Source organism: Poromitra crassiceps (genome assembly GCF_964638095.1).
Source record: "Poromitra crassiceps genome assembly, chromosome: 16".
Lineage (NCBI taxonomy): Eukaryota > Metazoa > Chordata > Actinopteri > Beryciformes > Melamphaidae > Poromitra > Poromitra crassiceps.
The window spans coordinates 41,280,021-41,352,109 of NC_139645.1; the positions used below are offsets into that span (position 1 = coordinate 41,280,021).

General features: G+C 46.8%; 1 protein-coding gene and 1 pseudogene across 2 annotated transcripts; one reads left to right on the forward strand and one right to left on the reverse strand.

Annotated features, from left to right (window-relative positions):
• Positions 1-10,167: 10,167 nt before the first annotated feature.
• Positions 10,168-11,580, forward strand: LOC310791646 (E3 ubiquitin-protein ligase TRIM39-like; the record flags this gene model as incomplete). Its single annotated transcript, XM_083653299.1, has 1 exon — positions 10,168-11,580. The coding sequence occupies one exon, from the start codon at positions 10,168-10,170 to the stop codon at positions 11,578-11,580; it is 1,413 nt and encodes a 470-aa protein (XP_083509425.1).
• Positions 11,581-18,320: 6,740 nt separating this feature from the next.
• On the reverse strand, positions 18,321-38,230 carry LOC310791647 (small RNA 2'-O-methyltransferase-like; annotated as a pseudogene). Its single transcript has 10 exons — positions 38,168-38,230; positions 35,405-35,517; positions 35,177-35,309; positions 34,227-34,409; positions 33,682-33,868; positions 26,529-26,647; positions 25,659-25,672; positions 24,747-24,834; positions 23,969-24,084; positions 18,321-18,427 (listed from the first exon to the last, which is right to left on the reverse strand). The product of its transcript is annotated as a small RNA 2'-O-methyltransferase-like (transcript).
• Positions 38,231-72,089: the final 33,859 nt, after the last annotated feature.

Genomic DNA, 72,089 nt, shown 5'->3' on the forward strand with positions numbered 1-72,089 from the left:
GCGTGGTTATTGCTTATCCTATGTGGGGTTAGAAATCACGCAACGAAGGGGGATCGTGTGTGTGTGTGTGTGTGTGTGTGTGTGTGTCTGTCTGTCTGTCTGTCGGTGTGTCTGTCTGTCTGTCTGTCTGTCTGTGTGTCTGTCTGTCTGCACACTCACTCACACTGCTGTATTGTTGAATGTAAAAAAAAAGCACTTCATGTGTATATATATATATATATATATATATATATTTTTTTTTTTTTTTTTTTTTTTTTCATTTGTGTCATAACGAATAGTATTTACATGTCTGATGTCAATACAGTTCAAAATAAAAGAATTGAGCGCGAGTTCTGCTTGAGAATGTGTATTTTACAGAAATTGCATTTTCTCCTGTTTGTCATCTCAGAGAGACCTTTTGGGTGAAAACAGGGTGTATATAAATGGATATAAGTAGAGTACAGAACATGCTAAAAGCTCACTTTTTTTTTCCTGGTGAACCCAGAGACGTACATCTTCATTTTGAGGTATTGCAAATCACTCTGGTGCTAATAGATAATTTACTGTGGGTCTTGAAAGATGACCAACAATTATGAAAATCTTTGGCCTGTGCTAAATATTGGCAGTCCTAAACTGGCCATGAATGAGTTAACGACCCTATGGCCAGATCAGTTGGAGCTTGAAGGAGCGCAGAACTGAAGACAGATATTCAAATATCAAACGTGTTTCGCATCCGAATCGCACGGAAACAGGGCCCTGCACTCCGTCGGGTCGCCATCAGCGCACCCCCCGAGTTTGAAGTCGATCCGACCAACGGTTCTCGAGATACGCGAAGGACAGAGAGACAGACAGACAGACGCTCCCGCAATTACAGTATAGATGTGTGCCTGTTATGTTCTTTTTTGGCTCCTTGTGCAGAGCAAATTCCCTGAGGGGCAATAAAGGTTTCATTCATTCATTCATATAATAATAATAATAATAATAATAACTAGAATGTCTACATTTCCTAACGAAAATGTAATTGTGCTTGCTGTCCTCGCCATGCACCGCCTGGCTTCCAAAGTCCCTGCCCATGGACCTAGGGGGACTAAGTAGTTATGGGGGTGCCTATGTGAGTAAAAGGACTTTGGAGTAGAAGTACTTGGTAGGTGGGGAAGTCAGACTGGTTGTAGCCTACTAGAGAGACACAAAAGGCTGGCCCAATCTCTGCAATCTAAAACTACATTACCTGCAAACTACAGCATCAATAATTACCATGTATTGTAAATGTCTCCAACTGTCTCAAGGAAAATAGGACATGATAACCTCCAGAGAAGTAGTATTCCTTGTAGTGTCATTCATGTTTATGGTTGCGACAACAACTGTTTACAAAACTAGCAGGCTTACCAGAGCTGCAAACACACAAGTGAAAAGCTATCAATGGCTGCATCTAATCAGCCAGTAACTAATGTAGGCTATCTTCCATTATGTTAGTGTAAGAAGTCAAATGTACTGATAATAGTCCCTGGTCACCAAAGTAATGTTACCCTTTTAGTTTTGTTACAGAGTTGCTGATCGGTTGTCATGTGTCCAGTCAGCCAGAGAAGCTGCTTGGGTAGCATGCTAACTAACGCCTAACGCAGTGGTTCTCAACTGGTGTAGCCTCAGGACCCACTATTTTCCTTGTCATGAAGTCGCGATCCAAATTTCAGATTGTTTTAAACCACTCAAATTTATTGCACAAAAAATAGCGCATTTATTTAATACACAATGCCTTCATGCACTGTCAAATGAACAAAAAAGTGCAACAGAAGTGCAACTAGGGCTAAAAACCAATTGAAATAAGGCAGACTTGAATTACAGGCCTATATGTTTTTAAATTTAAACAAGTCAAACTGGTCATGGTCAGAAAGTCTTCTTTGAACTGTATGAAATATGAAATAAAAGGCAGACTTTTCTTGAATCACAGGCAGGCTATATGCTTTTTAGTTAAACTGGTCATAACTTTTAATTAAACTGGGGCCATGCTAATCCAGTTTCAATCATCTGAATTGAACTAAAATTAAATATGAAATGAAAAGGCAGACTTCTCTTGAATTACAGGCAGAGCATATGCTTCAGCTTGTTAAACAAGTGAAACTGGTCAGGCTAATCCAGTTTCAATAATCTGAAAAAAAAAAAAAAAAAAAAAAAAAAAAAAAAGTACTGTACTGTAAATGTCCGCGACCCAATCAAAACGGCCCCGCGACGCTACCCACCAGTTGAGAAACGCTGGCCTAACGCTAGCATTAGCTCAATTAGCTTGTTGCAACTAGTCCCAAACATTGATGAACAGTGTGTCCTAACGCCAGGGGGACAAGGTGTTTGTTTTGGCTGGCTGAGGTTAGCCTATAAGGCACAGTTGTTGTGGCTAACAGCCTCCATTCACACTAGGCTATTCACACTAGGCTATCTCTTCCATTATGTTTTCAAACCCAGCTGGCTGTATAAAATGAACAACCACAAAGTGGTGACACTTACCCATGGGTTCAGTTCATTTTGTTCATTCATTGTTTTCTGGACATGTTACCATGCTACATTAACACAGCAGCTAACAGCACAGACAGGCCTCCCATGGTTGGCGACAAGTGTATATCATTCTCTCTACCCAAGATGCAACACTGCTCTACCCAACATGCAACGCTGCTGCTCAGAGTTGCTCTTTAGCTCTATTTATCTGGTCAAATCTCACCGGATTCCTGTTTCCAGTACACTTTTAGCATTTGGTTTTTAACAGAGAAGAGTTGGAGCTGCTGAAAACATACAGTATGCAAATGAGAGTGAGACCATGAGTGATATACCCACTGAGATACAAGCATAGGTGTGTCTGTTGTCTGTATAATAGCGTGCGTGCGACAAGTGTCAAGTGTCATACAAGAAGGAAGGCTGGCCATAATGAGAATGAATCCGCACTTCCTGCCGCCCTTCAAAATAAAACCATTTAGAAGGGACAGGCACTGAATGCTGCTATAGCGCCCCCTAAAGGCTAAATGACAAAATACTTCTCCTATAGGCTCAGAGTACATCCCTCCACACCTGTAGCAAGTTTGGTTAGCATCGGACGATCTTTGTGAAATAGGCCCCACCCACAGAAAGTTGGAAGTGGATTATATCGCAACGGTGCGTTTTTTTCAAAAACTTCCAAATCAGTGTTGTGCAGGACAGTCCCCACATGATGTGTGCGTTGGTTTGGTGAAGATTGGACACAATTTCAAGGAGAAATGGCAAAAAAACTGTTTTGGACAAAATGCAAAATGGCCGAAAATCTAGTCAGACGGAAATGGGCGTGGCCTAATTGAGTAGATGCGGGAGGACCCAAGGAATCCAGGGAAAAAAGAATTTTGATAATAAACCCTACGGTTCAAAAGTTATCGAGCAAAAGGTAAGGAGGGCTGTTATAGCGCCACCATCTGGTCAATTGGTGAAATTTTTTCGGGGATAGTAAAAGACCCCTCAGTGCACCTCCCTACCAAGTTTCGTAGCTCTAGCTGTTATGGTTTCTGAATGACAGCTAATTTACTGCAAGATTTTGCAAGATTTTTCGAAACCCCATGCAAGTCAATGGGGGAAAAAATGGCGCTTAATGGCGAATTGCGGCCAAACCGCTTTCACAAACCCTTAGCAAAGTCATAGCAACCATGTCCTCAATGAGCCGCTCATTTTGAGGTCTGGCATGTCTATGTGGCGCAAAAATTGAGGGAGTTATTACGCGGCTAACTTTTTGGCAGATATAAGAATAATAATATTAAGTATGTGGGACTTCAAGATTGTGCCTTGCTTGTCAGCAAGCACAATAATAATAATAATAATAATAATAATAGGATATAATATGAATAAGGATTTGATAAGGGAGTTCAGAAGCTGCTGAACAAAAATAAAAAACACAAAGACATTGGTTTCAGACTGTGCTTCAACTCAAGCTAGTTAACTAGCAAGCAGCAGATAAGCAAACACGACAGACACACACACACACACACACACACACACACTGTGGCTAGCAGGCCTCGCTAGCACGCTAAAGTTTTCTTTTGTTCTCAACAAGAGATGGTTGTGATGGGGGTATGCTAGCAGTAAATACAGAGGTGGGTAGTTTACCCACCGTGTTTCCCCTCATTGATTGTTACAGTTGATCTGAAAATAAGCGAGTAATCTATTGTTAGATGATGTCATACCTACATCTCCCCATGAATAATTAAGCAATATAGCATGAGAGCAAGTGTGTTGTGGCGAATATATCCCGCTGATAAGCTGCGGCCTCGTGGGATAACAGCTTATCAGCGGGATATATTCCACAACACCACGCAGCTCGAGTGCTATATTGCTTTTATAAAACGGTTTCCAAGTATAATAATATAATAATAATAATACTATAAGTCCGACTGGCATGGTATTCTGATAGAGTCAGTTGAAACACTACTGTAAGGCGGGACCTCTAGCAAGAAGATAGACATGCGGGTGATTTGATTGGATCGTTCTGGAAACTGAAGTCGACATTGGCCAATCCTGGCGCTTGCTGAGAGCTTTTTGCAAAGCCCGACACCAGAGCCGTATGCCGACACCAAGTAACGTTACGTCTTATTTAGAAATGCGGGGTTAAGAGTGAGGGCGCGCGAGAGAGGGGTTAAGACATTAGCCCGCGTCTATTCTTGTACAAAACATCATTTTCTGCGAAGTATTAGTAAAGTTATAAGCGAAGATCGATTCACAAGGATCTGAAAGCTGTCTCCGCCATTTTGTTTTTGAGGTAACCAAAGCCTTTTAGTAAGAGAGTTGCGCCATCATGCATCCATAATGACTCATCTCGTCGTAAGGGCCTTTCTCTCTGTGTGGAGTTTGCATGTTCTCCCCGTGCTCCCCCAGGGGGGTTCCTCCGTATATAACCCCCCCCACTAAAAACATGCAGAAGATCAGATCGTCATCGTCATCCGACCAGTGACGACAACATCCGAAGTCGGTCCCCGGGCGCTGTACGAGAAAGCGACCACTGCTCCTGGCCTGCCCCAGGAGGAAAGGACAAAGCCAGGATGGGTTAAATGCAGAGGACAAATTTCACCGGCCACCGTCAGCATGTGTGTGTTGTGGCCCTCCGTGCATGTATTGTAGTGTGTTGTGTGACAATAAAGACGGGCTGCCGTCTGAAAATCCTTTAAAAATCGTTTAATCATTGTACAAAGACTTGAAGGACTAGTGACCCTCCATACAGCAGATCAGGAGAAAGCTGTTTGGCTCGAGCGCAGCGCTGCCTTTTAGTAAGAGAGTTGCCATGGCAACCAATAACCCATGGCCATGGGTTATTGAACTCGGTTACTGGAATTATACAATGGCTGTGAACCAATCAGATTGCTTGATTTGAGAGAGCCGTTTTATAAGAACTGTTAGATGATGTCATGACTACATCACTATCTGACTATGTCACTGGACGCTGTTAGGATGTCATCATTGGGATGTCGACAGTGAGGAGGTCACAATCCATGATCATGTCATCACTGATGATGTCACAACGCAGTGTGATGTCATATTCGGGACTAGGGCTGCACGATATTGGAAAAAACTGACATTGCGATATTCCCCACCCCTGCGATATATATTGCGATATGAAAAAATACAGATTTTCACCAGATTACCAGAATAGCTCTATTTTAAAGAAAATAATACTTCTAGAATGATTGCGGTGATTTTGTAGAGGAGTCCATCTGATTTTGGAGGTGAAATTAGGTATTTTAATGTTTCTCAACCACTGGGCTGTGGCCCAGTAGGCCACAGTGAGTGAGTTAGTTGAGTGAGTGAGTGAGTGACTGAGTTATGACATTCTACTTTAAAATGTCACTAGCCTACACTTCACTAGTGTAATGCAGCCTTTAAAACCAGGGAAAGACAACATGTATGCTGTATCCCCATATTACCATATCCAACATCTAAGACCATATAGTCTCATATCATAATATTGATATACAATTGATATATTGCCCACCCCTAATATTGAGTGCCAGAATCTACCTCCCAATGATGCTATTTGCAGAAAAACATTAGATTTCATTGATTATAATCACTGCTTTCAACTTCTTTCGTTCTTCTAACGTTTCAATAAATCAACAATGAAACACCCCTGCCACTTTACACACTTGGTCTGACCCCCCGGAAACCCCCTCCAGAAACTACCAAGTGGTACGCTCCGCATTTGGGGAGTTCCGGTTTTTGAGCGCACGCAGGGCAGTACAGAGAGACGAGGATTCACATGCAGCCGACCGGTGACAAACAATTCATTCGTGAAAAGTAATAAATATACATTTAATTGCCCAGATATGTCTCTTGTCTTTTTATTTTCACTGACATGTTTTGTGTAAATAAGTCGCTATGTATGATTAACTCTACCGTAACGTTACTGCTATCATGTGATGCAACATCAGAGACTGAAGGGGGGAGACAGCCGCAGTGATACACGGACAACTTCAGTAATCACTTTAGCCTTCGTGTCATAAGTTGCGGTCTTGCTTTTTGGTGTTTCAAGAGTAAATATCTCCACTCCACGGACATGTTGAGTAACAGCAGCCAGCCTGCTGTATACTAGTGCGCTGCAAGCTGTGGACAAGTCCGCCTCCGCAATCACATCGGCTACTGTCAGCAACGCAACATAAGCACAAATAATTCAATTGAGCTCTGTGCATGTTTGTTGTGTTGAAGCTAAGCACTAAATGAGTGAGTACAGTAGCGGGGCGTCTCTCTCCTTTGAGAGAGCCTGCATTTCACTCAGTAGGCTACCCCTAAAGTGAGAGTTTATCAAGCAACATGACGAGTTAATTTGCTTTTGACATCGCACGTCCTGCGATGTGACTATCGCGCATGCGCACATTGCGATGACGATGTGTAAACGATATATCGTGCAGCCCTATTCGGGACCTATAAGGGTGTGCTCTGCAAGTCCTCTGTAGTTGTTCATAAGATTGATCTCACGAGAACCCTCTGCAACAGTTCCCATCTTCGAGCCTTGCAGACTCAGCTATCAAGTGCTACAGCGTTCCTAGTTATCGAGACTTCAGCTTACCAAGTGTGCCTTGGACATCATGGGCTCTATTCTCCCACAGGCCATCGGCGCTATTACGGGCCTTAACCGCAAAAAAACGTGCCTTGCGCCTGTTTCGGCAAGATAGCAATAGGCTTTAGGCTGCCAAATGCGCTTTAGGCCGAATGGGCGTGGCGCAGTCCCAAAGTGGGCGTGTCGGCGCTAAATACCAGCCTAGTGATATCTTGGGACCTGGCGTACATTTAGCGCTTTGCGCTTTTGAAAAGCAGGCCTATTCTGTGCCTTCACTGCCTCTTCTCTGTCACCCTTCTCTCTCTCTCTCTGAGTTCCCAGCATGCATTGTGTTTCTCCATTTCGCTACTAAATAGCAACCAAATGAGCCAAAATAGATATAAAAGGTAGTTCTAAATTAATGTGTAATGGTAACACAGCCTGCCATTGTCAACATTTCAATATTGGACCAAATAAAACATCGAAATGAAAACACCACCCTATGTGAAACATATATGTCCTCCTGGGGCTATATATACCCCTTGTCGAGTTAACGTGATTTAGAGAAGTAACAGCGGAACGCGCTTCTAATGGCATCTGCTATACTGTGATGTCCCTCCAATAACTTGGCCCTATTTCACATTTAGTTTTACAATAAAAACACATTTATGCAATGACTTGACATAATGTAGGCTATATTTATGTGCATCATCCTTCCTGCAGCAGGCAAGAGAAAATGATATCTTTCTGGACAAACTTTCACCAATCTAATAGGCTATATTTTTCTAGCTGATGCATAGAACATTATTTTCACTTTGATCTTGCTATAGTGTAGCGTATTTACATGCTTGCAGTATTTAAACTGCAGTTAGATTGGTTTGAGAAGCATCATAATATGGAATAATAGCCGATATATGGAGACAGACGGGATGAAGGGAGGTGGGGGGGGGGGGGATCAGAGGCTTGGGTTTCGTCTGGTTTTGCGGGACCAGTGGAATTGGAGCTAAAAAGGCAAGCGTGCCATTCGTTTATTGCACTTATCCAATGAGCATGACAGTGCATAATTTTACGCCTAAAAGGCGTGGTTGTAATGCTTTGGGCTGCATCTAGCGCCAGCACGACGATATCAAGTGCGCCTGTCCACGCCCACTGCTTTGATCTGCGCCTGCCGCTCGGCCTAGAAACTGCGCCGATGCAACGATAGGGCCCCAAGTATCCGCACGTAAATCCACCAGTCTCACAGCTCGCCTAACATCTATAGGCTATGGTTTATGTCCCGCCAAAGAACTTATTGATAAGAAGCGCTGGCGAGGGACAATCGCACACAAGAGATGCGCCATTTTGGAGACACCCATGACGATGACACCACGCAAAAGAGGCGATTTTCGGGCCAAAATGGCGGCAGCGCTGATCTAACACTCGCTTCTTTCCTTCCATATTCTTTGTTACTCTTCGACGACTGCACACGTCAAAACGTGCTAAAACATTTATATTATACAGTCTATGGCTAAAACACACATCTATCCATAACTAGATGTTCGCACAGTCCCTAAAACAGAAACAAAACGTAACTTTAGGGCTCATGATTAACTCATTGAGTGCCAGCCACTTTTGGAAAACGGATGCTCCCAGTGCCAGCCCTTTCAGAGCGTTTTCAGTGATTTCTCGAGGCCCACAGAATATTGTGTGATATTACTATGTAAACACTGAACACGCCCAAAGAACGATGAGACTATCTTGTATCATCAGCAAAAAAAAGTTTATTGATATCATTTTCCGTTCTATAGTTATGAGCAGTAGAAGATAGGTTGGTTTCAGCAAAAACAGATGTTTCAAACTAGAAGCTGAGATAATGAGCCTTTTGTGAAATGAGGCATTTCAAGCACATCACTGACTCTGAAGCTAATATTTTCTGATGTAGTGACACCTCAAAAATAATTTCCTTCAATAAAAGAGCGAAAACAAAGGAATTTTGATGGCAAAATAATATGTTTTAGCTGCAACCAGCAGCGCTGGCCCCTGCGTGCGCAGACCCTACACTTTCTTGCTGGTCTTGATTTACTGCTGGTGGGCATCAGATATTCTAGCTTGTGTTTGCCAATCTGTCTGTCCATCGAGCCTGCTGTCTGGGTCGGTGTTGTATGGTGCCCTGCGTGCCCCACCCCCCTCAACTGCACACTCCTCCTCCGTGGGAGTGTCTCTGGTGGCTCTCTGCTGCGTTTGCTCTGCACTGAAAAGTGCGCTACACCCAGTTTTTTCACAGCGTTCCGCCGTTTTTGTCGCCGGCTCCCAGCGCTTCCAGCTGAGAATAATGTAACCTTTTCTGGCAACTAATCATGTGGAGGGGCTATCGCAGCGGAGACGGAGGGGCTCAATTGTGGGAGCAGCTAATGTTATGCTTCATGCATATCGATGCATACCGATGCGGTTTCCGTTTCCCCATGACTTCTTCTCTGTTTTTTCCTCACCTTTCTCTAATCTGGAGAGCACTGTCGCCACCTAATGGGTCCGTAAAATAGCTTATATACCTTCAACATCCCCCATATTTTTACAGGAGATGCATCAGGCTTTGATCCACGTCCCACCGTCAAAAAACGCAATTGACGACTTTAGTCGTCATTGGCACTCTACGTTACTATTTGAATTGACGACGATAGTCGTCATTGGCACTCAATGAGTTAAATACAAACAAACCAAGGAGGAAAAGCCAGAAAGTGCTTCACACTGCTGCAGTCATCAGTAACTCTCATAATGTTGTCTGTGTTCTGCGTCTGGACCGCACTCGCAGATAAAGTTTAAAGAATCGTGCTTAATCCAACAAGATCATCTCACGGGAAACACTAACGTTACAGCTGGCATTCCTTGGGAATTCTGCGCGTCCTCAACGTTGTGTCAGGAATATAAACAAAAGCCGTATAGCCAATCGAAACTCGGTATGCAAATACAAGAATGGTTCTACCATTAACCTTGCTAAACAGTGTTAAAGCGAAAGTGTCCCCGAGTTATCATTACTGTGTTATAGATTTAGAAATACAAATATGTGTTTCATTTCCATGATGCTGTGTATTATATTACAAAATAAAATACGTTGCCTTTTGTTCATCATTTATTATATATGATCTCTGTTTTGTTCGTTTTCAGATTCACTCGGAGAGAAAATGTCTTGGAGACAAGAGGAGCATCTCTCCTGTACTGTCTGCTGTGACATCTTTAAAGATCCTGTCATCCTGAAATGTAGCCACAGCTTCTGTAAAGCCTGTCTGCAGAGATGGTGGACAAGGAACCAAATGCGTGAGTGTCCAGTTTGTAGGGCTGCATCTTCAAGAAAACCACCACCATGTAACTTGGTGTTGAAGAACATGTGTGAGGCCTTCTTACTGGAGAGAGATCAGAGAGCTTCAGCAGAGTCTGAGCCTCTCTGCAGTTTGCACTCTGAGAAACTCAAGCTCTTCTGTCTGGACCATCAGCAGCTTGTGTGTCATCGCTGTCTGGATTCAGACACACACAACCACCACAGAATCAGATCCATTACCATCCATGAATCTGCACGCCATCACAAGAACAAACTCCAGGAATCTCTGAAGACCTTAAATGAGAAACTGCAGCTCTTTAATAAAGTTAAAGGAAACTGTGATCAAACAGCAGCACACATTAAGGTCCAGGCCCGACACACAGAGAAGCAGATTAAGGAGGAGTTTAAGAAGCTTCAGCAGTCCCTTCAAGGGTTTCTACAAGAGGAAGAGAAGGCCAGGATCAATGCACTGAGGGAGGAAGAGGAGCAGAAGAGTCAGACGATGAAGGAGAAGATTGAGGGTCTGAACAGAGAGATAGCAGCTCTTTCTGACACAGTCAAAGCCATAGAGAAGGAGCTGAGGGCTGAAGACATCTCTGTCCTGCAGAACTACAAGGCTACAGTGGAAAGAGTCCAGCGCTCCCTGCTGGAGGATCCACAGCTGGTCTCAGGAGCTCTGATAGACGAGGCCAAACACCTGGGCAACCTGAGCTTCACAGTCTGGCACAAGATGGGGAAGATGGTCTCCTACACCCCTGTGGTTCTGGACCCAAACACCGCCCATCCAAAACTGATCGTCTCTGAAGATCTGACCAGTGTGAGCCGTGGAGAGAGACAGCAGCTTCCTGACAATCCAGAGAGGTTTGACATGTGTTGGAGTGTCCTGGGCTCTGAGGGCTTTAAGTCTGGATATCACTGCTGGGATGTTGAGGTTGGACACTGTACAGGCTGGAGACTGGGTGTGTTCGTAGAGGGTCAGAGGAAGGGATTCGCACTGTCTGCATTATGGAGAATACGTTTCTTTACTAATGGTAAATACAGTGCAGTCTCTCCATCAGGTATAGTCACTGATCTCACAGTGAAGAAGAAGCTCCAGAGGGTCAGCGTGCTTCTTGACTGGGACAGAGGAGAGCTGTCATTCTTTGATCCTGATACTACCACCCACATACACACCTTCAGACATCCCTTCACTGACAGGCTGTTTCCTTTTTTTTCCACTGTGGAAGATGGAAACACTCTGAAGGTAATACCAGTGAAGGTCTCTGTTAGACCCAGTTAGAGAGAGAGAGAGAGAGTCTGTGTGTGTGTGTGTGTGTGTGTGTGTGTGTGTGTGTGTGTGTGTGTGTGTGTGCGTATGTGTGTGTGTGTGTGTGTGTGTGTGTGTGTGTGTGCGTGTGCGTGTGCGTGTGCGTGCGTGTGTATCTCTCAGTGAGGACAAGCCATTGTCCACCATGACAGGAACCTTCTGCACAGTGAACTCACACACCTAATTTTGATTTTAAGTTGTATCAGTTTGGCTGAGAACAAAAATCCAGTTTATTCGATCTAGTTTCATTTTGAAATAGATATATTTTTGTGTGTGTGTGGGTGTGTACTTGGCCAATTCCCCCTGTTTTCCCAGTCGTTGGTCCACCCCCTCTGCCGATCTGGGGAGAGTTGCAAATGCTTCCTCTGATACATGTGCAGTTACAAGGACTTCTCACTGACACCCCAGAGTTTCACCGGCAGGACGTAGCGTGTGGGAGGATCACAGGGGACAGGCCCCCCGACCGACCAGTGCAGTGACCAGGACACATACCCTTTAGCCCGTTTCCCAGACAATTAACCAAGCCGGAGGTAACACGGGGGCTCGAACCTGCGAGCCTCTGGTAGGTAGGCAGGGAATCTATTGCTGCACGCCCCGGACTACCTGTTTATTTTATTTTGTATTATTTTTATTATATATATATTTTTTGGGTTACCTGTTTATGATAAGTAGAAACAGAGCACACTGAACTGGCATCACTCATCTCTACCGTGCCTCTGGCTTGCCCTCGAGGTCTCACCCTCTTCTCAGACACAGCTTGGTCGCCACGCGACCTCGCCCACTCTACTGGCATGCTCTTTGTGCATGCACAGTTGAGCAAGTGAACAATTCTGGGTCGTGCCAACTTTTTGCCCAATTATATTAGTAGGATGTTTTAAAAGCATCAGATTGTTTTGACCTTTTTCTTCTTTTTGTGAAGAAACGTGTTAAAGAGATGATAGTTCAGTTTGTTTGAAGTGGGGTTGTATGAGATACTTGCATACTGTCAGTGTACTACATGCAGTAGAATGCAGCTGGCGCGCTCCCAGTTTGGAGAAATGGAGACCAGCTGCGCACCTGCCGCACCTGGCTACAGTGAACATTTCAGCTAAAAACAAGAAGTAAATTACATCTTTTCAAGTCAACTTGGCATCTCAGGGCTTGTGGAGAGTTTGATTATGCCAGGTGAGCAGTATAGAAGGATTTTATGTATTTGTTTCCGGGTTTTTTTTTTTTACATTTTTGCTCATGGCCCCTTCACACTCAGCACACAGCTCTACTTGCCTGACGCAGCCGGTCTCAATTTCTCTAAACTGGGACCGCGCCGGCTGCATTCTACTGCATGTAGAACACTGACTGTATGCAAGTACCTCATAGGACTCCACTTCAAACAAACTGAACTATCCCTTTAATGGCGTTGGATGGAAATTCTTTAACTTTGGAGACAAAGTTTATTATGTTATTGTTAACAATAATAATACAGTTATAAGTATTTTGTACTAAGGCCCTGTTTACACAGCAATGCTCCCTGGATAAAACGGCAAACTTTTTTTTTGTTAGTTTGTTAGTTCCTTCCTTTTACATGGGAATGTCGTTATTGGTGCCTGAAAATGCAAAAAAGTGAAAACAGTTTCCCAGAGTGGAATTCTTGATAACGGCCTGTTGCATTTAAGGTATAATTTTATCGGCCTGTCATATTGGCAGAAATGTTTGTTTCAGCCGCTATTTTCTTTTAAAGCCAAGTTGGATCTCTGTGGTCCTGCAATTCTTCAAAGAAAAAGAAATAAAGAAATGTTGGTTCTTCAAGTTCAGCTATTTATTAACCATGCAGCACACTCAGTTACTATGGAAGCCCATAGCTGACTCTATTCAAATGATAATTTAAACTTGAAAATGGTAATGTAATTCCTCAATAACATTATCATTTTCAACACATGTGTGTGTTATTTCAGTAAAAATGAAAATGAAAATGGAATAATCCAATTTTCATTTTCATTTTCATATACTTGTAAGGGCTTTCTATGACTATATAAGAATTAAAATGACAAGCTGTTTGACATTTAATTTTCAAAGTCCATAGCCCGCTCTACAATGGACTATATTCAAATGGTAATTTAAATTTGGTAATGAAAATGCAATCCGAAAAATGCAGCCTAATTTTCCATCTCTGCAAGCATTAATTAAGTCACAATTCAAATTAAAATGCATTTTTGTAGAAAATGTCAAATGATAATTTAAATGGTATTTGACATTTCATTTTAATTTAGTCATACTGCTTTTCAATGGACTATATCAAACTTGTAATTTAAATGTGGAAATGTAAATGCAATCCAAAAAATCCAGCCTAATTTTCCATCCCTGCAAGCATTATTTAAGTCACAATTCAAATGAAAATGCATTTGTATTTGACATTACATGTTTGACATTCGACATTACATTATCAAAGACTGAACATGCTTTGCAATGTACTCTATTCAAATGAAAAACAGCAAAACAGCGCCTCCCGTGTATTGCAGGTTCACTTCGTGCGTTATCAGTGACAAAATTCAATTGGAAATGGCAAACTGTCAGGCCGCTCGTCAAGGCGGGTCTTCAATTGGGAGGATGTCACTCATTGGCTACTTTCAGGCTGCCCCAGTTGACCGCGGAAGTAAACAGACCCACTTCTGGTCTGTCGCCTTCAACCACCGCAGTCAGGCATGTAATGTGCGTTTTTGTTCATATTTAAAGAAGAAACAGCATTATTTATCGGTGCATGGTGTTCATACCGCGGAAAAGTTAAAAACAAGGTGAATTTTGCCATTAGGAAGGAAGACACGAGGCGGATTGTTTGCTATGGTTACCATGGTAACGTTACCCTGGAGTTCAGATGCACTTGGGTCAGACAACAGTACAGATCAGGCATCAAGAGCAACAAGCTGTATGGGTCACATTAAAACAACCCAAACAAACAGGAGAGCAAAAATAAACATGAGAAAACTAACCGGCCACTTAATTTATAAGAAAGGTCGAAATGTAAAGTCGTCATTAAGTCCCTTAGGTTGCATACTATTCAGTTGGTCAATCCAAAACATCTCTCTCTGTGACAACAGCTTGGGCATACACCTGTATTACTCAGTGGTGTATAAAGTACTCAGAAACCATACTTGAGTAAAAGTACAGATACTTCACCAGAAAATGACTCAGTGACCCATTAAAATATTACTTGAGTAAAAGTCTTAAAGTAGCTGATTTTTTCTGTACTTAACCCATTGATACCTGATGCAGCATTTGAGTGTGTATCCCTTTAAGACCGCGAACCGTGTTAACGCAGTTTGCGGTCTTAAAGGGATACACACACAAATGAGGGATATACACACAAATGCTGCATCAGGTATCAATGTGTTAAATATCAAGTGTTTTTTTGTTGAATGTACTTAAAAGTATTGAAAGTAAAAGTACAAGTAAACCCTGTAAATAAAAAAGCAAGCGGAACAAAAATTCAGAAATGGTCAGGTTGCCTTGGTGACTAGACTACACCACACTCTGTACCTGGTCACTGATGCCCAGCTAGGTCAAACACTTGGTTGCACGGGATGAATGAATGACAGTCTCTAGGTCATCAACAGGTCTCTGTCTCTAACCACTGCAGTGCAGAGATGTCAGGGGGTGGAGGCAGGAGCACCTTACCACATCCCTCCCAGACTGATGCAGCATTTCAAACATGGCATGACAATGGTTTGATGTTCTTTAGTGACCACTAGATGGCAGCGTTGCTTCATTTGAAATTCTCCGACAGGGCCATAATAGAGAGGTCCAGGGATGACGTATTTTTGTAGGCTGAATGCGGAAGTCCCGAACTTCCTGGTTCTTCACTGTTTCTGTCTATGGGATTTTTGAATGGGTTTTTGGCGTGATGCTTCAAATAATGTCTGTGGACAACGCAAGTTTAATCAAACGCGAACCAAGGTTCAGCGGGATAATCTTCACACATGAGGACCACTTTCATGAGTTTTGTAGCGTAAATGCGAGCCCTAGAAGTAAAAAGCTCATGCTAAGCTAATCCAGAACTACACACTGTCGCATAGGCTTCCACGTCACGTCAGCACTCAACCTGGACTGTTGTTGGATGTGTGCACTGATTACCTCGGGCTGAACGGGGCTGAACCAGGTGAGGGAAAGAGCATTTCTGTGTTCGCCCTTTGAAGTGGTGACGTTATTGACGTATATATCCACATCGACTCAAAAGTGTAGTCTCATTTAGCCGTTTGCTAGCTAGCCGCCCGTTTAACGGCATGTAAAAGCTTCAAAACTCATAAAAGTGGTCTTCATGTGTGAAGATGATGTTACTAAACACTGGTTCGCGTTTGATTAAGCCAGCGTTGTCCAGAGAGATTATTAGAAGCATCGCGCCAAAAACCCATTCAAAACTCCCATAGGCGAAAACTGTGAAGAACCAGGGCTGTTAGCATCGATGATTTCCGGACTCGTTACTGGACCTCTCTATACACCGAATACACCCTTCTTTAGACACCTCCAGGCCCACAGTTTGGCCAGAGAACATGACTCACTTCCTGTCCTGAAACGGTTTGACCAGAGAACACTGCCCACTTCCTGTCCTGCTGGAAAAGAGTGTGTTGGACATCATAATGGACTGGGACCCAGATACTAAGGGACATGTTTCTAAAATATAGATTTCCCAAGGTATCAGTTTGTCTTCTTTGGACAAAACAAAATGAGTCTGGGGAGCAAGACTTAAAACATCAAGCTCACTGAAGAGATGTGGGAAGCTTCCATCTCATTCACACCACTTCCCTCTGTCATAGGCATAGCCTTATTCTAAGTGTTACATCGTTTACATTATAGACGGTTTTAACTTGACAACAAAAACATTCTAAATTGAACCCCCGCTCACTTCCTGTTACAGTGTTTGCTATGGACATAAAAGAAAAAAAAACATTCAAGTGCAGGACTGACCATTCCGTGAAAACCGTCTATATGAGACTGTCCACATTCTATCCCAGTGTGGAACCTACTTGTATCAGGTGCCACTTGGAGCCAGCTACAGTCGGACACATGTTTTGGGAGGGCCCTTCTTTGATTACATTTTGGGGTTGTATCTTTGAGGCCTTCTCATACATTTGTCATAAAACCATTGAACCCAATCACTGCTATTTTTGGATCTCCTGGTCAGGGCGTAGAGTAGACATCACCACACGCCAAGCTAAAGCCCATCATTCACAAGTTGGAATAAATAAGTGTTCTATCCTTAATTCCATAGATAATCTTATAGCAGATGTAAGTCCCGTCAGAAATTCAAGGACACCTGACCTCTCCCCCCTTTCCAGACTTCACTCATGATACATCTTTTCAGAAATGACAGAACAGATTTCTTCCCTCTCATTCAACGATCCTTTTAGGAATGGGTGATGATGCTTCAATAACCAAGGATTATTTGGCTGGAATAAACCCACACCTGTGTCCTTGTAAATGAGCCTGTCTGTGATTAATACATTAAAGTACACAGTCATCTGTATTGAGATATTTGGGTATGTATTTTTATGTGTACGAGTATGTGTATGTACATATCTATTTGTGTATTTTGCACTAAACGTCTGACTATTGAGTGGTCCCAACTCTAACAAACAAAGCCCCATTCATTTATTCATTGTTTTTTTCTTTGTTGTTGTTACTGTTCTGTTGTTTATTTACTATTACTATTATTATTATCAGAATAATTATATAATTAAATCATTATTTCCTTCTTCTTTTCTTTTGGACATCCAGGGGGAGGGAGGGTTGTGTTACAGGTTAGGTGTACAATTTCTGAAAAACCTATAAAGCTTAAAAAAAAGGGGGGGGGGGGGGCGCCATTGCCCCCTCTGTCAACCAGAGCATCACAATGCAAAGTTACTCAGGTTATGGATTTTATTGGCTTTAATCAGTCAACATGTTCTTACATTTTAGACATTTTGTTTTCACTGTCTTATGAAGACATTTCTTACTCGTCAAAACACATTTCCTGGAATGCTGATCTAACAGAAATAAAACAAACTTAGGATGTGGGATCTTTCCAGCTGCGATCTCGGAACCTGTCGTCTATCGGTCCGATGGTGACTAGACTCTGGGGGTGACGGACAATATTTCGGGCTTTCCGGTGTAGCCAGCGGACATCCGGGCCAAAATTTCTTTCTGTGTGCCGGTCGTTGTTCCCGGTCCGATTAGCGAGTTGAGAGATGACGTCTACGACCGGACCACAATACACAGACATCAATACATCTTATAGGTGTTTTAGGTCCAGAATACATTTCTATAAATAGATATCTGCGAGATGTCGATGTCGCGTCTTAAGGCCTATTTCCACCAATTGCGTTATGGTTGCTGTTTTCGGCAGTTTCACCGGATCCGCACCGCATCTGGTGCACATTGGGTTTTATCCCCGGATGTCCGCCGGCTACACCGGGAACCCCAAAACATTGGCTGTCGCCCCCAGAATCTAATCGTCGTCAGACCAATAATATACGATGGGTTTCAAGATTGTCCCAGCTGACTCAAGTGCACTGAGATGCAATGGGACAGAAGAAGATGGAATATCCCCTTTTAGCACACAATTCCACAATGCATTCTCTTCCCAATTTGAAGGAACATGTGAGAGGGAAGAAGAGCTTGTCTGCTCGTTAGCGCCCCCTGTTACATTTGAACAAATCACCAATAAGTGTCCATGACGGCAGAGTCCTTCATCTTTGTCCCTGGGGTCAGAGTTGGGCCTCCCAGTCCTCGTGTTGCACAGCGCTGAGGGAGCACGGGGGAGCCTCTGTCCATCCAGTGTCTTCCAAGTCATCATAGTCTTCCTCCTCCTCGTCTGGAACATCAAGCAAAGAGCAGATACCATCAGATGTACTGGAGTTCATTGGAGCAGCAGGACATGACTGTTTACATGAACTACAATATTCTTATATTAACTCGATTAATACAATACTCTGAATAAGACATTGGCAGGGTTACCACTACATTACCGTAACCTGAATAAGGTCGTAGCAATAGTCGAATGAAGACGTGGAGTATTCCGATCTTAGTCGCATTATTGGGAGTGCATTGTAGACATGTAAACACCTTAATGGCACTAGTCGTGTTTCCATTAGCCTCAGAAATGCACAAAATCTAAATATCGCAATAGAAATCGGGTAATGGAAACACGTAAATTTCGAAAAACCTCCCAAATATCGCAAAAAGTTTTTGCGCTCTCATGAGGTGGTTTTTCAGACGTGTCGATATAGCAGTTTATCGCAAAAGTGTAATGGAAACACATTTTCCGCATTTGCACGTCATGTGACCCATTCTCCTTTGGAAAAGCAGCGGAACATGAGGGCAGGGCCGTAGTCAGGGTTCCGAAATAGGGGAGATCCAGCAAGGGGAGGCGGATTAAAAAAAAAATAGTTTTTTCCCCCCCCTTTTTAAGCCATATTTAGAGTAATATATCATTTTAAATCAACATTAGGATTATACTGTTGTGATGTCATTATTCAGTATATTCTCTTTCATGTCACCACCTGCTCAGCTCTCCTGTCAACATAATTGTAACTAACAAACACAAACTGTTTTAGCCAAATTCATATCAAAATGACACCTACAAACACAGGTACACAACCCAAGCCGTACACAACACACAAAGTTACTTAGACAGACTAGACACTTACTTTCTTGGTTGTTGCTAAAAAATCTGTCAGTGTGTGTCACTCACTGTCTGTCGTTCACTCGCTCACTGTCTCGCAGCTCGCTCACCTTCAATTATCTCGCCAGGCAGACAGACAGTCATCACTCACCACCATGCTGCTGCTCTCTCAGAATCAAGTTACCGCGGACGCGGCGTCAGATGACTTCCTGCCTGACCTGCCTTTCGTTTCAAAATAAAAGCGATCCCGTGTTTTTCATGCTTTTCCTGTTTTCCATGCAGATTGTTTTATTTTTTTACAATCTTCGTTCTCAGGACACTCTACAATTTTCTGTTCCCAAAGTCCGAACTGAATTGGGGAAGAAAGCTTTTAGGTTATCTGCACCCACCGCATGGAACAGTCTGCAGTCTGATCTTAAACTTAATAGCTTAGTAACCTTAAATGGTTTTAAGGCTATGGTAAAATCTCTTGAGAACAGGCTGTCTGTATGCAAATGTTTTATTTGATCATTTTAATGTTTTTCAATTGTATGTTAGGATGACGTCATCATCCCTACTTTGACGTCATCATTCCGACTATGATGTCATCGATCACTGATGATGTCATGGTTCATAAGTGTCTTTCATGCCTTTCGCTAGTGATGTCATAGCACAGGTGATGTCATGTCTCTGATGATGTCACAAACGGTATGATGTCATAGCACAGGTGGTGTCATGCTCGGATCTATAAAGGCCTGTTCCAGCAGGCTCTGGCGAGTGATTCATAATCTAAACTAGGATCATACCACCTGCAACCGTTCCCAAAACCTCGAACAGTGCAGCCCCAGCTTTCAAGCTACCAAGTTCCACAACACCCCAGCTTCTCCAGACCTACCAAGTTTCCCGTGGTCATCAACTACCCGCGATTAGATCCACACTTCTCACCCCTGATCCTGACAGTATGAATCACTCGCCAGAGCCTGCTGGAACAGGCCTTTATAGATCCGAGCATGACACCACCTGTGCTATGACATCATACCGTTTGTGACATCATCAGAGACATGTTTGGACACCCGGAGCTGCCTGTACTGTGGCCGAGCCGGGCATTACCTCTCCTCCTGCTCCCGGCGTCCAGTAAGTGGTCCCACCGCTCGCCGGCCCGTGGTTCTCTCAGTGGATCAAGACTCTACGTGTCCAGCCGAAAGATCTGTACGGTTGGGTAGCGCTCCCTGCAGGACCCAGGAGTGGCAGTGTGTCTCCAAGAGGGTTAACGAGTTGGAGAGGACTGTCGACCGTCTCATTGGGAAGCTCAATCGCTGCCTGCAGATCGGCTCCGTCCCCCCGCAGGGGGCCTCCGAGTCTGCTGGCCCTGAGGCACAACCTGAGGCACAACCTGTGGACCTGCCCCTCGCCGAGTCTGAACCTGTACCTGAGGCACGACCTGTGGACCTTCCCCTCGCCGAGTCTGAACCCGTACCCCAGCAGCAGCCAATTCCTGTCCTTGACCAACAACTCATGCTGGACCAACAACTCATGCTGGGAGGCTCCCGTAGTGTCGTCAGCCCTCGGTCAAGAGCAAGAAGAAATAAGAGGCGTTTAAAGGAGGAGACGGTGGGTGACCTCCCCAAACTACAGGTCGGGAGGGCAGGCCTCGCTGTGTCAGCTCCCCCTGCGGCTCTGCCTTCGGAGACGGCGGCATTTGACCCTTTTGATGGTCCCCAGCCTCCCATGTTTGGATCGTGCCCCGGGGGATGGCCGGTCCCAGAGGATCCACCGGACCCGGTGGAAGTTCTATCCACGTATCGGTCCATCTATGGCTTCGATATCCTGTATTAGGGAGGAGCACCTCCACTGTCCTGCACCCCCTTTGGGGTCTGACCACCTGCATCTAACCACCTGCTGAAGAGCACCTCACTCTCTTACACCCCCTTTGGGGCCTAACCACCTGCGTCTAACCACCTGCGGAAGAGCACCTCCACCAGAACCTACGGATTTTTTGTCTCCCAGATGCCATCATTGGACGCCAGGTGACGTCCGTTGAGGGGAGGGTACTGTTAGGATGACGTCATCATCCCTACTTTGACGTCATCATTCCGACTATGATGTCATCGATCACTGATGATGTCATGGTTCATAAGTGTCTTTCATGCCTTTCGCTAGTGATGTCATAGCACAGGTGATGTCATGTCTCTGATGATGTCACAAACGGTATGATGTCATAGCACAGGTGGTGTCATGCTCGGATCTATAAAGGCCTGTTCCAGCAGGCTCTGGCGAGTGATTCATAATCTAAACTAGGATCATACCACCTGCAACCGTTCCCAAAACCTTGAACAGTGCAGCCCCAGCTTTCAAGCTACCAAGTTCCACAACACCCCAGCTTCTCCAGACCTACCAAGTTTCCCGTGGTCATCAACTACCCGCGATTAGATCCACACTTCTCACCCCTGATCCTGACATTGTATGTGTTTATGTGTTTGTTTGTTGTAACTTTGTGTTGCTGCTGTTTCTTGGCCAGGTCTCTCTTGTAAAAGAGATCTTTGATCTCAATGGGACAAACCTGGTTAAATAAAGGCTAAAAAAAAAAAAAAAATCTCTGAAATATTAAAAAAATCTCTGAAATATTAGGGGAGGTCCGGACCTCCCCGTCCTCATAGCTAGCTACGGCCCTGCATGAGGGAGAAACGGTTCGATAAGCTGTGGCAAAACCTCCTAGCAAGTGGAAAACTTTGAAGCAACGCTAGCAGAAAGACGAGTGTTATGCAAAATAAATATAAAATATATAATGTTTAATGGCAGAAATCGGTCCATGGTGACAGGCTGCCTGTGAGCGCGCATTTGGCACAGCGGCGAGATGAGCTGATGAAAAGCACACACCGGTGCGATGCTTCTGACTGAAGTGAATACAGTATGGACAATACAGTATGGACAAGCTTTCAACGGAGGTGGTCGCATTTCTTCTCTCTCCAGTCCTCCCTCCCTCTCCCTCTCCCCCTCATCCCTCTGCTTCTGCTACCTGGAGCCAATCTTGCATTTGTCTCTTCGAAACTACAAATATGGATTATATGGCTGGTCTCTCAACGAATTCGACAAAACTATTGTGGGGTCCGGAGAACCCCCCCTCTGCCCAGTCGGGACCGCCGCGGGATACGGGAAGACAGCAGTCATTGACCCTAGGCTGCACGTCACGATAAACGAGATGAGCGGGGCAGTGAGTACTTGGACTATTGCGATTTCTGATCTGAATCGTAAAAATGGATTACTTCTTGGAGATATCACTGCCGCTGCGCCGAAGTGTTTTAAAACCGAGGATCAGGACTGACTCGTGTGAGGAATGTTGTTGATCCTACACCCACCGGGGAAAACCAAAACAAACGGATTTAATCTGGCCACCTGCTAAGCTGTCAAGGACACTAGCAGCTAAACTCTCCTGAAGCCCTGAGTGCAATCTGCGTCTCCAACGTCACCCCCCCGCCCCGACATCTGACGCCTGAACTCTGGTCTGAATTGACGAGGCCATCTCCGCAGCAACGCTGTGTTCAGCCGAAGAAGGCTCAGACTACACACACACACAAACACCCATGGACTCTAAGGACTCACAGGCCTACACACGGTCACGCACGCACTCCCCCAAACCCCCCCCCCCTCCCGCCCCCCTCCCCTAAACCCCACCCCCCGCCTCCAGCAACTTCCCCCCGCTTTGCAACCCCCCCCCCCCCCCCTTCCCTCCCACGATGAACCAAACCGGCGCTGTAATGGCAGCCTCCCTGGTGTCGTGGTGTGGGTTGTCTTTGCTGGTAACCCTGTACATTTACAACAAATGTATCTGTATTGTATAATATTGAAGTGTGCCTTTATTACTTTTTCTAACTAGTAATAATGTGAATTCTGAGTTATTTATATGCTTTGTCCAATCCAAATTGCTGGCGCTGTTCAATGGCGACCCGGTTTTGCTCTCCGACTCTGAGAGCGAACCAAGCAGAATTTCGCTCGTGATACTTGTACCATGAAGTGACAATAAAGTTAATCTCTCATCAGTGACTGTGAATAATACATTACACACGTTTCAGGTGCAATGTTATAATAGACATTCTGATTATTGAACCAAATCAGCCTTTTCCCCCCTCCATCTCTAAATCGGACCAGTTGTATTAGGCTACCTTTTTTCCTCTGTCTGTCGCGCTCGCATTCACCGCAGCCAGCAACATTTTGCGACTCATTTTCTTTTGAATTGATAATCAGGCTCGTTTATATGCGTTGTAACTTCATGTTGTGATTTGCATTGACCATTGGTTAGATTTGAGCATGCAGGGGATGGGATATGGGCAGATCCCTGTGCGTAATCACTGTGGCAGCTGCTGGTAATGGGGAATTGCGTTCAGGTGTGCGCGCCGTCAGACCAAACTCAACTTCAATGGAAACGCCTACAAGTCGCAATTGTACATTGTCGAAGTTGTAGAAATATCGCAATTATTTTGCGAAAAACTGTAATGGAAACACAGCTACTTATGATGTCATAATCAGTTTTCTCAGCATTTTGTGACACGTACTGCAGTCAAATTGCTTGACGACACACGCTCTTGCTTCCAGCGAGTATTGCACAACAACCTGCGAGCTAGCAACCTACATGTACACGCTCAAAATGTCAAGTTTGACATGTTTTTACATGTTTTTTTTTACTGTTTTATGTGATGTTTTTTCTTGCAGGGATTTAGACATTTGGTTCCACCAAAACAACACGAGAAACAATACCTTCTTGTTCCTGGTCATCCAACAGCACAGCGGAGCCGTCCTGGATCAGCTTAACAGAGGGCTCGTCCAGCAGGAAGCACCTGAGGCCACTGACACTCCCGCTCATGGCCTGGACCCTGGGACAGCAGGCCCACAGCTTGGCCAGGGGGTCACACACACACCTGCCAGCACACGCACACACACACACACACACACACACACACACACACACACACACACACCCGGGGGGGGGGGGGGGTCATATACTGTATATGACAATCTGAACTATCAGTTATGGTTTCATCCCACACACTAGCCTGGTAAACCATCCTGATCATGTGACCTCACATTCTGTTTCGCTCTACGTATCAGTCTGGACTTCCAGCCGCGCACATTGATTTTAGTGGGCGGGAGTCCTTGACATGATGGACAACTCCTTCAGCCAATCAGTGTCGGATCCAGCCAAATCCAAATCCAGTGGGAAGAATGGTGAAAACGTCTTTTCTGCCGAGGAACTCTGCTGGTGCATAACTCTTCTTGTTTAACTGTTGTTATTGAGTCTATTTCTACAGTAACTGCACTTACGGCTGCGTTTACTCGACTAACGTTACCGTTACTGCTCGTTGCTTCGGAGACAGCACTCTTTTTCCAGCGCTGTCCCTGATTGGCCCGGTCATGTTGTAATTTCTGGAAAACACGGGGGGGGGGGGGGGGCGGGTCAAAGCCCAGACTGATCCATGGAGCGTAACAGAACGTGAGGTCACATGATCAGGATGGTTTTCCCAGGCTAGAAACCCACCGGCCCCGTCTGTAGGAGTCCTGCTGTCCCGCGCAGTCTGTCCCAAACGCCTCGTCCTGCTCCTCGTCCTCCTCACACTCTGAAGCACCTGTTGAAGGTCAGATTCAACATTTTCACGATTCACTTTAATAACCACAGCAAGTCATTAGATTATTACAGGTGAGGAATTTGAATGACTGCAAGTATGCAGCGCAGTGGTCACATCGATACTACAAGACCAGGCCAATTTCCCCTGCTGTCCCGGTCGTAGCTCCACCCCCTCTGCTGATCTAGAGATCTGCTATCTTGTTTTATACTCGCCATGCCGCGAAGGGCACGGGGGACGAGCGAGGACGCGAGCGTCAAATGACGTCATGTGTTGGGCGCGACCCCTGTAGGCCGCCCATCGCGTACCTGAAGATTTTTCTAGCATTTTTCTAGACCTCCGCACGGCTTCTCTCCAAACATGGACGCTTGAGCCACTGAGCCCTGAGCTGTGTTTTCACCACATTTCTTGACCCATGTGATAGGCTAAACTTTGATTAGCAACTGTTCGTTTTTAGTCATTTCAACAAGTAAATGTGTTGTGTTGAGAGCATGGTTGAGAGAGATTAAAAGCAGCACAGAGTAGGCTATCAGGGCTGAGAACTGAAACGGCTATTCAGTAAAAACAAGTTTGGTGATTCATTCATGTGCTGATATACGGTCGGTTGAGAGTGAATGCGCACTCAGTACTGCACATAATAGCGTTTCATTGCGACTTTTCACGGGCTGTTCTCACTATTACCATTGTACAATGTAACATGCTGATCACTTGGCTGATCACTTCCGAGTATAAAAGCATCTGCCCCAGCGTGAGTTCCGCCTCGCGGAGCCTAGCTTGAGTATATGCTTCCTCCGATACGAGTGCAGTCACCGGCCACTTCTTTTCACCTGACAGCCGGGAGCTTCACCGGCCGGACATAGCGCATGGGGGATCACGCAATACCCCCCGGTTCCCCTCCCTCCGAACAGGCGCCCTGACAGACGAGAGGAGGCGCTAGTGCAGAGACCAGGACTCCTACCCCACTGGCTTCCCACCCACAGACACGAGCAAATGTGTCTGTAGGAACTTTTTACCAAGCCGGGCGTACCACTGCCAGGAACTGGCACGGTCTCCGGTGGTGGTAGGTGAGTGCTTTTACCTCTACACTACCCAGACACCCAGATCGTTCCCCTCCTCCCCCTCTGTGAGTGTGACAGAGTGCAGAGGTCTCCTCCCCCTCACCTCCTCTCTGGGTGTGACAGAGTGCAGAGGTCTCCTCCCCCTCACCTCCTCTCTGGGTGTGACAGAGTGCAGAGGTCTCCTCCCCCTCACCTCCTCTCTGGGTGTGACAGAGTGCAGAGGTCTCCTCCCCCTCACCTCCTCTCTGGGTGTGACAGAGTGCAGAGGTCTCCTCCCCCTAACCTCCTCTCTGGGTGTGACAGAGTGCAGAGGTCTCCCTCCCCCTCACCTCCTCTCTGGGTGTGACAGAGTGCAGAGGTCTCCTCCCCCTCACCTCCTCTCTGGGTGTGACAGAGTGCAGAGGTCTCCTCCCCCTCACCTCCTCTCTGGGTGTGACAGAGTGCAGAGGTCTCCTCCCCCTCACCTCCTCTCTGGGTGTGACAGAGTGCAGAGGTCTCCTCCCCCTCACCTCCTCTCTGGGTGTGACAGAGTGAAGAGGTCTCCTCCCCCTCACCTCCTCTCTGGGTGTGACAGAGTGCAGAGGTCTCCTCCCCCTCACCTCCTCTCTGGGTGTGACAGAGTGCAGAGGTCTCCTCCACCTCACCGCTCCTCTCCTCCAGCCCCTCTTCAGCTGCTCAGCCCAGTAGAGCACCTCGCTCACCAGCACCCTCCGAAGGATGTTGTTGTCATGCAGACTGGGGTAGGTTACACTGTACAGCTAATGTGGAAACAGATTGAAAATATATCAGAAACCTGTCACTGATATCTGAGACATATTTACTCATTAAAATTGAGAATAAGGGGGTTTGATTGGGTTGGTGAATGACTCAGTGATGACTTGGCCAGGTGCTGACAGTTTTACTTCGTTTCGAACTCAAGCTCTCACTCTAGTGCCTAGTTCGCTGCTTACGCAGCCAATGGAAGATTGTCATTTTGCTCCGCAAAATTACTTTACATTAAAACCGTCCACCCACCCGTAGGTGGCGTGGTGCCTCCCTGGGGCTGACGTGGATCCACGTGACTACGTCACGTCCCGTCATCCCAGGAAACGTCACTCTTCAAATCTTCCAGCCAGCGGGAGGTTGTGTTGTCTAAAGCTCCGGTGTTAGCTCGAAGTTAGCGCTATAAACATAGCTTAGAAAATAGGCTTGTTCCGTCTGAACTGCCCACCTTGAGGGGTTTTAGGTGGATGAGGTAAAACAGGCTTCGGGGACCCGATCCTGTTCTCTTCACCAAGCGGCGGCGGATCAAGTCATCAAAGCTAAGCGTGTCTTCTTACAGTTAACACTTGTTGTGCTACCGCCTTGTAGCTGTGTGAAACGTTCCCCGGCTGGGGCAGCGTTTATCGGCTTGAGGGCTGACTAAGGTCTGCGCTCAAAACTGTTTAAGCTTGGTACTGTATAGCACAAGAACAATAGGCTAATTAGCCCAGTTTGTTGCAGATGAGCTAGCGTGCACCCGTGCGGTTAGCGTCCGTGTGCTAGGTACTTTAAGCGCCTTACTCCGGCTGGAGTAACGTTAGATAGATAGTATAGCTATTTGCTCAGTGCAGCTAGCATCTAGCTTGTAGCACTCCAGCTATCTGGTTGCGTCCCCAGACAGGGTAACACACCCAGTATTGTGGCAGATAGCTAACGTGCACACGTACAGTTAGTGTCTGTGTTAGTGCTGCACGATTAATCGAATCGCAATCGCAATCGCGATGTCAGCACGTGCGATTACATAACCGCAAAAGTGTGCGATTATTTTTTTTTTTTCACGTCTTTTTGAGTGTGTGTGTGTGTGTGTGTGAGAGCCTCCTCTAACCTAACGTTACACGCGACGCAGCAAACACACGTTTCTCTGCCATCACACTGGGCATCAATACTAGCGGGAGACTTCTCCCATGCACTCCCGCAAATAAGTAATGTTATGTGCAGCAAGGTTACATATTATCTACCGAGAGGGCGAGAGAGAACATCCATGATCGCTAACAGCAAGCTATGCTAATAACTAGCTAGCCATTCGTTCAGAAACGCATGTAAACAGCCATGTGATCAGTGAGAACGTCAGTAAAATAAGGAGAGAGCTGCAGGTGCTTATGCAGAACTAGTGCGCGATTAAGTACACAGTGGGGATGACCCGCTGTGATGAAGAATATAACGAGATTAACAAGGTTGATAGCAAAACACTGTCGCAGCTCCCAGCACTGGCAGCATCACCTCCAGGCTAGCTAACTAGCCTGTCACATGACGCCTTCATGGTCCCTCGTTAAAAGTCTGCAGATGCACGTTCTCACCTCTCTCTCAAGAAGCGTCACGTGAGTGTGGCGTTTAAGGCCATCTGTCGCTACAAAATAAATAAACGGGGTGTATCATTCATTAGTATTGCTGGACAGACATGTAACTAACTTTGCAACTTTGCTGAGCCATCTTCTATGTACTGTAACACAGTGCAGTTTCTATTTGACTGGTGTTTCTTTTTTACATGTTTGGGACAGGCAAATGTCTCAAAATGTTTTATTTTTTTGTAAAGATAATTTAATTTCAAATTGTTTTATTTTTTTTAGTTTTAATATATTTAAAATTGTAACATATTTCATGTATTTTAGTCTGTGATATGTGAAACCGTGGTATTTTTGTCCAAGGTTATCATACTGTCAAAAACTCATGCCGGCACATCCCTAGATACCTCTTGTTTATTATATCGCAATCACAATCGCAATCGCAATATTGTCCACCCTAATCGCTAATCGCACCTTTTCCCCAAATCGTGCAGCACTAGTCTGTGTGCTAAGTACTTTAGGCGCCAGCTACCTCTGTGTAGGGCGCGCGTTAAGCGAGTAGTAGCTAGAAGCCATGCTCTTCAGTTAGCTAGATAGCTGGCTTGCTCCCGTGCAGCCAGTATCTAGCGTTGTGTAGCACTCCAGCTATCTTACCGTTGCAGGCTACTGTTAGTTAGCTTACACGGTAACCCCGTTAATTCCTGTTAGCAGAGAGAGGGGGGAACAGCTAGGTGCTGTGTTAGCTGTGAGGCTACGGCACAATGAAATGAATGTGTGCACTGCCTAAGGGCATGAGCACGCTGCACAGGCGTTGCTGGGACCTATGGCTTGTAGTGTAGCTATTACTGGCGTCGGCCCCGAAGGGGGCACTCTGAGATATTAGTTGAGGAAATACCCTAGCTAGGTGAGCTCGCTCCACATTGTGTTGGCCGCTTCTCTCAGTACTTACGCCATCTTAGCCAGCTTGCTTGTCTGCTAAGTGTTGCTTGCCTCGTGCAAATAGCATCTACTAACTAGATTGTAACTCCCTCTGAGGAGTTTCTTCTGAGATTGACTAGCTTCGCGGGCCGCTGGCTTCAGCTTGCGGTCACGCTTGCTTCCCCGTGTTACTCAGGGTAGAGACTCGCTGCACCGGCTTGTGCGCAGGCTTGTGTTAGCGCACGCTTGTCTCTCAGTGCTTACGCTAGCTTAGCTAGTGGCTTGTTCACGCCTGTTCTCTCGGGTTAACAGGTTGTGGGTATTGTTGCCTTCCTTTCGGGCTGGGCTATTGCCGCTTACGTTACCGTTGCACGCGCACGTTCGCTAGCCTCCGGGTTGCTTACTGTCTAGCCTGTGCTTCTTGCTAGTTTGTTAGCTTGCTTAAACGGTACTCCCGCTAACAGGGTGCGGCCTGCGGGAGCTTGGTATTTAGTGATTAGCTTCCTGCTTCTCTTGCTACTGAGCAGGGAAAGTCAGCGAGGGGATGGGCTGTGTGTAAAACTACATTGGCCGAGTATGAACCGGCACGATAAGTGCGTGTTCTGCCTTGGGCATGAGCACGCTGCACAGGCGCTTTGAACCCTCGGTCTTGCAGCTGCTGGGCTATCTTCACGAGCGAGCCCTCCAAGGGAGCAGTTCGTGGGGCGATGCCCAGGGCCGCAGCTAAAGCTCTTGAGAGTGTGAGAGCTAGCTTGCATACGTGCAGATAGCATTAGTACTGTTAGCACAGAACGATAGTATTGTTGCAGATAGCTGGCGTGCACCCGTGCAGTTAGTATCTGCGTGCTAAGTACATTGGGCGCGAGCTACCTCCACTACACGCATTCCCTTGTTGGGGCGTCCCCTGCAAGTGCAGGGAGCCTGACAGGGGGCACAGCGCACCTTGGTCCATGGCCACGGCCTGGCCTTGGTTGGCAGCACTCAGATCAAGTTCACCGGTTGGCTCACCAAGGCTGGGCTCAGTCCCAGCCTCCGGCTTGTAGCTTTAGGCCCACCGTCCTCGGTGCCCAAGGCCCGAGTTCGGTCGGGAGCTCCCCCAGGGTCTCATATCCGTCATCAGGGCTCGCCGTTGGTCCATGGCTACGGCCTGGCCTCGGCTAGAGGCTCCTAGGACAAGCCCACCATCAATGGCGCCGTGGGCCCATTGCTGGTCGGGAGCTCTCCTGGGGACCGCACTGCCGGACAAGTCAGCGTGCGGCCGGACTAGAAAGAGAACGTTACCTCCGCAGTCCCCCCCCCCAGCCTGCGAAAGTCACACGGCGGGGGGGGATTACGTCGATACAACGCAGTAGGCGGAGCTTGCGTAAGAAATTCTCCCCCAGCATGCACAGCTTCTACGGAACTGACCATGCGGCGGGGGGGGCGTAGCCTCTCACGTCCTGCCCCCCCATCAGGGTACCGGATCAGTCCTGGTGCCCAACAATATACTCAGGACGGGTTCCGCTCCTTGGCCACAAGAGACCATCTTTGTAAGCCAACAGGCTCGATGCCTGGGAGCATCTATGTTCCCCGTCCCCTTTAAACGGCGCACCCTCCAGAAGGGATACGCTCTACAGTTGCCAGGCCCCCACCCACGTTCGACGGGACCCCCGATACGGCCGTGGAGGGGGAGTCCATGGACATACTCCACAAGGAGGTTATTCGTTCCTCGCCAAAGCGGCGATGCGCTCGGTTCCCAAGGCAGAGGTGCGCTTGGGTTCTACCACAGGTACTTTGTCGTGCCCAAGAAGGACGGCTCCATGCGTCCAGAATTGGACCTTCGGCGTCTCAACGAGGTGCTGAGGAAGTCCCGTTCCGAATGCTCTCTTTTCCCCGCCTGTTCAACGCGTTGAGACAGGGGGATTTCTTACTTCCGTGGATCTGAAAGTTGCATTCTTCCATGTCCACGTGGTCAGGAGACACAGGAAATACCTGAGGTTCTCCTTCCTGGGGAAGGCTTACGAATTCTGTGTCTTGCCATCCGGCATGTCTTAAGCCCGCGAACCTTCAAAAGAGCGGTGTGCGTGGAGACAGCCTTGGCTCCCCTCCGCGCGAGGGGGATCCGCGTCTTCCTATATCGCGACGACGCTCTCATAGAGTTGGCCGACTCGAGGGTCTGTGCCACGGAACATACCAAGGTGGTGACCGATCACCGGCAAACCTTAGGGTTTTTGGTGAACTGGCAGAAGAGTTGCCTCGTCCCAGCGCAGGCGGCAACCTTCCCGGGGCTCGAGCTAGACTCCCTGCGAGCCTTTCGCCAGGGCGACAGGCTCGCACAGTGCGGACAGCAAGCCAAGGACGTTAGGTCTGTGCCCTCGGTGTCAGTGCATCAGTGCACAGTGATGTTGGGCCTGATGGCCTCAGCACTGCATGTGCTCCCACTGGGGAGGCTACACATGCGCCCGTAGTCCAAATCTGGTTCCTCAGGCTTCGCCTGGACCCGGCTGGGGACCGTCATCGCAGGGTTCCTCTGACAGGTCAGGCCCGGCAGGCGCTGGCCATATGGGCGGACCCCCGTTACCTCTCGAGAGGTACTCAGTTGGGCCCTGTCCTGCTCAGGATGGTGATTCACACCGACGCCTCCCTCTGGGGGTGGGGTGCGATTTGCGGGTTTAAAGGTTCTGTCCTTAAAGACCGCGCTGCTGCTGGCCTTGTCGTCAGGAAAGAGAGTTGGTGACCTGATTGCCCTCTCGGTGCAGCAGGCCTGTATGGTTTTTGGGGATGATGGGCGCAGGGTTACGTTCCGACCTAACCCGGCTTACCAACCCAAGAGTATTAATGCCGGCTATAGGTCTATGGTCATAGACTTATCAGCATTCTGTCCCCCGCCGTTCAGTTCGGGTGAGGAGAGACGCTTGCACATGCTGTGCCCCGTAAGGGTGCTCTCGGCCTATGTGGCCAGGACGCGTTCATTACGCACTACAGACCAGTTGTTGGTCTGCTTTGGGCAGAAGGCCCAGGGTGGGCCCCTTTCCAAGGATCGCTTATCACACTGGATAGTGGAGGCGATCGCGTTGGCATACTCTGCCGTGGGTAAGATACCCCCGGAGGGTATCAAGGCGCATTCTACGCGAGGTGTTGCGACATCCTCTGCGTTGTTGCGTGGTGTTTCGGTGGAGCACATGTGTGCCGCGGCCTCATGGTCCTCTTATCACACGTTTGTCAGGTACTACAGTCTCGATGTGTCCGGTTCGCGGTTCGCGCACGCGGCACTGTCGGTGGCAAGGAAGTAGTATTGTTGCCACTCTAATATGTCAGACGGTCAGGCATGAACGTTGCCATACGGCCGTGGTTCACCGACGCCTTTCGGGTCGCCCTGTAGGGTGCTCCCGGCAGCAAGGGTGGTTGAATTTGGCACTAGAGTGAGAGCTTGAGTTCGAAACGAAGTAAAACGTTAGGGTTGTACTACAACCCAGGTTTTACGAGTGAGAACGAGAGCTCTCACTACCCAGCCTTGCTGCGTCGATGCGTCGTTGATTGCGTCGGATCTCAGCTGGCTGGAAGAATGAGTGACGTTTCCTGGGATGACGGGACGTGACGTAGTCACGTGGATCCACGTCAGCCCCAGGGAGGCACCACGCCACCTACGGGTGGGTGGACGGTTTTAATGTAAAGTAATTTTGCGGAGCAAAATGACAATCTTCCATTGGCTGCATAAGCAGCGAACTAAGCACTAGAGTGAGAGCTCTCGTTCTCACTCGTAAAACCTGGGTTGTAGTACAACCCTAACGTTTTTTTTTATCAATTTTTCTCCCCAATTGTACTTGGCCAATTTCCCCCTGCTGCCCCCGTCGCTGCTCCCCCCTCTGCCGATCTGGGGAGATCCATAGACTAGCACCATGCTTCCTCTGACACATGCGCAGTTGCCAGCCGCTTCGTTTCACATGAGAGCGGGGAGCTTCACCGGCAGGACGTAGCACATGGGAGGATCACGCTATTCCCACCAGTTCCCTTCAACCCTGAACAGGCGCCCTGAGCAACCAGAGGAGGCACTAGTCCAGCGACCAGGACACATACCCCTAATCCAGCTTCCCACCCGCAGACACAGCCAATCATGCCTGTATGGATGCCCGGCCAAGTCTGAGGTAACACGGGGGCGCAAACCTGCCCTGTGAAGATGTGCCATGTGGATCATCACTCACCAGAGTATATGAGAAGATGCCATGTGGATCATCACTCACCAGAGTATATGAGAAGATGCCATGTGGATCATCACTCACCAGAGTATATGAGAAGATGCCATGTGGATCATCACTCACCAGAGTATATGAGAAGATGCCATGTGGATCATCACTCACCAGAGTATATGAGAAGATGCCATGTGGATCATCACTCACCAGAGTATATGAGAAGATGCCATGTGGATCATCACTCACCAGAGTATATGAGAAGATGCCATGTGGATCATCACTCACCAGAGTATATGAGAAGATGCCATGTGGATCATCACTCACCAGAGTATATGAGAAGATGCCATGTGGATCATCACTCACCAGAGTATATGAGAAGATGCCATGTGGATCATCACTCACCAGAGTATATGAGAAGATGCCATGTGGATGGTCGGCGGGCAGCATGCGGGCGTGGTCTCTGCTGCTCAGCCTGTGGAACACGGCGATCTGGGAGCAGAAGCCCACCCTCTCCTGCTGGCCAGGCGGTGCCAGGCCAACACCGGTAAACTGCACCTCGTAACCATGCTGCAGACATGCCCGCACAGCCCTGAGGACAGACAGAACACAGGAAAACAATCCGTTCAAATCTTTACTATTGGAAAAGGAGACATGTTTTAAGAGGCCTGAAACATTACTGCAGATAAAATGACAAGAGACTCAGGTAGTTTATTCAGGGTTAACTTCCCACGGGTCCTTGAAAGTTCTTTTGATATGTCTACGTCTACTATTTTCCCACATTTCCCAGAATGACTTTCAACAACCCGCAGAGAAAGCATGTGATCTTGTTGCATTCAATGGCTGTCGTTTTCATTTAGTCAGTTATCCACAGGACTAAGACAAATACCAATAGTTGATGTTTTTTCAACGGTGTTATGGTGTTTTTGGGATCCTTAAAAATGACGTACCAGGATTGGAACTCCGCTCTGGTCCACTCAAACTTGTGGTCGCTGTGCCTGAAGCCCGTCAGGCCGGGAAGAAGGGGGTTGAACTCACAGTTTGGCGTGCTGACGATAACCGCCGCTGGGGCCATGTAGCCAAACAGCACCTCAGAGAAGCGCTCCACATCAGCAAGATGGAGGTGCTCTATGCTGCAGAGAGCCAGGCAGGAAACAGGGTGAGAAACAAAGACACATGCCCAATCCAAAATATATATCTGCCCTCTGGACTTCAGTCCAACGTACCGTGACACGTTCAATGTCATCACGTCAAGTCTGCGAGGGCGAGAGACTGCAAGGCTATAATAATAACCCACTGATAGACACACGTCTATAGACTACAATAAAATGCCCAATGTGGTTGAATATTATTTCTGGCCTACATGATTCTAGTAACGTTTTAATTAAATAATTGTTTTACATATTCATAATCAGTTTTTTGTTTTTTGTTTTGTTCTACAAGCAGAAAAATGACGTGACGTCCGTATTACAATGAATTGTGGGCTACCTCTCGTGGGACTTGTACACATTTTAAATTGCATATATTTGGGTTACCACACTTGGTGGTTAATACGGTTTGTTGTTCCCATGGATGTAACTTGTGCACCAACCACACCAAGTCAATTTCCTTGTATGTGCAAACATACCATAGCCAACATACCATAGCCAAGATTTGATTCTATTCTATTCTAATTCAGTCAGTGAAGTCTGGAAGCGGACTCTTTGGAAGTCTGCAGAAAGTCCACTTGAGCGACCCCTTGTGGACTGGATGGATTGTGGATTTGTCTGCGTGTCTGCAAGTGAAGTGATGTCTGGACATTTGGATTTGGCCATACAGAGACAGTAAGAAATAGAAGACAGAAATCAAAGTGAAAGATTTAGACTGACGCTGATCAACCCCAGAGGAAGTGGCGACTTACAGTTCTATACTGGTCACCAGATCGAATCCTCTAAGGCGGCCGTCTCTGCGTGACTGAGCCCTGGTACAGCTCAATGCTCAGTTGATCAAAACTTGGCAGCAGATAGTCAGTTGAGATAGGGGCTAATTCATACCTGGGAAAAATAAAAGCAATCCTATCTCTGTAGGTTGTGATTGTGTCACATGTCACAAACTAAAATCTCAAGTCAATGAACTAATTTAAACTTACATGTTTTTCCTCATCACGTCTCTGTCGATGTCCACTCCGACCAGCAGTTCAATTTCCCGGTGGAATTTCAGCCTCCTGAGGAGGGTGCACTCGTTGCACCCCAAGTCCACCACCTAATGTGAAGGAGAACACTATGTGACTGATGTGAAGAAAACTAGAGTGAAAACAATAGAATGATGAGTAGATGGTAGCTTCAACGTGTTTGTATGTTTGTTTGTATGATGTATGTTTCTGTGTTTTGTATACAAGCTGCTCTAAACCAATTGCCCCTTGTGGGATCAATAAAGTTGTTTGAAGTTGAAACTTACATATCCTAGAAAAAAAACGTTTGGCTGTGTGTCTTGTTACCTAGTTCAGGGGGTCCCAAACCCTCTCATGTCAAAGCCAATTTGCAATATTTTCATCATCACAGGCCTTCTTGATAGGAGAATAACTGGCGATTGTAATACATTAACAGGTGATTTTCATTTTTTTTCATTTATTTGTTTATTTGAATAGGGACAGGTACACGTACATATAGTGTTCACAACAAAAAATGTCAATAAACCTATGATGTGTTGTACCAAAGCATGTATAGCCCAGGGCTAGTTTGCAATGCCAGTCCCTAGATGTAACCAGACATTCCTGTAAAATAAAAAATAATAATACACAAAAATACAGCAAAATACAATAAAAAGACACATATCAAAGATCAGATAGGCTACTAAACGTAAAATTCAGGTCAAATTTCAGTACAGTAACAATTCAAATATCACAGTTAAGACAGTTCAAATTATGTTCAGTTTAGTTAAGAGTGTGTGCTTATTGTACACACTCCTAAGAGTGTGTACAAACCTGGTGGAGCTTCAACCAGTCTTTGACATTTTTATTAAAACCCTTAATTTCTAGGTTTAGTTTTATTTCCTCCGGCAGTCTGTTCCACATTTGAGACCCCTTAATGGAGAACGCGGACTGCCCGAAAGAGGTTTTGCGGCGTGCAATTTTGCAGTTTCCACTAGCCGTGCCCCTGGTAACCCTGATGCTGCTTTGTCAACTGACAGATCGGCTCAGGGGCTCAGGTGCTAAATTATGTAGACATTTAAAAACCAGTTTAAGATTGGAGAATTTAAAAAAGTTATCAAAGCTTAACAGGTTATATTGTTTCAGTATGCGGCAGTGATGCCATCGCATGGGTTTTTTTGCCATTATTTTTAGAGTCTGCTTATAAAGGGTTGCAACTGGTTGAATTATGGTTTGGGAGGCTTGGCTCCACACAGTAATACAGTACGACATATGAGAAAAGACCATGGCATGCATAAACAACTGTGCTGCTTTTAGTGGTATATGATGCCTGATTATTTTAAAGCAACTTAGGTTGCGTTTAACCGACTTTGTCATCTTTTTCACATGTTTGTTAAATTTAAGATTGGAATCTAGCACAATACCTAGATACTTAAATTCGTTCAGCGTCTCAATTTCTTCTCCCTGCATTGTCACTCTGAGTTGTTCCTGTTGTTTTTAATGGAAAGGCACATGGTGACAGTCTTTCTCTAGTTCAGGGTGAGCCTGTTTTGGTGAGCCACTCACACACTTCCTCCATATATGAGGTGAGTGTCTCAGCAGACCCACTTGGTGTCTTAGCTGGTGTGTAAATTATTATTATTATAAATAGCCAATGGACTGTCTATATTGTAAGGTGCCATATTGTGAAATCATTGGAATATTATGATAGATACAGTAGAGACCATAGACCCTTTGCAAGTTGTGTCAGGTCCCCCACAATAACAGTCAACTTGAATCAATTCTTATAGCTACATTTTCTCATGAATCATCATTTTTACTGATCATCGGCTGTGTCTGTATAACAGCCAAACCACAAACCAGTTCTAAAAGTTATAATCTTCATCTCCACACAAGTGCTGCATGGTGTTAGAAATATTAAATATGCCAAAATGTGTAATATGTCTGTGGTGTAATGTTATTGTTTGACATTTGACCTGTCGATGATGTCACAGGGGCGGGCAGTATCACTTCCGGTGTGACAGCCTAACTGGTCGCTCCACTATCCTGTCTCCAGGATGCATGTGATTGTTGTTTACTTCCTGCAGCAGCTGTTGTGCACTTCTGTCCGCAGATTCACCACAACTCCACAATGAAACGCTGAAGTCTCCGGCGGATGAAAACTACTCTTCTTTGCTTTTTACCATCTTTTAATCTCCACTGTGCCTGTCCAACAAATAAATAAACTCAACTAAACACAGGATAGTCAAACGTGTCTGCCAAACAATCTCTCAGTGGGTGTGACTGTGCTTGGAATGAAACCCGCCTACCCTTTTCCTGGTGTTAAAATATGACATTAAATTAAAATACTAAAATTCTCTTTCAAGGCGAGTGTTACGATTATTACAGCTTTTCAGAGCAGCGATGACTGCTAAAAAAATAAAAACAAAAAAAACGATTCCCTGCGGGTTTCAATCAGCATATACAAAAGGTTCCAACGCAGTAACCCATGCATCTAACCCTCTTCACCACCAGTCCATTCCAGTTTACTGAAGTCAACTCACTTTATAATGAATGACTACGCAACATCCGTGACTAGTTGAACTGAAGCTTGTCACATTAACTTGTTGCTCATGAAAACATTGAACTATTCGCTGCCTGATAGTTGAGACTGCACGGTTTACAAGAACTGGATGCTGATCATTTATCGGGTCCATATCGTACAGTACATCCCTATTCCCAATTAAATGTATTAAATGCAGTCAAACATCACTTGGTAGATACCTTAGTTGGAGCATAGATCGCTGCACCATGCTGAACGTGCACGCGTCCTGCAGTCACCATCATGTCCCATCACAGCCAGGTACCTTTAAACAGACAAACCAGTGTCAGCCTGGCTACAGACTAGAGTCAAGGTTAACACAAGGTGGACACTACCTTCACTGATGTCACATATTCTGTTTTCTCAACAGCTGTTCAGACCAACCACACTCCAAGTTTCTCTCACCATTTTCACATTATGGTCTGGGAATCATGCTGGAGGTACAGATGTCATAGTCACTTTCTACCATGTTGGCTGTTCTTGAAGCAGGCAGCCATCTTGGCTAATCTGTTCAAGAAAACAAATCTGATTTTAACAATGCTTAACAAATCCTACAATGTAGGACAAATGAGCTACATGCTCAGTTGTAAATTATTTCAGTAAAGAGGTTTTCCTTTTGTCAAATGTCTTCACTAGCCTGATGAAAAATGAATTATAAAATGAGAATATCATGTGTTGATGTGACAGGATGACAGATATGAAGAAGATGTTTAGATGTTTATGTTCATTGTTATGTTATATTTACCTTGGGGGACCAAATTTTATTTAGTTACGGCACTAACAAACATTCAGTATATATTGTGGTTGATAATGCACTACAGGATTTACGCCACAAGGCGGCACCTGTGAGCAAGTGATAACTGGTAAACGAGATACGGGAGAAGAAGAGTTGTTTTTCCGGTGTGAAGCAGTAGAATGCTGGCTGTAGCAACAGGCAGCAGCAGTGGTCGAGCAGCAGAGGAGTAACGGGGAAGGATAGACGCTGTTTGTGTTAATTTTGTTGCCAGTACTGAAGTAATAAAACCCTCTTTGGGACGAAACTCAAATCCAGTGTCCGCCTCGAATCTCTGGCTGCAACATATTTGGCGAGCCCAGCCAGGAGAAGAGTTTTACATGCGGGTGCGTCCGCCATTACCGACACCCGACGGAGAAAGAGGACTTTTCTCCTGAGACGAACCTGAAAAAAAAGAGAGAAAAGAAGCGCGATTCGGTGATTAGCTGCACTCAATTCAAGATGGAGTTGGAGACCGTTCTAGACCACGCCACCACCACGCTGTGCCAACTAAGCCAGGACCGGATGGTGGAGGTCTGTAAATATCTCAAATGCATTGAAGATGTTGAGGCTGCTGCTAATAAGAGCCGACGAGCACTCATTAAAATTGCAGAAAATAAGTTGGATGTTATTGAACAAGATGAAGAGCCGAAGGAAGCAATTCGGATCATTACTGAACTGATAAGTTTCATGGAAGACATGATGACAGAGGGAGGAGATGAGCGGGAGCGTCGCCAGCAAACAGAGATGAAAAAATACTTTGAGCTGCAGCAGTCCCGCAAAGATTTAGATGACGAAATAAAAATGCTTGGTGAAAAATTTAACATTTCTGATGCCAAAGTAAACCCCATCCAGAACCTGTCATCAACCAAGGTGCCAGAAGTAACCATACGCAGGGAGTTCCGCATCTGTGGCCAAATCGGTGAGGGAGAACAGCGTGACAAGCTCTCATTCACCAACCTCATCCACCAGATGGAGAACGGGCTCCGCAAGGGTCATGGTGAGTCAGAAGTAATTGAGGCTGTGATAAGAGCCATCAGCCCAGGCCTAAAACTGCGTGACATGCTCGAGATAAAAAGTGATTTGACCCTGACCCAGCTAAAAATCATATTAAAGGGACATTACAAAGAAGATGACATGTCAGACCTGTACCAAAAACTGATCAATATTTCCCAGGAGCCAAGAGAGTCAACATAAGACTTCCTGTTCAGAGCTATTGAACTAAAAGACAGACTTCTTTTTGCATCAAAGGGGGAAGAGGCAGATGAACACATTAGTGCAGATCTAGTCAAAAAGAAGTTCCTGAGGTCAGTTGGTACAGGTCTGCTCAATGACAATATCAAGTATCAGATCAAGCCCTTCCTTGATAACCCGGACATGACAGATGAAACCCTGATTGAAAAATTAAATGAAGCAGCTAACCTTGATGCTGAGAGGCTCAATAAGCTCAAGAGGAACAACACCAAGACACCCAGAGTGAATGAGCTGCAGACAACCAGCGAGATGTGGGACCGTCCACAGGACTCTTCAACCCAGAACAAACAGCCGACGAGGGACATCAAAGAGCTTTCCAAGGAGAAGACAAAGGCAGCTCATCCCCCACCTGAGCCCGAGATGCACACCCTGGTAAGAGAGCTGAAAATGGAGGTAGCTGAGATGAGACAAATGGTGCTTGCTTCCATGAGCACTGGCAAGCCGCAGACCTCCAGGCAAACGACAGGGAACAAGGACACTTGGAAAAGAGGCTGCAGGGCCTGCCAGGACAAAGGAGAGGGAGGAAGCTGCAGTCACTGCTTCAAGTGTGGTCAGCCAGGTCACATCTCCAGAGGATGCAGAGCTCTGCGTCAGGTGCAGGGAAACTTCGGAGGGTTGCTGCCGAGGGACCAGCAGTGACCCAGCAATGACCACCAGAGTCCCGCCGCTGCCACTACTGTCTACAAGAGGAAAGCACAGACAGACGGTTCCAGACATGTGCAGGTTGTTCAACCATAGTATATTGCTCCAAAGCGTGTCAGAAGTCTCAATGGCAGGAACACAAACCTCTGTGTAGAGCAGTCAGGCTAGTTGAGCAACACTTAGTGGAGGAAGAGGCACATCAAAATAAAATACCAGAGTCATGCAAAGTTGATTACCTTTCAGCAAAACAAGGAAAACGGCTTATTAAACTAATAGGGAAATGTAAAATGGTGAAATGTACCGTTGATAACGTACCAGTGACAGCACTTTGGGATACAGGCGCTCAGGCAACGGTAATAAATAACAACTGGTGAGCAGAGCACCTCCCAAACAGCACTATCAGAGCCATAGAGGAACTATTAGGGCCAGAACCACTGAATGGACTTGCCGCAAACCAGACTGAGATTCCATTTATGGGGTGGGTACCTGTAGAGTTTAAACTTGGTGGGTCAGAGACCTCCAGTGCTAGCCTGCTAGTACCAGTATTGGTTTCCAGTGATCCCAATGTGGCAGAGGATCCTATCATTGGCTTTAATGTAATAGAGTATTAATTAATACACAGGACAAGATGTTACTATCCCTTGTGCCAAAATCCGAGGAAAAACACATTTAGAAGCCCAATCCAGAATAAAACAAGCTAACAGGCTAACAAACTAATAAACAAGACACAAATCACCAGTTACCTACCCTAGCCAACAGCAGTATGAAGCATGTCATTGGGGTTTTCAAGTGGGCACCTTCCTTCACCGACGTTTCGTTAAGTTAGGCCCACGACACCTCAAGAAGGCTTAACGGTGTAATCCAGCGTCCTGGAAACACCCCCCTCCATGCTACCACCGCACAACTGCATATTACCTCACTATCTAAGCCTAGCTATCCAGGTCGGTTCGGTATGACATTCCTGACTACACCACCACTGTCAATGATTCAGCCCTGTTGATGCGGACCGTTAATCATGACCAACAACAAACAATCCCTAACTACACCACCACTGTCAATGATTCAGCCCTGTTGATGCGGACCGTTAATCATGACCAACAACAAACAATCCATAACTACACCACCACCGTCAATGATTCAGCCCTGTTGATGCGGACCGTTAATCATGACCAACAACAAACAATCAATCTGACCTTAGCGAGCTCCCCAGCTAGCATGTTTCCTCCTTATCCACAGCCATTCAGTTGCTCGTTCTGCTGCCTGAGACATGTTGCTAACCGCAAGTTTCAGGCTCCGTCCCCGAATGCCCAACTCAGTTAGTAAGGCAATAACGGACTTTGCCACAAAACCACGGCAGCCCACCTCTACAGGCCGCACTCGAGCCCTCCAACCTCGCTGCTCTGCCTCTGCTGCCATTTCAGCATACCTAGCTTTCTTGCGCTGATGATCAAGGAACAGCTTAAACAACAGCAGGGCATTACAGCAAGTGACTGTGCCACAGAAATTGTAACGGGTGCTTTTGACATTAACTCTTGTGACGCGAAGACCTTTATTCAGCTAATGCACACTCACCAAGCCACTAGTGAGGGGACCGTAGTGAAAACAGGGAAGGGTAGAGCTGTCTTACACCCAGGTGAAGTCACTACAGTTAGGTGTCGCGCACACACACAGACTGAGAATGATACGGTAATGCTGTTCTGCCCCAGTATGGACACAAGCCTACCAGAGGGGTTACACATTCAGGAGGTACTCTTCACCATGAAAAGGGGAAACTCCGCCACTGTCCCCATCTCTGTAATTAACGCCACAGGGCACAGTATCACACTGAGCCCACGTCTTAGCCTGGGACACATAGAGGCCATTTACACCTGGCATTAACATGCGTTTTCTGCCATCAGATTGCAATCAGATTGTATTTTATCACTTCAGCCTGATTCCATTTACACCTGGCACTAACATGCGTTTTGGGTGAACAGATTGCAATCCGATTGCTCTCCAGCTCGAACGTCATCACGCGCGCGCCCCCTGAACATGTGCATGCATGTTTGCATACATGCACAGGGAAATAGAGGTTATTGTTAAGCTCAAATGCACAGTGAACGTCCCCTTCACCTGGACAAAACGATGGCCGATTACGCAGCACTGCATCTATTTCTTTATAAAAAGGACACGTTGGCCTGCCCCTGCCACTTTTCTTGTTCTTGTCCTTGGCCTGTGTGTAAGCCAGTTTGAGGTGTTTTTAATTTTTCGCTGACGGTAGCTGTGTTTCCATTACCCTCAGGAAAAATGCGCAAAATCTAAATATCGCAATAAAAATCGGGTAATGGAAACACGTAAATTTAGAAAAACCTCCCAAATATCGCAAAAAGCTTTTGCGCTCTCATGAGGGGGTTTTTCCAGACGTGTCGATATAGCAGTTTATCGCAAAAGTGTAATGGAAACACATTTTCCGCATTTGCACGTCATGTGACCCATCTTCTCCTTTGGAAAAGCAGCAGAAAATAAGTTTGGTAAGTAAGGTTCGATACGCCGTGGCAAAACCTCCGCAGCAAATGGAAAACTTTGAAGCAACGCTACCTAGCAGAAAGACGAGTGTTTTTAGCCGGTCCATGGTGACAGGCTGCCTGTGTGTGTGCGCATTTGGAACAGCGGCGAGATGAGGGCACACACTGGTGCGGTGCTGCCGGGGAATTGCGTTCAGGTGTGCGCGCCGTCACCGACTTCCGAAGATTATGTATTTCCGTATGGTAGTTGCTGAATGCGTTTTGAGAGGACGCATTGCATTTACACTTGTGTTAAATGTTGTCATAATGCGTCCCTCACCACCTCCGGAGGTGGTTTGGCCGATCAGATTGCAATCCTTCTTCAATGCGTTTTGGGGGTGTTTACACCTGTACTTTCAAGTGATAAAATACAATCTGATTGCAATCTGATCACCAAAAACGCATGTTAATGCCAGGTGTAAATGGCCTCATAGAGAGCGTTAAAGCTGTGTACCCAGCAGCAGTCGAACCCGTGACACAAGGACAACCACAAATAAGCCCCGACAAAACGACACAAATAGACACAGACGGTTCAGACATAACATGTCCCACCACAGACTGTAGTGAAGCTTGGGATCCCCCTGTAGCATTAGATCACTTAACTAGTGAGCAGCAGGCCCTAGTAAGAGACATGCTTAGGGAGGAATGTAAAGCCTTTAGTCGAGATGATAATGATGTAGGTTGTATACCTTCGCTCCGAATGCACATCACCCTGAATGACCAGACACCAGTCCAAAAAACGTATATCAGTGTGCCCAAGCCGTTACATCAGGAGGTAAAGGAGTATTTGCAGGACTTGATCAACAGGGGCTGGATTACAAAATCAAAGTCATCTTACTCGTCACCCATAGTGTGTGTAAGAAAAAAATCTGGTGATCTGAGACTCTGTGTCGACTACCGTGAGCTAAATCGGAAGTCAGTGCCTGATAGACACCCTATCCCGAGGATACAAGACATGTTGGACAGTCTCTGTGGGAGCTCATGGTTTTCTGTATTAGATCAAGGCAAGGCGTACCACCAAGGCTTTGTAGATGAGGAAAGTCAGCCTCTCACCGCCTTCATCACGCCTTGGGGTTTATACCAATGGGTAAGGATCCCGTTCGGCCTGAGTTCAGCACCGGCTGAATTTCAAAGGAGTATGGAGGAGTGTTTGTGGGGTTTGCGTGATGACATTTGCCTGCCTTACCATGATGATAATTTAGTTCACAGTAAATCCTTCAAAGACCATGTAGACCACGTAAAAACAGTCTTGCAACGATATCAGCGACATGGGGTAAAGCTCACGCCAAAGAAATGTGGACTGTTTAAGGCCAAAATTAGATTTTTGGGGAGGGTAGTGTCTGAAGAGGGTCACAGTATGGACCCAGCGGAGGTAGCCCCCGTACAGGCACTAAAAGAAAGACATCCTAGCACAGTGGGGGAAGTCAGGCAGATTTTAGGTTTCCTGTCCTACTACAGAGCATATATTAAAGACTTTTCTTCTATAGCGAAGCCCTTGTATGAACTGATAGCAGCCCCACCCACTGACTCCAGTCCGTCTCGAAGCCCCAGAGGATCTAAAAAGAGAAAAACAAAGAAAGGAAAACAAGGACAGTTGCCCTCAACCACACCAGTCACATGGACTGACAGTCATCACCAGGTCCTGAGCCATCTAGTAGATAAACCCTCCAACCCTCCCATCCTAGGCTATCCAGACCTAAATGAACCGTTTGTCCTGCACACTGACGCTTCTCAAGCAGGACTGGGGGCCGTGCTATACCAGCGCAGCCAGGGCAAGCTGAAGGTAATAGCCTATGGGTCCAGAACGCTCACCCCCCAAGAGAGAAATTACAACCTGCACTCTGGTAAGCTAGAGTTTCTGGCTCTTAAGTGGGCTATCTGCGAGCGTTTTAGAGACTATCTCTTCCATGCCCCTTATTTTGTCGTATACACCGATAATAACCCGCTCACGTATATATTGACAACAGCCAAGTTAAATGCTGTAGGACAGAGGTGGGTAGCTGAATTAGCAGATTTTAATTTCACAATAAAATACAGGCCAGGCAAAGCGAATGCAGATGCAGACTGCTTATCAAGAATGCCAATTGAGTTTGAGAACTACATAAGCCAGTGCACACAGTCAGTCTGTCAGGAAGCAGTCAGGGCGACAGAACAGGGCATTCTAGTACAACAACAAGAACATAGCCCACTCTTTAGTTCTGTTTCTTTTAATGCTCTTCAGGAACCAATAGAAATTGAGAACCTGCTTAACACAGTTCAACCAATATCCAGGGGCGAGATTAAAACAGCTCAACAACAAGATCCTGTGATAGGCAAAATGTATGACTACAAAATGAGAAATAAGAGGCCTACTGCACAAGAGCTTAAAGGAGAACTTACCTCCAAAACACTTTTTTTCAGCTTTTAACCAATATATATGACTTTGGGGGTGATGTGTGAAGAATTCTGGTCAAAATTTCCACATTTGACACCAAACTGTTGCCATTTGACCATTTGTATCATTTTTCAGCAGCATATCTGGCATAAGCGCCCTCTAAAGGTCGAACACTGCTTTTTTTTTCTCTCAAATGAATGGGAGATTAGGGGCACACTGACGTCACAGTGCCCCCAAAGACTATGGGATTTCAAGATAATTACTCCCCTACCCCCCCTGTACCCTTTCGGCTCCTCAGAACTCCAAGCCTATTCCTATTGAAGTTTGCTCTTAAAATACTTAACCAAACGTCGTCAAAGTTGGCACATGTCTTAATTATAGTTAGTTTCCCGCTGAATGTGCCATTACTTTATTAATATCTTACCTGGATAAGCTCGAATGATGATGTTTATATTATCAGTCCGAGTTGCAAGCACTGTCTCCAGCCCAGGCAGGCGGGAGAGAGTCGTACTGTAAACTTCATGGACGAGCCCCAAGCTCCGGGCGCGCGCGCAGCAGCAGCTGGGCTCTCTGTGCTCTGGGAGCAGAGAGAGCAGTCTGATATTTCCGAAAACAAATATTGTCGCAGTTTAGCGCACATGTAAAATATAACGCTATACTACGACGTGACAACGTGACAAAGCTTCTCTAAACACATCGGCTACTATCATATATTTCCCTGCATCCCTCCTACTGAGATTATATCGGTATTGATTTTGGACAGACTGAATGCGCGGAGGAGGAGGAGAGATCTGCAGCTGTGCCCTGAGTAGCCCTGAGAGACACTCGCCTCGCTCCGACTACTGTGCCCGTCTGTGAAAAGCGTCCTGTCCAGTCGCACCTTCGCAAACAGATGCGGGATTCCCTCAATCCTGTACCCAATCTCAGACTGTATTGAGCAGAAAAATCGCACACCAGCTATTTCTGTCTGTGTTTGTTTGTTGCTCCGTGAGGTTACAGAGCGCCCCATGCATGCAGCAGGCTGTTTCGCCAGCCGGGGTCTGGCAGGAGGGAGGAGGCGCAGCCTGCACTGCGCTGAGAGGAAAACTTTTGCACAACTTTTAACAAGAATCACGAAAAGCCCCCAAACTAAAATGAAAAAGGGACTATATGGCAACTTGGACGAGGGAATGACGTAGAGAAATCTCGCATTGTGTTACCCCAGAACGGGGGGTTTGTCGTATTGTGCGGTGTGCTGCTGTAACGAGCCCACGTCACTTTGCTCTCGTAACGTAGTTTGACACACTGCCATAGAGATACAGGCAGAAAAATAATTAAATTTCTAGTTCGCCACTGAATTACCAAATTGATATAACTTTCAACCATTTTTAGCAAAGCTCTTTCCAAACAGGCCACCAGCGTTGGCTAGTTGTTGATATTTATAAAGATATTGCCCCTCTCAAATAAATTATTTTTGAGGCAGTAGGCAAACTGTAATGGCGTCGATTTCCGAAAAAAAATCTTGACTTGAACACAGCCAAATAGTCTAGTATAGACAAGAGTATATGTCATTTCTTGGTTTTTTCCATAGGTATTTTCAAATCACTGTTCTAATACATATCTAGAGGGTAAGTCCTCCTTTAAGGATGAGGGTCTTGAGTTTACCGCCCTAGCCAGGGAGTGGGGTCGGTTAGAAATCAGGGCAGATGGGACCATGCCATGGCCGTAACTAGCTATGAGGACGGGGAGGTCCGGACCTCCCCTAATATTTCAGAGAAAAAAATAAAACAATCTGCATGGAAAAGCATGAAAAACACGGGATCGCTTTTATTTTGAAACGAAAGGCAGGTCAGGCAGGAAGTCATCTGACGCCGCGTCCGCGGTAACTTGATTCCGAGAGAGCAGCAGCATGGTGGTGAGTGATGACTGTCTGTCTGCCTGGCGAGATAATTGAAGGTGAGCGAGCTGCGAGACAGTGAGCGAGTGAACGACAGACAGTGAGTGACACTGACAGATTTTTTAGCAACAACCAAGAAAGTAAGTGTCTAGTCTGTCTCTTAACACGTTCACTGCCAATGACGAGATATCTCGTCTTACAAAATCCAACGGTTGACTGCCAATGACGAGATATCTCGTCTTAAAAAAAAAAAAAAAAAAATTGACGGTGGGACGTGGATCAACGCCCCCCACGTCTCCTATAAAATTATTGGAGCCCCCGAACGTGTACAACCCATTCCACCGACCCACTAAGTGGCGACAGTGCCCTCCAAACTAGAAAAAGCACAGCCAAAACTGCAGGGGAACGCGCGATGAAACCATTCTCATACTGTAGAATGGATTGGCGAAAACGCTTTCGCTTTCGCGCTGATTGCTGGCGGTGAGGGATTGCAAATTTGCATAATAGATTACGGGTGGAACACACTTTGAAACACGCAGCATAAATAAGACCAGAATCGCAAAAGCTTCATCAAAGCTCTCAACCGAAACCGCAAGAAACGAGCGAGCCCACCAGACTCGCCCAAAGAGCGGCCGCCAGCAGACAGGCAGCAGCAGCAGCAGCAACTTCGTTGTGACACGCCCGCTGCAGAGCCAGGGAGGCAGGAGGAGAACACACACGGAGGGAGGAGTTTGAAGGAGAGGGGTGTTTCCTGCTGTTATGGAGGAAATTACTGTTCAAAACTATTGTTTAGATGTCTGACGTCTTACTGATGCCAAAAATGAATGGTTAAAGTGACTGTTCTATCGAATTTCACAAAAAGCCATTTATCTCAGAATAAATTTTCAGACGCTGAAACCATGCTGTATTCAACTGCTAATGCTTACAACTACTAACTCTACAAACTAACTCTTTTAGACAGAGAAAGCACACATTCTATTAGTTCTTTTGAGATATTGTGTGTTCACAAAATCCTAACAGAAACGAATCCTCGGCTCTTGAAAGATGAGCCAGAATCCTCAAAAAAAAACCTTGGCAGAAGCTAACTACAGTATTGAAAAACGGCTGGCAGTGAATGTGTTAAGTAATGTTACCTGTGTGACACGTTGGGATGCTACTGGCTAATCATGCATGATGCCAATTGCCAAGCTCCCGAAGTCAGGTATGCAGGTGGCTATATGCATGGTTTCAGTTTCATGACCCAATAAGTAACAAAAAGAGGTGGTGTAAAGTTAAAAACAACATAATATATTTTATTTTATTTTTCAATCGTTCCTATCAGGAATAAATAAATGTCCCTCTGTATGTTTTTTTTTATTATCGATGATGACTTTGTGTGTTGTGTACGGCTTGGGTTGTGTATCTGTGTTTGTAGGTGTCATTTTGATATGAATTTGGCTAAAACAGTTTGTGTTTGTTAGTTACAATTATGTTGACAGGAGAGCTGAGCAGGTGGTGACATGAAAGAGAATATACTGAATAATGACATCACAACAGTATAATCCTAATGTTGATTTAAAATGATATATTACTCTAAATATGGCTAAAAAAGGGGGAAAAAAAAACTCAAATTTTTTCCGTCGGCGCCCGGCCGAATCCGCCTCCCCTTGCTGGACCTCCCCTATTTCGGAACCCTGGTTACGGCCCTGGACCATGCATCAGAAGACTCAAACAAAAAGCCACCTCGTGCTCCCAGACGTGTACCGCCCACTCATTTTAAATGAGCTGCATAAGAAAATGGGACATTTGGGCTCTGAAAGGACAGTGAATTTAGTAAGGGACCGTTTCTTCTGGCCCAAGATGCAAAGAGACATAGAACACTTCGTGACAAATATATGTGAGTGTCTCAAGAAAAAGAAACCAAACAGAGAAGCACGGGCACCCATGTTGAGTATTGAAACCACTCACCCATTTCAGCTGGTATCAGTCGACTTCTTGCATCTCGAAGAATGTAGAGGTGGTTATGAATACATATTGGTTATAGTGGACCACTACACTCGCTTTGCCCAAGCGTATGCCACCACTAACAAGTCAGCAAAAACTGAAGAGCAGAAAAGTGACTGGAAAAACCACCTCCCCAAGGTCATACACGCCTATAACTGCACAACTAACGAGTCCACGGGCTACTCTCCATTCTTTCTACTTTTTGGCAGGCCACCCAGACTGCCAGTGGACTTGCTGTTTGGCATTGAACCTCAGGACTGTCCCGGGTCTTATCAGGAATATGTGGAGAGGTGGCGAAAGAGGATGGTTGAGGCATACGACATCGCCTCCAGAAATGCTTCCAAGTCAGCTGATAGAGGAAAGAGACAATATGACAAGAAAGTGTATGGTCCTACACTGCAAGTGGGCAGCCGTGTCCTGGTGAGAAATGTGGCTGAGAGAGGAGGACCAGGGAAAATACGCTCCTACTGGGAGGATAACATTTATGTCATCAAAAGTCAGAAAGGTGAGGACAGTCCAGTGTTTGAGGTGGAGCCAGAGCGTGGCAAAGGCAGGACAAGAATCCTTCACAGAAACATGCTGCTACCATGTGACCATACCACTCACTGATGATAAAAATGAGACTCTCATCACAAAACGGGCGAAGAGCGGAAGCGGTAACAAAAACAGACAAACACCTGTGACAAGACACACAGAACACACAGATTCTGAGGAGGAATCAGATGATGACTTCCCGGCAGTGACATTCACCTGGCCTTCAGTTGAACCACACTCATCTGCACTTAACGCCACAGCCCCAGAGTTCTACCCGGAGAGTGAAAATTCTGAGCCAGCACAGAGCGAGCCTCTTATTGCTGAGGAGGGACAGGAGGTCCGTGAGGTGGACAGCTCAGAGGATGAAGTCGTTGAGGAGATAGGATGAGAGGGACTCTATCCGAGGAGACCGAGGCGACAACCCCAGACTCTCACCTATGACAGACTTGGCCAGCCAAGTTTCACAGAGAGAACGGTTTATACCAGAGAGATAGCTGTCGGTGGCTACTGGCGGCCCTGGTAATGGACTGTGGGGAAAAGGGAAAAAAAGATTTAGCATGAAAAAAAAATGAAAAAAACACTCTTTGCCTCTTTGGGATTATACCTTGTGCCTTATGTTGATTTGGTAATAAGGAACACAGAGACTGTTGGCCGATCTTGTGTGTTTTGTGTGGATTGGGTTTCAGAATGGTAATGAAAAAAAATGAGAAGAGATAACCCATCCAAGTGTATTGATTCATGGTTTACTAATATGCATTTATGATGTAAGTATTTGGGCACATACACTGATAAAATCAGGAGTATTTATGGCTGCAGTGCACGGTAGTCTGAGTATCTCATAACAGGTTTATAACCTAAATGTTAGCTTATTGACATGTCCAATTCAATTTCATTACTGTCCATGTATCCACGTTTGGGGCTGGGAGGTATAATTAAAATGTCGGGACGCCATTTTTGAATTGGGGGAGAGTGTGACAGGATGACAGATATGAAGAAGATGTTTAGATGTTTATGTTCATTGTTATGTTATATTTACCTTGGGGGACCAAATTTTATTTAGTTACGGCACTAACAAACATTCAGTATATATTGTGGTTGATAATGCACTACAGGATTTACGCCACAAGGCGGCACCTGTGAGCAAGTGATAACTGGTAAACGAGATACGGGAGAAGAAGAGTTGTTTTTCCGGTGTGAAGCAGTAGAATGCTGGCTGTAGCAACAGGCAGCAGCAGTGGTCGAGCAGCAGAGGAGTAACGGGGAAGGATAGACGCTGTTTGTGTTAATTTTATTGCCAGTACTGAAGTAATAAAACCCCCCTTGGGACGAAACTCAAATCCAGTGTCCGCCTCGAATCTCTGGCTGCAACATTGACACGCTCTCATTTCACTCTTAGCAAGTTTAAGGATTAGTGTTTGGATTAATATGTTTGGATTCAAATTATACTATAATGCAACATTGTCTAGGTTGAATGTATGCAGTTGCTCAGATCTTCATCTCATCATATTGGTTCAAAGCACGACAATAATCATCATTCCAACTGCTTTATTGTGAAGGGATCCATCTGACCAGGTTAGATGTAAGAGGTAATGAGTTGTTGAAAAGGCCTTACCATCAGACTTGACTAGCTGCCTTGCTGCCCACAGCTTGTAGCGTCCACTCTGCAAAATAAATCAACACTTAAGTCAAAGTGCCAAAGAAATGAGGTTGACAATTGAGGCTTATGTTTGATCAGGGCTTTGGTGACCAAGTGCCATGTGATAATTAGTCATCCAGAAATATAATGGGTGTTTATATTTCATTTCATCCTCTCAAATGACAAACCATCACAAACACCTTTCCCTTACTTTCAACATGGTGGGCAATCAGACATTAAAAATGGGCTGAAGTAATTTGTGATAAGGACTGGTGTTTTGGGTAACAAGTAGGCCAAGGTCATTTTTCAGTTTTCTACAGATGATAAAAGTGCAGTTTGAAATCTTTCAAATGATTGTACTGTATCGTACATTGAGGTTAAATGTCTGCAGTTGCTCAGATGTTCATATTGTCACATAGGTTCAAATCGGGCTCATTCATCCTCATTGGACCTGCATTATTGTGAACGGATCCATGTTATGAGGTAATGAGTTATTGAGGCCATTTACACCTGGCAATAACATGTGTTTTCTGCCATCAGATTGCAATCAGATTGTGCTTGACCACTTGAAAGTACAGGTGTAAACGCCTCCAAGACACATTGAAGACCGATTGCAATCTGATCTGCCAAACCACCTCCGGAGGTGGTCAGGGATGCATTGTGTACACATTGAACACAAGTGTAAATGCAATGTGTCCTCTCAATCTGCATACAGCAACTGTATGCGGATTGAGAGGACACCCATTTTATGTAGGCACTGGGCAGTAGGGATGCGTGTACACGGATATTAAATCATATCCGTTTAGAAAAATCTATAACCGTTTACACGTCTTTTTTTGTGTGTCCTTTTAAATAAAGTTTTGACAATGATTTTACTGTGTCCTGGACTCGCAATCATTCATTTCTCCTGAAAAAAAAACTATGTGTGTGCACTTTTTATCATAGTAACTTGCATAATGTAGGAGCTGTTTCAGCACCATGGACAGTGCTGTTTGTTGTGTGTAGGGGCCACGGCAACAGACAGACAGACAAATGCCCATCCTTATTCTGGTTACTTTAATCTCTGTAGTTCATCATGGTGAATAATTGTTTTCATAAAACCAAAAGAAGAATACAGTGCACTCCTCTTATAGTGATCACCTTGGGATGGGTCAAATTGATCACTATAAGCGGATGATCATTATAACCGATTTCTTTTCTTTTTCTTTTTTTCTCGTGTAGATTACCAATTGACATTTGTATATTTATTACATGAATACAGTACATATAAGGTAATGAAACTGGCAGCTCCATTATTTAGCCTAATGAATGTTATTGACTTTAAAAATACATACAGTAAGTTAGGCCTCCAGCTGTTTCAAACACAGCAGTCTCGCATAGACAGAGACGCGGCCATCTTTCCACAGACTGACAGGCAGACAGAGATGCCGTGATCCCTTGATATACAGACAGACATGCACCGAGTATCGCTGCCGTATCTCGTTGGCTCATTTTTGGCAGTTTTTAAGTTAACAAGGCCAGGTCGAAACCTGGCATAGGGCCGGTGTGCTCAGTAAAGTGCAGAACTCTGCCAAGGTGTATTGAGTCATTTGTGTTCAGTCTAAAATGTTGGCCCCTTGAAACCAGATTAGAGGACCATTTACATTAAGATTAGACTGTTTTTCAGTCTTAACCATCAATTTGCTACTCAAATTTACTCATTTGAGTGAGTGGCACTGCTCTTGCCCAGATGTAGCCATATAGGTAAAACACTAATATTTTCTGACTCACCTCCACCACCACCTGCTGATGTCTATATTATTTAACCATCTCATTCTCTTTAACAGTCCAACATTAAATCTATCAAATAAAATTAAAGCAAGAGCTTGTCCTCAAATAAAATGAATATAGTGCAATTCAAAATAAAATAGTAGAATAAATTAAATTCAAGTCACTTTCAGGAGGAATACCAAAAACCTTGTGCAATGTCAACTGAGTTTAGCAGCAGTCCAACATAAAATCATCATCTTACAGTACAATGGTGTGCAATTTTCAGTAACAGTGCTCTTAATTTTGGAGAAAGACAAAATGCTCCATGTAAGATGGTCACACATCATCCAGACACAAGACTGTTAGTAGCATCCACACCCAACATGGGTCCATGTGAAAGGATGGGAATGCGCACTGGAAGCATGTGTGTGTTTGTGGCCGTCCGTGCATGTGTTGATGTGTAATCGTGTGACAATAAAGACGGGCTTGTCCATCTGAAATCGTGGAATCGACTGGAATGAGGCACGCGACATGTTTGGAAGAGTGTGCTGATGTCAAATGACGCTCCGCTGATGGGTAATGTGGCTAATATGTTAGCGGCTAACTGTTACTTGTCGTTACTTTACATGGCAGTAAAACGCCACCGAATGACCAAATTGATTTGACTTTTAACCATCTCGATTTCCACTTTCCATACGGATCGCCAGCATTGGTTAGTTTATAACGTGACTATATTTATAATGTTTATAACGTGCTCCAGCTTCCGGTTTATACGATCAGTCTGAATACAGCCAGGGGTTGGGGCTATTGCGCAACACCGCAAACCAGTCGGAGTACGTTATAAACGTTATAAATTGTCACAACGTTAACAACTAACCAATGCTGGCGGTCCGTATGGAAAGTGGAAATCGAAATGGTTAAAAGTTAAATCAATTTGGTCATTTAGTGGCATTATACTGCCATGTAAAGTAACGACAAGTAACAGTTAGCCGCTAACATGAGCTACACTATTTTTATTTTGTGATGATTGGGGCGCGTCGAGGCACGTAGCGTGCGTCGACGTCATCGATTACGTCGACTCGCCGGGACAGCCCTAGTCCGAGGAGCAAACGATTATTCACATTCACAGTTGCTTTACATTAGGACAAAAAAGACGATACATGTCAACTCCTCAAAAATCGAATCAATAAATTCCTAGTCGGACCGAGAGAGGCACCAGACGGTGAAATGTCCGACGACCGGCTCTTGTGGAACTCTCTGAACGAGCTAGCCACAATATTAGCCAGAGGTGCATTACCGCCACCTACCGGACTGGAAAGCGGAAAGACATTACAACGCCTGCATCCGTGCTAAAATGGTCTGGGCGACAGAGTGGAATGTAAGGGCCCTGCTGTGCATTCTGCACACCGGCCCCAAAAATAATAAAAATACTGTAGCTTTAAACATTTTTTCCATTGTTCACACTTGTGACAAGGCCCAAAATGATCCCTGTAAGTGGAGTATTGATCACTATAAGTAAATTATTTAAACAGCATTTGTATCAGAATGATTCACTGTAAGCGGATTCCACTGTATTTATTGTTATTGTTTTGGTGGAATGCCACTGTAGAAAATGGAATTTTGTGGAATGTTTAAAGCCATTTTTCCCACGTATTACTTTTAGACACCCAACAGATGAAAATAGTCCTAGCTTTTGATCTAAGAGAGCTATCTCAGTCATTCAAAATGTTTAGGGGCACGGTGGTGCAATGGTAAGCGCTGTTGCCTCACAGCTAGAAGGTCCTGAGTTCGATTCCCACCTGGGACGCTGTGAGTGCTGAAGGAGTGCGTGCCCGTCCGCATGTCCTCCAGTGCCCATCGCCCGGGTGGGGTCGTCAAAAGGGCCTTTCTGTGTGGAGTTTGCATGTTCTCCCCGTGCCCCCTGGGGGTTTCCTTCATATAGGAACCCCTCACCAAAACATGCAATATCCTGGTCACTGATCTGGTGCCTCCTCTGGTCGTTAGGGACACCTGTTCGGAGGGAGGGGAACTGGTTGGAATAGCATGATCCTCCCACGTGCTATGTCCTACCGGTGAAGCTTCCCCTGTCAGGTGAAAAGAAGCAGCTGGCTACTGCCCATGTCTCGGAGGAAGCATGGAGCCAGTTTCGGCTCTCCCCAGATCGGCAGAGAGTGGAGCAGCAACCAGGATAAATAAATTAAAATGAGCACTAATGGGGGATAAAAATGGGATAAAAAAAGGTGCTACATTCAATTTGAATGTAGCACTATTTTTTTTAAACCAGGGCATATGATGTATAACGCTGCTGAATGCACATTGTGTGTATAAACCAGGCAGAATAGCTGAATATCCTCGTTGTGGTGACCATGTGGATAGACATAGATAGACTAGTATATGAGGCGTTGAAATGACGGTTGATCAGAGAACGACGTCAGATAAACTTTCATATCAGCCTATCAGATCGAACGTTGAGTCGACCTGTGATCAATGTTGAAATGTTTGCCTCTAGTCTCTACTTTACACTGCTACGGCCCAGGCAGCAGGCGGAGCTGTTTTGATGTTGAGTGCGCGACAACAACATGCAGCGTTGCCAAGCCAAAACAAAGCAAAGTTGGCTTCATATTATCGGCAAAGATTTAATTATCGGAATAAAAAACAATAAGGTAAAATGTCCCATATCTGCTGATAATTTATCGGGTCCATATCGTACAGTACATCCCTATTCCTAATTAAATGTATTAAATGCAGTCAAACATCACTTGGTAGATACCTTAGTTGGAGCATAGATCACTGCACCATCCTGAACGTGCACGCGTCCTGCAGTCACCATCATGTCCCATCACAGCCAGGTACCTTTAAACAGACGAGCCAGTGTCAGTGTCAGTGGATCTCCCACATCACAAACACTGCGCCCAGCCCGGCGATTTCATGAACGGGCCCGAACAAAATTATTTTCGCTTGTGAAACAAATGTTCAGTGTCAAAATCATAGGCAGCGTTGTGACGGTTTGACTTTGACTTATCCTTCCTTCTTTATTCTGTATTATTTTGTTAGGGGTGCCAGCCAGGTCTCTCTCCTAGCATTTAACACATTCACTGCCAACAGTTTTTTTTTTTACTGTAGGTAGCTTCTGCCAAGGGTTTTTTTGAGGATTCTGGCTCATCTTTCAAGAGCCGAGGATTATTTTCTTCTAGGACTTTGTGAACACAAAATATCTCAAAAGAACTAATAGAATGTGTGCTTTCTCTGTCTAAAAGAGTTTCAATCATGAGAGACCAGAGGGTAAGGTTAATCAGCAAGCTTTATTAAAGTATGGCATGGCGATAGGATTCATGGCCTGAAGCGGTATGGCATTAATTCTGATGGCGGGGATTCTTCGGGAGTCAGTACATTGGTGGTGGACTGGGGAGGTGGGTGGGGTGAAACGCGGCTTCCAGAGAAGGAATTAGATCAGCTTGGTGCAGCGCTAGAGGACAGGGAACAAGGACCGTGGTGCGCCCGCCGTGGCTATAAATACTGCCACGTCATGGCCTCGGCACTGACGACACTAACGCCGTCACCTAGGCAAGTGCGTCACTACTGCACTGACGACATTAACGACGTAACGCTGGGATTACCGCACTTGTCGTCATGCTAGGATTACATGTGATGCTGAGGTCGCTATGTCTCTAGATTACGTGTGGCGTGAGGCAGCATGACTGGTCTTCATCTTGAAACTAGGTCGAGACCATCATTTCAATCATGAGAGACCAGAGGGTAAGGTTAATCAGCAAGCTTTATTAAAGTATGGCATGGCGATAGGATTCATGGCCTGAAGCGGTATGGCATTAATTCTGATGGCGTGGCAGCATGGCAACTGATTATTTGGCGTAGTGACTCCGAGGCAGGATGCCTCTCTTCTTGAGGCGGGAGGGCATCTGCTCGGAGAACCCCCCAAAAGAGAGAAACCTGAAAGGCCAACCGGTCTGCTCGCCTCGCGATACAGCGGGCGCTGGGCGGAAGGCGACGCTTGTCGCCGACCGGTTGGCTGGGCGGAAGGCGACTGTAGCGAAGCTTGTTGGCTTGCTGGGGGCAAAGCTTCTGGGCTTGCCTCGTGAAGTGTGCTGGATCGTGTATGAAGGCTCACGGGCTGTGATCGATCAGAATCACGGAGATGGAGATAGGGACCGAGATGTCGGTCCTGGGACGCGGTTGAATTACCACCGTTGACCGGTCTGGGTGTAAGGCAGTCGGTCACCAGGGCCTGGCTGGTTGTAAGACAGCAGGGGTTCAGTTCGGGTCCGGATTTGATTGTGCTAATGGTTGACATTATTAGGGAGTAAGAATACCTGAAGAAGTATGGAAGTCGAAGGAATCTCGAAGGAATCAAGCAGGAATCTCTCGGATGTGGTGTAGCGTCACGGAACACTTTGTTTATATGGTCGCATTCCGGTGTATGACATCATGTCATTGGTGATGTCACAACGTTCGAGGGAACTATGACATCATCGGTGTTATGTCTGACATCGCCGATGACCTCACAGGTGAACTCTATGCTATGACATCATTGTCATCGTTGATGATGTCATCATCATTACGTCGTTGGCGCGCCGGCTGGTAGGCATCGACTGCCCCAAGAACAGGCCTGACGGTGGGCCATTATGGACCGTTTCTACAGCGACGCTTGTCGGCGATACAGCGGGCGCTGGGCGGAAGGCGACGCTTGTCGCCGACCGGTTGGCTGGGCGGAAGGCGACGCTTGTCGCCGATACAGCGGGCGCTGGGCGGAAGGCGACGCTTGTCGCCGACCGGTTGGCTGGGCGAGAAACCTGAAAGGCCAACCGGTCTGCTCGCCTCGCGATACAGCGGGCGCTGGGCGGAAGGCGACGCTTGTCGCCGACCGGTTGGCTAGGCGGAAGGCGACGCTTGTCGCCGACCGGTTGGCTTGAACCCCCCCCCAAACTGCACACCTAGAACACTTCGAGTAGTCTGCTGAGGTCTGAATTAGTCATGCTGAATTAGTTATGTGACTACAGGCTGCTCGACACCTGGAACACTTGCAGGCTGCTCGACACCTAGAACACTTCGAGTCGTCTACTGAGGTCTTGCTGAATTAGTTATGTGACTACAGGCTGCTTGACACCTAGAGCACTTGCAGGCTGCTCGACACCTGGAACACTTCGAGTCGTCTACTGAGGTCTTGCCGAATTAGTTATGAGACTACAGGCTGCTCGACACCTAGAACACTTGCAGGCTGCTCGACACCTAGAACACTTCGAGTCGTCTACTGAGGTCTGAATCGGTGATGCTGCCTCAGCGTTGAGATTTGAATCGAGCCTCCTCGGTTTTGAGATTTGAATTGAGCCCCCCCCCTGACTACGGGCTGCTCGACACCTGGAACACTTGCAGGCTGCTCGACACCTAGAACACTTTGAGTAGTCCACTGGGGTCTGAATTAGTGGGGAGACTACGGGCTGCTCGACACCCGGAACACTTGCAGGCTGCTCGGCACCTAGAACATTCACAGGCTGCTCCACACGTAGAACACTTTGAGTAGTCTGCTGGGGTCTGGATTAGTGGTGTGACTACAGGCTGCTCAGCACCTAGAACACTTGCAGGCTGCTCGGCACCTAGAACACTTTGAGTAGTCTACCGTGGTCGAAATTAGTGATTTGTTGCGGGCTGTTCGACGCCGAACACTTGCAGGCTGCTCGACACCTAGAACGCTTAATCAATTAGATCGAACATTCACAGGCTGTTCGACACGTAGAACACTTTGAGTAGTCTGCTGGGGTCTGGATTAGTGGTGTGGCTACAGGCTGCTCGACACCTAGAACACTTGCAGGCTGCTCGGCACCTTGAACACTTCGAGTAGTCTACCGTGGTCGGAATTAGTGATTTGTTGCGGGCTGTTCAAAGCCGAACACTTGCAGGCTGCTCGACACCTAGAACGCTTAATCGATTAGATCGACACCGATTCGGGGAGTCCACCACCAATGAAATGCGAAGTAACGGCTATTGCGGGGAATGCAGGAATGGATGCCATGCTTACCATGTGACGCCTAGGGGAGGAGAGATCTTTGGGCAGACAATATGGTGGCCTGCTCTGGTCGGATGTAGGCCGCGTGGGCTGACGAGGACCAGCGGCCCATCTGTTGCAGGGAGGCGGAGGACACCCCTTGCGCGGCGGCTGATGTGGCCGCGACGATCCTGAAGGAGTGGCCGGAATAGTGCTCCGCTGGGAGGTCGCACATCTGGAGGATCCGCTTGAGGTGAAGAGTGAACCAGGCTCTTGTCATGAGATGGTGGGGCGAGATGAGGAACAGGGGGGCGGATGGGCCGGTTTGGGGTCGAATCTCTATGTAGCGGGCCATGGAGGCAAAGGGGCAGAAGGGGGAATCGTTGCGGGCAACGATAATGGAGCAGGCTCTGCCCGCCTTGGTGTGCTTAAGGGAGAGACTATAATGATCGGGGTGAAAGCTTAGGTCGGACCGGGTCACGTCCCGGGAGGGGTCGAACGACGCCGGGCATGTGAACTCGCCGACGCGGAGGAACCCATAAAAGGCTAGCAGGAACACGCACTCTAGGAGTGAATCTTGCAGGGGAGAGAAACAGCCGTCTCTCGTGCGCCCTAGAAGCTGCCGTAGCACGGGGAGAGTTATGGGACGCCTGGAGTCGGGGGCGGTCGGGAAGGCTTTGGCGATGCCCTTTAGCAGAGCTTTTATAACGGGGACGGAAAATAGACTGGGAAATTCGGGGTCGTAGCGCCTGGCGTGGAATTGGATCCCCGCCACCATGCTACGGACGTAGGGGGGACGTAGGGGGGACGGAGGTGGCGGACGGATACGCAGAACGTTATGAAGGCACATACGTTGGGGATCAGGATTGGGAGAACGGGGAGATTGAGCGAGGCACAGAAAAAAGCGAACGACCGCCAGGCGCCGTCGTAGGCTCTGGCTGTGGAGCTGGCCAGCGCCCCCCTGATGTAGGACTGAGCGGCGTGAAGTAGCTGGGTGATGCGGGGATCGTGAGGGAGTGCCGGGGGCCTAGGACTTGGGTCCGGGCTCATGAGAGGGTGAGAGCCGAGAACGGGGGAAGCGGCATTGGAGACGGGTCGGCTGCCGGATGGAGGTTGCGGAATGCCTGAAAATTAAAACGAGAAAGTTGGTCAGCAAGGATGTTAGAGTGCCCGGGGAGGTGATGAGCAACGATGATAAAATTATGGGCGACCGCGAGCCAAGTCAGCCGCCGGACGAAAGGCATGATGTCGGGGGAGGAGGAGCGCCCTTTGTTGACTATGGCCACTGCCGCCACATTATCGCATTTGACGGCTATGCGTTTCCTCGCCCAGGAGCGTCCCCACAGGTGGCACGCGACCACTATGGGAAAAATCTCGAACAGAGCGGAGGACTGATCCAGGTCGGCGAACTGCTTTGGCCATGCCCCGGCGAACCACTGCCTTTGGAAGAACCCCCCAAAACCCCGGTACGGGGCCGCGTCCGTGAAAACTTTTAGATCGTCGGCTGACGAGATGACGTCGTCGTAGAAAAAGGAGATCCCGTTCCAGTCATTTAATAGGTGGGACCAGAACTTGAGATCGGACCGGCAGCCTTCATCGAGGGTAACCGGGTCGTGGAGCCCGGGGACTGAGGATGCCAGATCGAGTAACCTCGAAATGAATGAACGGCCCTGGGGAATTATGCGCATGGCGAAATTTAGATGGCCGAGAAGGGATAGGAGCTCTCGTTTTGAGATCCGGGCCGCTGCCGTGTGAGAGTGGGCTATCTCGCGGATCCGCGTCAACTTCTCAAAGGGGAGACAGGCCTGCATGAGTTCGGAGTCGAGGTTAATGCCCAGGAACTCGAGTGCTGCTGCGGGGCCGGAAGTTTTCTCCTCTGCTAGAGGCACGCCCAGCCTTCGAAATAGTTCCTTCAGCTTGCTTAGGGAGACCGAGGGCGCTGACGGAGGGTCGACTAACAGGAAGTCGTCTAGGAGGTGGAGCACGGCGGGGACGCGCACATTGTTTAGCAATATCCAGCATAGCGCTTCTGACAGTGAGTTGAAGATGGCAGGGCTGCTCCTGCAACCGAATGTGAGCCTAACCGCAAAGTAAAACCTGGACTCCCATTTAACCCCGAACAGCGCCCATTGCGAGGGGTGGATGGGCATGACCTTGAAGGCATCTGAGATGTCTGCTTTGGAGAGCCAGGCGCCTCGCCCCGCGAGCTTGATGAGGTGGATGGCGTTATCTATGTTGGCGTAATAGAGCGAGAAGGGCTCGGGGGGAATGAGGCTATTTATGCTAGGGATGGGACCGTGGCGGGGCGAGGAAAGGTCGAAAGTCAACCGTTTCTTCCCGGAATACTTACGCGTGGCGATGCCAATTGGGCTTGTCCGGAACACCGGGAAGGGGGGGGACTTAAAAGGGCCGATTACGAATCCTTTGGAAACCTCCTTGTTGAGCAGTTGGGAGACTATCTCGGGCTCCTTCAGGGCTGATTGCGAATTTCTGGAGACAAGGGAGGTTGTAGGGGTTGTGGTTACGCCGACCTTGAAACCCTGAGAAAGGCCGGTCAGTAAGTAATCGACGAATGCGCGATTGGGGTGCTGGGAGAGTTCCTGGGCTAGGGCCGGGACGTCGATGGGCGTGGACGGGTGGCATTTTAGGGCAGTTGAAAGCCTGTTTTGTCCCTCTTGGTGTTGGGGTCCTGCCTCTGGGGGCGGAACCTTCGGGGGCAGATGGAGCGGGGGTGGGCGTCCCTGCAGTCGGAGCACACGTGTAGGTACGAACAGTTAGCGTAGGTACATGATTTCTCGTTGAAATTTCTGCATATTGTCGGGTAGTATGGGACACCCACCTGATGGCTCGAGACGGACCCGTTGGGGACCTGAGCCGTGCGGGTCGCGCCGTCGCGGCTGGTGGGAGGCTGGAAGGCCGCCTTTGGGCAGAGAGGCGCCGTGTGCCCTGCTTCGCCGCAGGAGAAGCACGTGATCACCTGCCCTGCCCCTCCCAGCATCGTCATTAGGTCACCGTCCAGGATGGACCAGTCTACCCGGGAGTTAGCTTCGGAAATGCTCAGGGTGGCCTTGTGGGAGAACGCTTTGTGGTATTGGTAGAAGACGCCCCTCCCGAATCTCAAGGCGAGATCCGCCGAGAAGTCTTCGTCTTCGCGGCCCGACATGATGCAGGAGAAAACGGTGAGTGGTCTCGTTAATGCGGATGGCTGATAGCGGAATCTGGAGGAAGGTCTCGTGAATGCGGATGGCTTGATAGCAGGATCTGGAGGAATGGGCAGCTTGAGAAGTGAAACGCGGCTTCCAGAGAAGGAATTAGATCAGCTTGGTGCAGCGCTAGAGGACAGGGAACAAGGACCGTGGTGCACCCGGCGTGGCTATAAATACTGCCATGTCATGGCCTCGGCACTGACGACACTAACGCCGTCACCTAGGCAAGTGCGTCACTACTGCACTGACGACATTAACGACGTCACGCTGGGATTACCACACTTGTCGTCACGCTAGGATTACATGTGATGCTGAGGTCGCTATGTCTCTAGATTACGTGTGGCGTGAGGCAGCGTGACTGGTCTTCATCTTGAAACTAGGTCGAGACAATCATTAGTTTGTAGAGTTAGTAGTTATGTAGGCATTAGCAGTTGAATACAGCATGGTTTCAGCGTCTGAAAATTAAAGTTGAGATAAATGCCTTTTTGTGAAATTCGATAGAACAGTCACTTTAACCATTTATTTTTGGCATCAGTAAGACATCAGACATCTAAACAATAGTTTTGAACAGTAATTTCCTCCATAACCTCACCCCCACCCCCCTCTCCTTCAAACTCCTCCCTCCGTGGGTGTTCTCCTCCTCCCTCCGTGGCTCTGCAGCGGGTGTGTCACAAGCGAGTTTCTGCTGCCTGTCTGCTGCCTGGCGGCCCCTCGTCGGGCGAGTCTGGATGGGGCTCGCTCGTTTCTTGGGGTTTCGGTTGAGAGCTTTGATGAAGCTTTTGCGATTCTGGGCTTTATGCTGCGTGTTTCAAAGTGTGTTGTTTTGGAACCCCCCACCGTTGTGCGCCACCGTTGTGCGCCAGCGCGAAAGCGTTTTCGCCAAACCATTCTACAGTATGAGAATGGTTTCCTCACGCTTTCCCCTGCAGTTTTGGCTCGGCTTTCTCTAGTCTGGAGAGCACTGTCGCCACTTAGTGGGTTGGTGGAATGGGTTGTACACGTTCGGTGGCTCCCATATTTTTATAGGAGACGTAGGGGGCTTTGATCCACGTCCCACCGTCAAATTCTTTTTTTTTTTTGACGAGTTGACTCGTCAACGGCAGTCAACCGTTGGTTTCTGCTTGACGAGTTGACTCGTCCACGGCAGTGAACGTGTTAAGAGTTAAGTCAGGGTTGTGTCATTCAGTCTTACCAAACCTCACAAAGGTGCACACAAAACAACATGTACACCCTGCACATTGAATGAACAAAGTTCAACCCAGCAAGAACAAATACATTAAATGCAAACATTAAAGTCCCTGGAAACCAGAAATATTTCTTTATTATTTAGCATTTTGAGTTCATCACATCACAGGAGCCTATGTTAATAAGCCACCAGCCAAATTTGAACGATGATGAACGTCGCAAAGTATATAAATTTAGGTTTGACAGTCCTGGCAAAAGTAATTAGAATCAATTATTTTTTAGAGTGTATTTTCTCCCACGGACTGTGTGGGCGTGTCCCGTCTACAGCAGGGAAATTTCCCTCTCTCAGTCAGACCTCTCTCCTCTCCTCAGAGAGGGAGAGAGAGAGAGAGATGGTTTGTGTGTGTGTGTGTGTGTGTGTGTGTGTGTGTGTGTGTGTTCGCGTGTTGCTGCGCGCATAGCGTACTGACGGTCATCTGTCTATCTGTCTATCTGTCTGCACGCGCGCACACACACACACACACACACAGCAGCGCCGCAGCAGGCAGAGGAGAGGTTTCTACACACCGCCGACGAGACTAACGCCTACATTCCACTAGGTCCGTGTTCGGTCCGTCTGCGCTGCGGTACGGCATCGGAGCCGATACGTTTCCACTCTAATCATTGTGTCAACTCCCACCTACTCCGCTGCGTTGCGTGTCTACTCCGTCCCAGCTCCGACGATCCGGAGCTCTCCGAAAAAGATACGCAAGGGTTCTATTTTTCACGGATGACGGAGCAAAGCCGCAGCAAGTTGGGCGGAGCCAGGCATGAAATCAACAGGGCAGAGGTGTTTACAGCATTCAATATCAAGCCAGAGGACAAACATGTATGCGGAAAAGTTCATAATTGAAGTGGAAAACCACAAAATAATATATGACACGACCCATCCTTTTTACAAGGACAACACCAAGCAAGCCCACCCCTCCTCTGCTTCTCCAGTTGGGAACAATGATCTTCTGCCTGTTTGTCGTTGTATTTATCCCACATACAAATTGTCTCGCTCGATTTTACCATGATAACCTGTGGGTCTCCTCACTCTAGCTGTCTGGCGGAGCAGAGCCGTGACGTGCTCTGCACGCAGCCGGTTAGTGTTGGCGCAGCACAGAGCACGGAGCAAAACCAGAGCACAGCTGCAACGCAACGCAAATGCAACCAGTGCAATCCCGGCGTAATCTCTGCTCTGCCACTTCGAGTGCACAGCGCTTCTGTCTCCCTCCCACCGTGTGCTGTGTTCGTTCGTTCTCTCTCTTTCTCTCTCTCTCTCACTAGTCCAGAGAGAGAGAGAGAGAGAGAGAGAGAGAGAGAGAGAGAGAGAGAGAACGAACGAACGAACGAACACAGCACACAGAGTGGGAGGGAGACAGACAGACAGCGCTGTGGGGGCAAAGAACGCGCGTGCACAAAGGTTATATAGAGCTTATGACGTCATAAGCTCCTGCGTTTCAGCACCTCGCGCACTGCTGTCTTCAATGAGGAAGTACTTTGTAGAATCTTGTAGAAAAGTGTCGATTTTAAGGCTTTGGGTTGAAAGTAATGTATAATAATTTCGGAGGCACACAATTACTAACATAAGACCCTAAATAACATAGTTAGAACGTTTTTGTGGATTTTGGTTTCCAGGGACTTTAAATGCAAACAGAAACACTCAAATAATTTCAGACCACACCCAACAACTCAGTTTCAGTATATATATTGTGCAAGAAAATAGTTTCAGAGAAAAGTTCATTTCCGGTCCATATCCCTCAGTTCACCCAGGTAATCCAGTCCAGGATTTACACCCGACCCATCCAGTCAGTTCAATGGTTCATAGTACCACAAAAAGTAATCCATTCCATTTACAGGTTTTCTTTTCACAGGTTATGTGCTCCCAGCAAAAAAGCCAGTCTGTCAGTCACTCCAATATGCAGTCCGCGAATCCTGAACGGGTTTTGCTGCTGCGGGTGGGTGACGCTGGCTTCAGTGGCTTGGGTAAACAGCGAGACAGCTGAAAGGAGAGCATCCGAGCAGAGAGGAAAATGGAGCGATTTTTTGTTTGATGTCCCATCTGAGCGTGCTGCTCCGGCGGCGACGCACCTCTCGGTCTTTCCTCCTTCCTCCTCTCAGAAGAAAAACTGAATGAACTTATGCGGAAGGGAGTTGAATAATGGCGCGAACGGGAACAAATCCGTAAGTAGATGGGTGTATCCGGGGGTGTGTCTGTATCGTTGTGAAACGTATGGTCCGGGGACAAGTCTAGGTTGTCACACTGTGAGGGCATCACGCATGGGACAAAAGCACATAAACAGCTCGACTTGCACTATATGAGATAAGAAAGGCCACATCTGGCCATGAAATAAAACAATACATTATGATGCATAATATGCTCAAAATCACTGGTATGGCCAAATTGAGATACTTTTCCATTCCTTCTTCACAAAGAAGCAATGCTCACCTCTATTCGATTAAGGCAGCCGTGCAAGTCTCCATGCACGGCGCATTCCACAACAAAAGAACATCGCCAGCTCAGATTGTTCATTTGTTTTGTTTTCTCCAGATAGTCCCGTATTCTGGTTTAACACGCTTTCTCTAAATTGGCCCAGTTGGCGTTGTGGGCGCTGGTAGATGCGCTCCATAACACACAGTCAGAATGTAGGCTATTCTGTTGCACACTGAATGTATTCTGTTACACACTGTTAATGCGTTAATTGTAGCAATATAAGTTCATATCAGCTTGTAGCGTACGAATCGGGGGCTGTAACAGAGATCAAAGCGGCTGGATCAGGTGAGCTGGCGCTGCCCAATTACGCACAGGGGGGAGACCACGGCTTCAATGCACAGATGAAATATCATCAAAGTTGCCAATTGATTTGTACTGCCGCCACCCACGGCTCAACGGGCGTTTCTGCACTCCTACAGTTTGCCCATGACATTATTCAGGTGTTTGTTGTTTTTCTTCCTTGGGAAGAACCGTGGTGGGTTCCATAATAATGCATCGCAGTCGCACTCTTCTTCATGCTGTCGTAAATAATAACGCACGAAACACCCCTTGGAGAAGTGTGGGAACGTCGTTCCCCCGCGTTACATTAGCACTACACCTATGCCTCTCACCTCTAGACGAGGGGACAGGGAGAGAGCTCTCAACCAGCTAGAGAGTAGATGGATTGGACTCCAGGCCTGAATGACACCATAGATATGGGGCCCTATTCTCCCACAAGCCTTCGGCGCTAAAACGGGCCTTAAACACAAAAAAACGTGCCTTGCGCCTGTTTTGGGACGATATCAATATGGCTTTACGCTGCCAAATGCGCTTTAGGCCGAATGGGCGTGGCGCAGTCCCAGAATGGGCCAAAGTGGGCGTGTCGGCGCTAAATACCGGCGTACTGCTATCTTCCGACCTGGCGTACATTTAGCGCTTTGCGCTTTTGAAAACCAGGCCTATTCAGAGTGCGCCAGTTGCGCGGAGCGCTTCCCTCTGGCTCTCTCCCTCCCCTCTGGCTCTCTCCTCTGTCACCCTTCTCTGTGTCACTCTCTCCCTCTCTCCTCACAGTCTGACAGGCACAATACCGACTGTCTCTGACTCCCTCGCTCAGAGTCCCATAGAAAAAATAAGCTGTCCCAACATGCATTGTGCTTCTCCATTTAGCTACTAAATAGCAACCAAATGAGCCGAAAACCTATATTAAGGGAGGATCTAAATAATGTGTAATGGTAAGACAACCTCCAATTGTAGAACATTTCAATATTGGACCAAATAAAACATCGAAATGAAAACACCACCCTATGTGAAACATATATGTCCTACTGGGGCTATAAATATCCCTTGTCGATTTAACGTGATTTAGATAAGTGACAGCGGAACGCGCTTCGGAAGCTTCTACTGTCATCTGCTATACTGTGATGTCCGCTCCAATAACTTGGCCCTACTCCACATTTAGTTTTACAATAAAAACACATTTATGCAATGACTTTACATAATGTAGGCTATATTTATGTGCATCATCCTTCCTGCAGCAGGCGAGAGAAAATTATATCTTTCTGGACAAACTTTCACCAATCTAATAGGCTATATTTTTCTAGCTGATGCGTTTAGAACATTATTTTCACTTTGATCTTGCTATAGTGTAGCGTTTTTACATGCTTGCAGTATTTAAACTGCAGTTATATTGGTTTGAGAAGCATCATAATATGGAATAATAGCCGATATATGGAGACAGACGGGATGAAGGGAGGTGGGGGGGGGGGGGGGGGGGTGATCAGAGGCTTGGGTTTCGTCTGGTTTTGCTGGACCACTGGAATGGAGCTTAAAAGGCAAGCATGCGATTCGTTTATTGCACTTATCCAATGAACTGACGGTGCATAATTTTACGCTTAAAAGGCGTGGTTGTAATGGTTGAGGCTGCGTCTAGCGCCAAGACCAAGATATCAAGTGCGCTGGTCCACGCCCACTGATTTGCGCTGCGACAGGCGCTCGGCCTAGAAACAGCGCCGATGCAACGATAGGGGGCATGGTCTCTTTCTTATAGTTAGTCTTTGCCATGTTTATGTTAGTCTTGGAAGACCCTGTATTTCTCATATTGTTTATTGTTCTTGTTACTTATTGTTAATTATGTTTTTCTGTCTTTCTTCCTATGTATTTATACTATCTGCTAGATACTGACCTCTACTGGATTCTTTATATTCAAGTTATACTAATGTATAATGCAACATTGTCTACGTTGAATGTATGCAGTTGCTCAGATCTTCATCTCATCATATTGGTTCAAAGCACAACAATAATCATCATTCCAACTGCTTTATTGTGAAGGGATCCATCTGACCAGGTTAGATGTAAGAGGTAATGAGTTGTTGAAAAGGCCTTACCATCAGACTTGACTAGCTGCCTTGCTGCCCACAGCTTGTAGCATCCACTCTGCAAAAGAAATCAACACTTAAGTCAAAGTGCCAAAGAAATGAGGTTGACAATTGAGGCTTATGTTTGATCAGGGCTTTGGTGACCAAGTGCCATGTGATAATTAGTCATCCAGAAATATAATGGGTGTTCATATTTCATTTCATCCTCTCAAATGACAAACCATCACAAACACCTTTCCCTTACTTTCAACATGGTGGGCAATCAGACATTTAAAATGGGCTGAAGTAATTTGTGATAAGGACTGGTGTTTTGGGTAACAAGTAAGCCAAGGCAGTACCAGAACCTCCCGTCACAGGGACAGCTTCCACCCAACTGCACTCCGCCTCTTCAATGAGACATGAAAGCCCCCACAAACCAGGTGTTTGCCCCCCCGAACAAACTGTCTCTGCATTGACTGGGTTCTCCCCCATGGACATTATCCTATGGACACTTAGGGCCCTATCTTCTTCGCTATCATTTGCGCTGCGTTTGCGTGCCTCTTATTGCTATCTTCCCAGGGTCTTAAGCTATCTTCTGCCTCCACCGTCCAGTTTTGCGCTGGGATGACACAGGTGTAGGCGTGGCCAAGGCATGTCGGTGGGCCTCTAGCCTCATGTGTCTCGCGCAAGTGTCATTTAGTGCTCTGGCGAAGATACTGTCGGTTTTTTTCCGAGCGCAAAGAGAGGTTTGGGCGTTGACCGTTCCAAAATAGGCGTTCCAGCGCAATGTGTTAGAAAAAAAGGCCTTGCGTGCTCTCAATTTTAACGCCACCAAATAGCTGGTCTTAGCACAAAAAACCCTCTACGCCAGGCGTACGCCTGAACGCAGACAGTTATTCTCCGGTGCAGGAAATCCTCGCTTGGATAGGCCCATTCCGCATGGCTCGCGCGCGGACGATTTTCAACTAACCTACACTGCAGAAAAAAAACACACCTTGATTTAACAATCAGAATTGGTTTGTCATGGTTTTGTGCGAAAAGTGATTTACGTTTTGAATTGGATTACCAGGGGAACAAGGGTCTGGCGGGGCGGGAGTCTGTGTGTAGCGCGGGGAGGGGTGCTTTGTGTTCGGCTAGTGTGCCGTGTCCTGGAGGGGGGTCTCCCCGGAGAAGGTGTGAGCTGGGCCGGGTAGGCAGGCCGGGTGAGTCGGTGCACAGGGTGGGTAGAGGCATCTTTCGTGATGGTTTCCCCGTGGCGAGTAGGCTATTGGAGTCGTAGCCTACTTCATGTGTTTTATGTAAAAACTGTGATCGACAACACTATGGTCATTTTCCCCCTTACAGTGAGGCAGCGCTGTGCACGGTCCCACGGATATTTCTGGTAGCAAATGACTTTCTGACACAACACAAGCCAGTAGGCTATACAGTAACCATTGATAGTATACAGTAACCTCTCTCCCTGCAATTCCCTCTCTCGTCCCCCCCCCTCTCTCTCTCTCCCCCCCTCTCTCTTTTCTCTCTCTCTCTCTGTTTCTCTGCTTGCTCTCAGCAAGAAAGAAGCTGGTGTGTGATGGCGGTGACACTGTGGCTTTTAAGGGGAGTGATCTCACCTTGTGAATCCTTTATGGGAATAAACACGCCTATGGAGGTTTGCGCCGAGATGACGTGAAGCGCAGAGGGCCGACACGCCCACAATTAGGGCTTTGCGCGGCGCTATTCCAGCGCAAAACGGGCGCTAACGCAAAATTACCACCGTTGCGAAGATAGGGCCCTTAACTCATTGAGTGCCAAGGAGGAGTATGTTCGTCAATTGCGTTTTTTGACGGTGGGACGTGGATCAATGCATAATACATCTCCTGTAAAATTTTGGGGCATGTTGAATGTGTATAACCTATTTTACCGACCCATTAGGTGGCGACAGTGCTCTCCAGATTAGAGAAAGTTGAGTAAAAACAGCAGAAAAAGCCGTGATGAAACCATTCTCATAGGCTTTTCGCTGTCGCGCTGGGAGCCGGCGCACAACGGTGGGGGGCTCCGAAAATAGACTCTGGGTGCAGCACACTTTGAAACGCGCAGCAGAAAGCCCAGAAAGCCCAGAATCGGACGCAGCTTCATCCCAGCTCACAACCGAAACCCCAGAAACGAGCGAGGCGAGCCCGATCCAGACTCCCCCGACGAGCGGTGGCCATCCAAACGTGGATCCGCAAGCAGCAGAGACTCGCCTGACAAGCAGCAGAGCGAGCAAAGCCACCAGAGACACACCCACGGAGGAGGAGTTTGCAGTAGAGGGGGGTGGGGGTGCTGTTATATTGAAGGAAATTACTGTTCAGATGTTTCAGGTCAGAAAATATTAGTTTCAGAGTCAGTGATTTGCTTGAAATGCTATATTTCACAAAAGGCTCAATAACTCAGCTTCTAGATGGAAACGCCTGATTTTGCTGTTTTTGACCTATCTTCTCCGGCTGATAACTAAAGAACGGAAAATGATATCAATACACTTTTTTTTGCTGCTGATACAATAGAGTCTCGTCGTTCTTTGTGCGTGTTCGGTGTTTACATAGTAATATCACACAATATTCTGTGGGCCTCGAGAAATCACTGAAAACGCTCTGAAACTCTGGCACTCTGGTCCGTTCTCCAAAAGTGGCTGGCACTCAATGAGTTAAAGAGCATAGTGCAGGTTAGAGAACACTTTGCATTAATATGTGGGACTTTTATCTAGCAATTAGGATTCTGTTTTGTTTTTAATTTTTCCCCACACATAGCTGCATCTAGACTGTCTTTTGTAAAGCAACTGGCATGGGCGCATGAAAACACGCAAATCAAGCAATAACACCTGTGACGTTTTTAATAACAATAAACGTTCCCTCAGATATTACCTCCGTATGCCGAGCCTCTGTCCGTCTGTCTGCGCCGATATACTTATCTGGTTGGAGATAAGTCATACGTGGACCTTGGACGTCTCCCACCACCGGAGTGCTGTCTCTCACCCCATCTTGATTGCTGCAAACATAGGGTGGCAGGCTATACAGTAAGCATGCATCTACACATATCTTTGAGCGGGCCAAGCCATATGACCCAGATCAGGTAAGTATGGTTCAATTGTTAATTGTGTTTGCTTTTTTAGTTATAAACAGAAGATGTATAAATTACACTTTGATTTTCACCGGGGATGGGAGAGGAACAAGGAGGGAGTCCTCCAGCCCATATGCACCGCCGGACCCATCATGCCCCCATCTCTGGTTGACCTACTGTACTAGATAAGGAGGCAGATAGCAAAGAGGAGGAAGGAAATAGGAGGAAGAAGATCAAGATGAGACCATTGAGGCTGACTTGAATGATGATGAAGAGGACTATTAGAACTAAAGCTTCCTCTATTAGAGCATTTCTGTTTTGGAAATTGCTCAGAAACAATAAAGTCAGACATTCCCTGAATGCTACAGGTCTCTAGTCTGTGGTTGCAAAGGTTCATGATGCTATGAATATCCTAGAGGTCACCAT